Source organism: Embiotoca jacksoni, unplaced genomic scaffold (genome assembly GCF_022577435.1).
Source record: "Embiotoca jacksoni isolate LCO1_2020_lvr unplaced genomic scaffold, fEmbJac1.0.p SCAF_11, whole genome shotgun sequence".
NCBI classification, from domain to species: Eukaryota; Metazoa; Chordata; class Actinopteri; family Embiotocidae; genus Embiotoca; species Embiotoca jacksoni.
The window spans coordinates 1,529,576-1,584,816 of NW_027185241.1; the positions used below are offsets into that span (position 1 = coordinate 1,529,576).

General features: G+C 40.2%; 2 protein-coding genes and 1 long non-coding RNA gene across 6 annotated transcripts; all 3 read left to right on the forward strand.

The window, feature by feature from the left end:
• Positions 1–2,448: 2,448 nt before the first annotated feature.
• dhdds (dehydrodolichyl diphosphate synthase) lies at positions 2,449–11,204 on the forward strand. 4 transcript variants are annotated; one of them, XM_069141639.1, is made up of 9 exons: positions 2,449–2,568; positions 2,850–2,930; positions 4,381–4,497; positions 4,597–4,739; positions 6,320–6,436; positions 6,551–6,652; positions 6,775–6,889; positions 8,190–8,297; positions 9,924–11,204. In XM_069141639.1, the coding sequence occupies exons 2-9, from the start codon at positions 2,868–2,870 to the stop codon at positions 10,164–10,166; spliced, it is 1,008 nt and encodes a 335-aa protein (XP_068997740.1). In that variant the 5' UTR covers positions 2,449–2,568; positions 2,850–2,867; the 3' UTR covers positions 10,167–11,204. The 4 variants fall into 4 exon arrangements, with proteins under 4 accessions (XP_068997740.1, XP_068997748.1, XP_068997766.1 ...); XM_069141647.1 differs by having other exon boundaries at positions 2,449–2,477; XM_069141655.1 differs by having other exon boundaries at positions 2,492–2,510.
• A 132-nt stretch (positions 11,205–11,336) lies between these two features.
• LOC138193536 (uncharacterized) lies at positions 11,337–15,159 on the forward strand. The gene is made up of 6 exons (XR_011177874.1): positions 11,337–11,548; positions 13,007–13,024; positions 13,355–13,384; positions 13,605–13,652; positions 13,869–13,925; positions 14,503–15,159. It is a non-coding gene; the product is annotated as an uncharacterized lncRNA (long non-coding RNA).
• A 30,214-nt stretch (positions 15,160–45,373) lies between these two features.
• On the forward strand, positions 45,374–49,791 carry LOC138191849 (uncharacterized protein C1orf232). The gene is made up of 4 exons (XM_069138899.1): positions 45,374–45,692; positions 47,383–47,460; positions 47,706–47,812; positions 48,972–49,791. The coding sequence occupies exons 1-4, from the start codon at positions 45,621–45,623 to the stop codon at positions 49,324–49,326; spliced, it is 612 nt and encodes a 203-aa protein (XP_068995000.1). The 5' UTR covers positions 45,374–45,620; the 3' UTR covers positions 49,327–49,791.
• Positions 49,792–55,241: the final 5,450 nt, after the last annotated feature.

Here is a 55,241-nt window from a genome sequence, read left to right on the forward strand (position 1 = left end):
ACCGTCCAAGCAGGATTCTCCAGCGGAACAAAACCCCCCCCCAAAAAAATCTGAAACTTCTTCTTTGCCATTAAAAAAAAAAGTGCGAAGGAACTGTTGATGAACTTGCTGTCACACCCCAGAGGCGAAAGGTGGAACTACACTGCAGATATGCAAATTGTGGGCTCGCAGAAGTCTGTTCAACAACAACAACAAAAAAATGATCTTATGGATATGTAATGCTAAAATTATGGAATATTTCAGTTCAGTACATTTTAAATTTAAAAAACAAATTTGATAATTTTTTTTACACTTATTGTAAGCCAGTCATTTTTGTTGCAATCTTCAAATCTTAAATTTGGGTTTAAAGCTTGTTTGATAAAACTTTTTTTTTTTTTTTTTTTCTGTTGGCATCAATTGAAATGTCAGGTTTGTTTTATTTTTATCACCTATAATTATTCTTTCCTTTTCCATCTGTTTGTTGCACTGGAGGGTTATGTCATTTTGTTGTTCTTTCCTGACTAATAAAATAAAATTTTGTTTGTTGTTTTATCTCTTTCATGAGCCATTTTGCCTTTTGTTACATCACCAAAACAATGCTTTTTAAATCTTATAATGTATTTTGCTTTGGCGTGTTTTGTTGCCAGTGCAAATAAACAAGCTTTTGTTTTTTGACCTATAGCCTTGACACCCGCAGGTGATAAGCTCAGCCTTCATTTCCCGTCAAGGTCCCCCTTGTTGTTTCTTTTCTCCATCTATAGTTTCTGTGAGGTCATATTTCATGTCTTTTCATTGTCATGCTGGAGTGTGACAGCATTTTTAATATCCCAAGACTAAAAACTCACACACACTCACTCACAACCATTGTCTTCAGGACATCAAATCCTGGATAACTGAGAACTTTCTTTTTCTTACTTTTTGGAGATATAAATACGACTTTTAACATAATTTCCAGCGCATCATCCGGTCCATTGTTTACTATTGTGAGATCACGTAAAAAAAACTCCCATGTGAAAGTTTTCTAATTGCTTGTCCTTTCTGGAAAACAGCTCAAGATAATCTTTCTATCACATAGAACGAAGAAAAGAAGAAAATTCTCAGCTGAAATGAGGGAATGTTTGGGAAAAATAAGACTTAGCCTGTTTAACCATCAAAATATTAGTGCATTAGGTAAATAGAGTTATTATATATAGATGTAGATATAGATATAGATATATATAGATATATAGATAGATATATATATATTCAATTATTTTCCAATAATTCATTTTTGAAAACTTTGAATACCCTGTTTATAAACCTTTTTTAAAGTAAACCAGAATGTGCATTGATGTAAATACTTTGTAGCTCCGGCAAAATATAGACAAGAAGTTAGATATTTGTTCAGGTTCAAAAATAAGTTAATTTGGTTAAAAAGTATTTTCATGTTGGTTATTTCAACAATAGTTTCCTTTTTAATAAAGAAGCAGGTTTTTATTGGCCTATAAAGCCTCTTACTGTTCAAAAGGTTTTACTTTGGAAATCGATGTGCAACAAAGTAAGACAAAAGCCTAAATGGTATTTTTGTGGATACATTTTTTGGGAGTTGAGACAAACATTCAAGAAATTGGTGAATACTAATTAAGATTTTAATAATTTGTAAACATAAATGGTAAACAAACAAGTTGAATCTTTCAAAAGTAAAATTAACAATACCGTTTTTTTGTTTTTGTTAAAGGCCATCTTCATTGAGTCCATTAGATTAGAATCTCTAAATGGAGGTGCCCTTAACTGGCAGGATGAACTTGAGGGAGTACTTGTTCATTCTGCAGAATTGCTTGCTTGGGAATCGCTCTGCATATAGCTGCTCAACATACTTGGACTTGGTCTGTTGTCTTCAAAAGCTGCAATCAAAGCTGCAATTTAATTTTTTTTTACCCTTTTTTAATGTCGTTTTTGATTGTTTGAGGTTTTTTTTAATTATTATTTATTTTTAGCTGGCTATTTGTTGTAATTTTTCAGTTTGAGTCGTTTTTTTAAAATTTGGTTAATAGTTTTTTGGTTTTTTTTTTTTTTGTTACTGTTATTTTTTTGTTTTAGATTTAGCAGTTTGGTTTTAGTGTCGTTGCCTACAACAGCTGATCCTGAGTCCGTTCTTGTAAAACTCAAGTGTCGAGTCTTAACAAGGCAACAACACTTCTATAGTCTACTTTTACTTACCTTAAGTATCAGCCTACTTAAAAATTCATGTTTTTTTTTTTTTTTTAAATTTCTTGGTAATACATCACATCGTACTTTTACGTTTACTTCTTAAAATTTCAAGAAGATCGCAGCTTTACTGACATTGACAATCGTTTGGGCCATCGCTGTCATGTTTGGACTGAATTGGGCGGACCTCGCGGTCCATCCACATGTTCAGAGAATCTACGAACCCATGACAGGAAGTCGTCACGGCGCGCGTACGTCACTTGCCTCCAAATGCGGAAGAGATCGTCATCGTTAAGGCTGTGAGTTGGAAGGTCTGTGAAATGTGTTAAAACGGGAGCTATTTTGTGAGTAAAACAGCTTGTGCTTCAATAGTGTGAATGAACGAAGCGGTTTCGTTTGACAGTAAGTGTTTCCTGGACGATGTGTGACTAGGTTTGTGCTTTTTCAGTTTAGTTAAAGGCATGTCTCGTGAGCCCGGCTGTCGCTTAACGATGAAATCAATCACTATATGATATGAATTTAAATGTTTCTTAAAATAGCACCTCAATACGACACTCGCGTAGTTTGCTGGGATTCTTTCTTTGTAGGATGCAGCATGGGTTAAAACGCTGTACAGTCACAAACCCTCTGCAAATCTTTTTTTTTTTTTTTTTTTTTTTTTTTTTTTGATCACATATTTTCAGATCGTTTGAAGCCTGAAAATGTCGTGGATAAAAGAAGGTGAATTAAACCTGCTTGAAAAGATTTCTGCAAATGTCCTAAAGGTAAGCGCGTGTGTGTTTTATTCCGCGGTAACTAACACCGTCGAGCAGCAGTTTCTTCATCAGATTTATCTCGTGTCACAGAGCGAAGCATCATTATTTCTTTCACATAAAAGAAAACTCCCACGTTTACTGCAGTTCAGGAGATATTACCAGAATCCCAGAAGACTCTTCCGACCATCTGCTTGATGACATTTAAAAAGTTATTATTTTTTTTTTGAAGGTGTGCCAATTTCACAATCAGAAAAAAGTTATTGATCCCAGAAGGAAAGTGGGTCATGGTGCAGTTGCTCACTTTATGGAATATATATATATATATATAAAATATAGTATTATGTTAATATTATTATATTTAATATTAATATTTATAATTAATTATATATTTAATATTATTATATATATTATAATATAATATATGTCTGTAAGCATCTTTTTTTTTTAGGAAAAAATAAAATAAAGAAATATGTAAAATATGTGCATTATACCACAATATATATGTTTTGAACATAAGGCTGAGAAATGGGTACTATATTTATTTTTTTCAATGCAGGAATAGTATGAATAAGAAAATAATGTAAAATATATATATATATATATATATATATATATAATGTTTTAAATTCTTTTTTTTTTCAGCTATTCTGGTCTGGAACAAAACTATTTATCTGCATTGATTTATTGTGTTATTTTACATATTTTTTTTATAAAATAATGTGTCCATATTTATAATGTGAATGAGATGTAACTACCTGAATAAGTAGTTGCAAATTTTAGTTGTTAAAAAAAAAATCTTTCTTTTCATCCAGATGGTTATAAGAGTCTGGAAATACTCCAGAAGAATATGTTGGATTTTCAAACATCTAATTTAATAACTGACTCGAATTGAATAGAAGTACATTAGAATCACAAACTGGTGCTACTCTGTCAGAAGCAGTCGACACCACTGAAGTGCTGCAACTAAACAATTATTTTCAATGTTGATGTATTTACTGCTGTAAATCTTGATGAATTGATTAATCGGTTTGACTATAATTTGCAAGTAAATAATGCAATATGTTGCCACCATTTCCGAGAGCTCAGATCGACATCTTTTGAATTGCTAAACGGTGCTTGTTTTGTCTGAAAAAAATGGTTCATGAGACAAATATTTAAGATCGCTTTTTCTACAGCTTTCAACTGCACCTCACAGTCTTCATCAGTAGATGGAGGTGTGTTATCAGCCACTGTCATGTGTTCATGAAGACTGTTAATTGCCGTTGAAATCTATGGAAATGACTATATGATACATTTTGAGTTCATTATTTTACCACCATGTCCAAGGTCAAGAATTAAACTATATTCGGTTTATCATCCATTTTTACGTGAGAATCAGGCAATATTAGATAATTCATTGATTCAAATTTTTGTCATTCAACTAAATTTTGACTCCCCTGTTCTGCCCTGCGTCTCCCAGGCAGGACCCATGCCTAAACATGTGGCCTTCATTATGGACGGTAATCGACGATTTGCACGTAAGAAAAACATGGAACGCCAGGAAGGACACATGCAGGGCTTCAACAAGCTGGCAGAAGTGAGTTTGCATGAGGACAGGGGGGAAAAAAAACATATGCCATCAGACCATGAAGAAATTGCTTACGTATGCCTAACCTTTCTGTCTCTTCCACACCAGACGCTACGTTGGTGCAAGCATCTGAACATCTCGGAGGTGACAGTGTACGCCTTCAGCATTGAGAACTTCAAGCGCACTAAAGACGAGGTGGAAGGTCTGATGGAGCTCGCCAGGCAGAAATTTGAGAGGCTGCTGGAGGAACGGTGAGCTCTCTAAAAATGTAAAATACATTTTGACTATGCTGCGGTTTGTCGGGCAAGTCACATGTCATAAATCACACTGCATGATTCACAGCTTCCTCAAAATACAGTTGAGAGGAATCAAAGGCGGTTCTCAAGCACGGCTGTGTCGTTAAAGAAAACAAGTGTCTCTTCTTGACCCTCGTCGAGTGACCAATCGTAACGAGACATTTTTCAGACCAGTGTTTTTGTTTTCTCCTCAACGGTCCTTTGAGTTCACTTGTTGTTGTTTCAATGTCAGTGGGGCTCAAAACAACCACAGAGATCTGCTTCAAATATTGGATCTTTTATTATTTGTTCTTTTTTTCTTGGTGCAGCTGGACACAAAAATACTGACATCCTACTGCATTGGGCATTGAGCGAGATGCACTGTGGACTGGCCGCAGGAAGGCCGAGAGGAAGAAAAGCTTGTTGTTGATATTTTGGTTGATTCTGCCTTTTCATTATGATTGCAAAATTCCAGAATATCTTGTTTAGACCTTTTGGATTTTGCTTCTAATTTTACTGGCAAATGTGGGAGACTTTTAAACCAAGTTCAATTTTGACGCCAACACGAAGGTGTGCAGTAGGTGTGTGTGTGTAGCACAGTTCTACAAATGAAATTGGGCAAGACATTTTTTTTTTTTTAAAGACATTACAAGATATTTTCCCTGGTTTTCCTCAAGTAGGAAGATTATACAGACGATTAATTTCATACTGTTTGAGAATCTTTCATATGTAGCTTTAAGATAGATAGATAGATAGATAGATAGATAGATAGATAGATAGATAGATAGATAGTTACAAGGGGACATTTTTTTTGCTACAGCAGCATTATAGGTACAGGAAAGCAATAAAACAACAGTTAAATATAAAAATACACAGTATATACAATAAATAGAATAATTAAATTAAAACTAACTAACTTAACGGCAAAACAATCCCTCAATGTTCCCCTTTAGTCTGTAAATGCTTCCGACAAGACGTTGTGCTATCAGACACTAAGTCCACCACTTAGGATATTTGCATGTGAAACAATTTTAAAATATTGTCTTGTGAGAACAGATACAAAGACTGAATGGAGCATAGTTGTTTGAGGAACCTGTCACTCTCTGATTTATTGCTTTTCAATTGCACCTATTTCTGCTGGAAATATGCCATACGCATTGATGTGGTATGTTGGGGCGCAATCTCCATAACCTTGATGCCAATAACATTAAATGCTACGATTCAACGTTTTCAAAATGTGGATCAAGATGTCGGACGACTCTTGTTTGTACGCTGTAACTACGAGGCTGCTGCCACCAAGTGGAGGGTTTATGACACGGGATGTCTTCAGGGAAACTGGGCTCACTGACTTTTCAGTGGAAATTCCTGCGTAGGCACCTTTGTGTGTCTCTGGGTGAGAAATGCAGACGGACACGGTTCAGCAGCCACGGATAGATGAAGCAGTCTGTTTGTTCTCCTTGTTCGTCTTCGCGCGTGTCTTGTGTTCTTTTTTTTTTTGGTTGGTTGTTTTTTTTTTCTGTCTTCTCCTCTTAATGGCGTTCTACTCTGTCCCACAGGGACAATCTGGAGAAGCATGGCGTTTGTATCCGGGTGCTGGGCGACTTGAATATGCTGCCGCTTGACCTTCAGCAGCTTATTGCCAAAGCGGTGGTCACAACTAGTTCACACAATAAGTACGTTTATTAATTCTGCCTCGATGATCCTCGCCATTGGTGCCTCAACTACCGTGCTTTATTCTATTATGAACTTTAAGTGACCACGGTGGGGTACGAATTCTTGTTTTGCAGATGTTTTCTCAACGTGTGCTTCGCCTACACGTCGAGATTCGAAATCACCAACGCAGTCAGGGAAATGGCCAGCGGAGTGGAGCAGGGCCTGATCAAAGCAAGGTAAGTAATGGACGAGACAGTCCTGGGTTAATCTTGTTAATATCCGATGTTAAAGAGCTTATCGAAAGACATCTATGGAGAGAAATGCTTTAATAAGCTCTTCTTGATTCTGTGGTGCTCAGCGATGTTTCGGAGGCGTTGCTAGGCGAGTGTCTGTACAGCAATAACTCCCCCAATCCTGATCTGCTCATCCGCACCTCTGGAGAGATTCGCCTCAGTGACTTCCTTCTTTGGCAGGTGAGGAGTGAGAACGATGGCATCAAAAACTGTTTGTTTCATTTGAGGATGAGAATTATCTCCTTTTCATATGCCCCCCCCCGCCCCCCCGCCGAGATTTCACTTAAACCTTGAAAAATCACAGTCAGATTGAAGCAATTCATTTCAAAACCTGGTTGAGTACGTGTTGATTTAATACAAAACAGATTTCTGCAGTCCTGGGAGATAGACATGTACTTCACGTTCGGTTGCTCAAGGTGTTTGGCTCCAAAACAAATTTTTGGCCCCAAACTGTCTTCGATACCAACAAAAATAAATCTGCAGTCTTTACATCAGGGTTTGGGTACAGTCACATTCTTACTTTTATTGGTGATGAAATGATAAGTAAACACTGGGTTTCACAATAAACGGCTGTCTTAAAAACAGATCCACGTCACCTACGACGGACTTGGCTGCCTTTGCTAACGCGACCGGCGGACTTGTGCGTTGTGTTGAAGGACACACCGTGAGCATTTGGAGGGGAATCTCCGTTTAGTCTCGCGACGACACATCAATACAGTTATAAGATCGCTGCGTGTCGCCTGCTCCAGACCCTCCGCAAATAAAACAAGCGCAGAAAGACGACGAGGTTAGCTTCATGTGTTGTTTTTTTTTTTTTTTTTTTTTTTTTTTTTTTTTTAGCTGACAACACTTGTTTCACAATAATCACTCTCTGGGCCAAAATGCCGATACCACCGGGTAGAAACAAATCCAAACAGTTAATAATAGGAAAAATACGCCCATGAACAGAAAATAACAATAGAATGCGTTTTGATTCAGAAACATGACAACACCTACTTCTCCCAAAGGGGATTCGATCAAAAAGGGAGGAGGGTCCCAAAGAATCTATCCAGGGCAGGCCACCACAGAAGAAGAGCGCACACGGGAGGGGCTTTGAACTTAAACTAACATTGCTTTTTTTTTTTTTTTTTTTAAGGGAGGTGGCAGAAAGATTTTGCGTAATTACAATGACCCGGTTACACTAAGCAGAGGGAAATTTTCTTGTATTTCTGTGTAGCATTAACCAATAATGATTAGATTATAGGCTTTCTCTTGGAAACACAGACTGCTTATTAGCGCATAAGATTTTTCCAAATTGCTGTATGCCAGGAACCACTAAGTATTACCTCCAATTTAGGCCTGCGACCTATGATAGGCACTTATTCACCCAATAAACCATATTATGTAATACTTTGAACTGTTAAAGCATCATTTGGTTTAAACACTTTACAGCTTCTCCTCAAGAGACTTACACTGATGTTCATTCGTCCTCCATCTACAGACTTCCCACTCCTGTCTAGTGTTTCAGTCAGTCCTGTGGCCGGAGTACTCGTTCTGGAACCTGTGTGAAGCCATTCTCCAGTATCAATTAAATCACAAGTCCATCCAGGTACGAATTATATCGACACACAATTCCTTTGTTGTCCCCAATGTGGGAATCTTGTGTTGAAAAGGGTGCAGAGAGAGAGAACATCTGAGGAAAAACTGTGGACTTCCAGTGAATTCAGCTGCTCTTCTCTCATTTTTGTGACTTTAGTGTTGCAAGGTAATATCCTGATGGCTGCCTCTGAGGGTCCATGTGGGACCGAAGCGGTGCAACAGAAGTTCAGACAGACGGCACTAAAGCAGCAGTCACAGAGTCCATCTAAAAACAAAGCCATTTAAATGGTCTCCGTTATATCTGTATTAAAACTCAACCATAGTGCTTATTGGTACTGAACCTAATAGGACATATTTTGCGTAGCTATCACACTCACAAAATCGTATGTGACGAGGGGAGGAACATAAAAAAGCATAAGAACATATTCCAAATGCAAGAAAACTCTTTTGGCATATGAGGAATAACTCTCACATGTACACTCATCAACATAACTGAAAGATACTTTATGGGATATTTGCTGTATCAAAGTGTTTCCTCAAAAACTGACAACTTAGACAAACAACAAACATTTCCAGCCTCATCATGATAAATTATATTTACTGCAGGTTAATGTATTATAACATTATTTTGTCCAACTTCTGCATGTCACAGGTATACTGATGCTGAACATACTTTTCAGTTTACAACCCCGTTTCCAAAAAAGGTGGGACGCTGTGTAAAATGTTAATAAAAGCAAAATACCATCATTTGTAAATCATGTTCACCCTATTTCGTTAAAAAAAAATAGACCAAAGACAACATAGGACATGTTGAAAGAAATTGTATTGTTTTATTAAAAACATATGCTCATTTTGAGTTTGATGCCAGCAACACATTTCAAAAAAGTTGGGGACACGTTCAGCAAAAGAAAAAGCAAGGAAAAACCCGGTGGAACATCTCACAGTAGAAAAGTCCAGGTGCTCAACTGGCTTTCAGTCCAGAACCATTCAAAGCATTTGCATCATGAAATGTATGATAAAATGATTAAATGAAAAATACGACAAAGGAGATCTTAACCTTTTGAGAAGCAGAAATCTTATATGAGGCACCAATGGGACCACATTTCACTTTCAAAACTCCAGCCACTGGTCTCCTCGGTTGAAAGAAGAGATGATGCAACGTGCCCCCGGCCCAACGTTTTTGAAAGGCGTTGTTGGCATCAAATTTAAAACGAGCAAATGTGTTTTTATAAAACAATAACATTTCTCGGTTTCAACGATATGATTGATATGTTGTCTTTGGTCTATTTTCAATTAAATAAATATGGGTTTACATGATTTGCAAATCATTGCATTCTGTTTTTAATTTACATTTTACACACCATCCCAACTTTCCTGAAAATGGAGTTGGGAGTTGATGAAAATCGTAGATTTGATTTGATTTTTTTTTTCTACGTAGTATACATCGTTCAAACTCTTCAATGAGTCACGTTGACACCTGTGCTCTTAGCAAATACAGAGTAAATCCCTCGCACAATAGCTGCTGTTGTCTTCCATCACATCAATTCAATTCAACTTTATTTACATCGCGCCAAATCACAACACGGGTTATTTCGTGGCACTTAACCGATTGCCGTGTACCAAAATTGTATTTCAGAAAGCCAGAGACCTGCATCGAGAGCATCAGGCCCTGCAGCAGCTGGAGTCGGATCGCACCTGTGTGGCGGAGCACCTGACGCATCACGGGAACGGAAAGCCCGCCGACGCCCTGAGAAGACAAGAGGCGCTGCTGCACTACGCCGCCTGCCGGGAAGAACGCGTTCAGGAATTCCTAGAAGCACTGAAGCACAAGAGAGACTCTTTCTATAAAGACTTATGCAGTGAAGCCGTCTCGGCCTAAGGAGGCTCAGAAGAAACCGATCCTCTGCCGGAGTTGGGACGAAACCTCTCTCCGTCCTATTCCCCAAAAAGGGCTTCTGGGGAAAATGGGAGGAGCAAACAGCGACCGGGAAGGGTTTCATTTCGTCGCTGGTTCGTACAAGACGAGAGGACGATTTTACCCCTATGGGGCTGTAGAGTACTTGTGATATTTATGATTGTAGATTTAAGAAGTCTAATACGTGGAAATGTCTGGTCAAGATGTAGTTAAATAATTGTGTAAATTGTCTGTCAAATGCATGTGATTGATTGGAGGCTCAAATAGTGTGCGCAAAAGCCACAGATCCTTTGTTTTGGAAATGCTTCCCAAACATAAGTGGAACTGAGTACAGTTTAGTATATTTGTTGAGGTGTGAAGAAAATGTTTTTTTTTGTCAAGTGTGATTTTGATGACATAACTATATTTTGACCAGCTTTCTTTAACAGAATAAAGTGATTACTGTACGTTAGATGGAGTGATGTGCAATTCACTCTTTTGTACTCCGCATGTCTTACATCTTCGTCTTAATGTATTGGAATCTGATGCCTTAACTTGTACAGCAGGTTCAGCTGACGTTTTAGCAAAACCAAATTACTGTATTTGGTTTGGATTCATGGTGCCTTTCTACCACCACACAGCTTTCAGCCGTAACATTTTTATTTCAAGGACTACATACAGAACAAGCAGAGACTTTAACTCCCAAGTTGTTTTTTGTTCATTTGGGAAAAACAGAACACAAAAACGATCCGTCTGTTACTCAGTTTGCGTAATGAAAAAGAAAAAAATACCGAGCTTAGCATTAAATATGAATAAGTCACTCAAAAAGGGTAAAAAAAAAAATGAAATCAATAGAAATGTATATTTTAAAAGCACAATCCAAACAAAGAATACTAAGATGAAAATAGTTTTGATTTTACAAAGCTTTAGAAAACCTTGGCGTAGAAATGCACTAAACTGGACCTGCTAACTGGATTGTAATTAACTGCATTTTTTTTCTTTTTCTATTAAAACCCGAGTCAATTACAAACTGTCGATACAGCGCCCCACCGCGGCACAGTTTGGGATTTTTCCAAGTTCCCGCCTGCCTCTTTAACAAATGGGCGGTGCCTCAAACCACGTGACGCATTTGCATCCAATGACAAACGTCGATACACAAAACCGGTTCGAACCGGTTTCGTTCTTATATTTCAGTGTATAAACTACAAAAACATTCGTTTGCATTATACATTCGCCATTTTACGTTGCGACTGGACGGTTGTCGTGTGTCATCCCTCCGAAAAAAAAAAAAAAAAGCCCCTTCCACGGCTATATTTTTTTTGTGAGCTTTCCGTTCGTTTCCAGCCGACAACATGGGCAAAGCAAAGGTAAGATTACGAGGTTATTTTTTTATTTTTTTTTTGCAAGTCTGTGCATTAGGTTTCATGTCGGTAACACGAGGTTAACGTTAAGGCTGCGTTTGATATTTTCTGCATCAGAGGAACGTCATCATCCCTAATAAACGTTTTGAGCAATGGCGGCCCGACAGTACAGACATGTCTAAGCATCTCCGTCGAAAAAAAAAAATAACAAGCTTATTATTCTCGATAGTCACCACTTAAAATATCCCGCAACGAGTTAGGCACATGTGATAACCGCACATGTTATCTATTTCTTTTTTTTTTCTTTTTTTTTTTTTTTTATACCGTGACGTCTTAATATTTGGCGGGTGCAGCCGTTGACATTGCTGCTGTGCAAATATTTCTGGCACGGTCTCGTCTCTCCCCTCTCTTATGGAGGAGGTCGGGCGATATGTTGACAGGGTAAAAAAAAACAAACAAAAAAAACAACAACGCAGCAGCAAACTTTCCGTACACGCTTGTGTGAATGTTTTATGTAACTTGTCACGGCCGCGTGAATAACGCGATCTTAAAAGGCGCTAACGTCAACGGTGCGTGGTTATAAAGTAATCAAAAAAAAATAAAAAAGATCCGAGCACAACCTGCTAATTTGAGGAAGGAGGTGGGGGGAGGGGTGGTGGAGATTTACCGTTATTTGTTTTCATTGTTTTGTAACGGTAAAAGTCATCTTTTTCCCGGAATGTAAACTCAAAACGTGTTTTAAACGTTTTGTCAGCCGGTTTGAGTAAATCAATAATACTTTAATATGTCAAATTAATGCAACGTTTCCGTCTACAAAAGCATTTAAAATGCACGCAGCGATGAGGTTGTTTTTTTTTTTTTTTTTTTAATGATATGTGTGAATTGAGTATTTTATTTGTTATTAGTAGGATTGTGAGTGTTGTCTGTTGTACGCGCCAATTTTAATCGTGTCAATGTAAAAAAAAAAAAAAAAAAAAATTAAAAAAAAAAAAGGATTTGACGTTTCAAAATGTCCCAATAAGTAATCAGAGGTGCTTATTTTTCTTTCGAGTAAAATCGATACGTAAATTTCGTAGTTGTTTGCCATCAACCTCAGGAGGCTCGCGTTTGGCAGCGTTTATTGTGCAGCTACAGATTAGTAAAGTAGTAATCTTATCAGTTTCCCAACAGCTGTCTGCCTGCGCGCACTGATACAAAACAAAGGAAGCTGTCAGCGCGCCAAGACGGTGTCATGGTGACAGGACAGCCCGAATTTGAATTCAAATATGCGCGGGAAGATCTTTGTCAACTTAAATGAACAGCAGGGCGCCAGTTTAATTTGTCTTTCGATGTTTGTGTCCTCCTTTAGACAAGATCATGTACTGCATTTTGAATGTCATTGTGATATTTTCGTTATTTTGAGTTGTCATTTAATGCTGATGTTCAAACAGTAATTTTGTGTTTTCTCTTTTATTTGTCTTGCAGCCAACTGTCCCCCCTGAGGTATGTCAAAAATAACCCATTTGTTTATATGCTTCATACTGTATTATTACTATCATATTGCAAAAATATTGTGAAAGTGTGCAACATCAGAAAGTAATTTAAAATGTAATTAGTCATGTTTGATATTGATTTATTGATGTTTAATATTGTTTTGTTATACAAGTCTTGTAACTGAAATATTTATTTTAGTTAGTTCTTGGTGTCATGATTGTCATTTTGACTGGGCAAGCTATCTGACGCCCCCTACAGGCCGTTCACTGTTGTGTTTACTTGAGGCAAAGTAATGCAATCTGTATTTTGACTCCCGATTTTTCTTACTCATGTTTATAGGAAAGGAGAACCTCTCCGCGGCTGGCACTGGTAAGCTTTTTAAAAACATAATGAATTAATGGGATTCATATTTTGTGTGATATGAGGAAGTAACAAAACTTCGAGTGATTCCTTTGAGGTTACAGTAAAAAAGCAGGGATGATTAGATCGTAACATGATCAGTGTTACTTGCTTTTATATTTCACGGTTGCATGCTCTCCTGTTTTGTAATCTATTGTCCCATACAATGAATTATCTTCTTGTTTTGCAGAAAACAAGACCTGCACCAGTGGAGACCAAGAAAAAAGCAGCTGCAAAGGTATAAATCCTGACAACCCGTTCAGATCATGACCGAGTAGACCTCTGCGAGCTGTCCGTCACATGTGAAACTAATTCATTTCCTTTATGAAAACTGAGATCCTCGTCACTCTGGGGAAATCCCTTTGGAACACTTCATTTTGTCCAGTAGCATGTGATATTTGTACAACTGGCAGGACACTGCTAACCTGTCATTTATTGTCATGTTGTTTTGTAGAGGGCACCCAAAGCAAAGAAGGCCAAACCAGCTGAGAACGGGAACCCCAAGGCTGAGGTTGGTTTCTGACAGTAGAAATCGTACACAATATACATGCTTGTAGGGAATTTGTGCTGTTTGTCTTGTTATGCTACATCATCCAGTGATGCTACCTGGCCAGTAGATCAGAGTTTGACGAGGCCCTCGTATGATTTCACTGGCCCAGCAGCCGTAAAACAACTTTATTTCCACATTTATTATACGTAATATGAAGAACAGCGACATTCCCCTTAGATGTACTTGTACGTGTTAGAAGAACAACTTGTTATGGTAACATTTCCGCAAGTATGGATGGCTTCGATAATAAACTTGTATCAAGGACTGACACATTGCTGAAAAATCTCAGCTTCCCACAAGTTTATCATTTACTTGTGGTGGTGCGGCAGTGTGTTGCCGTGTATCCACAGACTCGTGTGTGTTTAGGGGCAGACTGTACGATGCTCTTAATATAAGATTTACCTAAAAATGACACTTGGTGATTTAATCTACCCGGGCAAGCCACCCAAGTAGAGCCTATGTAGGATAAATGCTGGATCTGCAGAAATGTATAATCAATGCATATAACATCGCTGCTGTCTTTTGTTTCTGTCCTCAGGAGCCAAAGGCTGAAGCCACTGAAGCCAAATGAATAACGGTTGATGTGCTCACTCTGTGTACTTGGTGATTGTACAGTTTTAAATAAGTATTTTTTACCAAGTTTTATATTACAAATGTCATTTATAGGTTTGTTTTGGGCTTGCACTTGATGTAACAAAACATTGTTTTCACATTCATATCCATTTTATATCCATTTTAAAATGATTACCGTCCATATCTTGTAGACGTGGCATTTTTAGTTGGTCTAATCCAGTTTTTTATTTTTTATTTTAAACTGCTGAGTAATAGATATTTTGCAACAAGTTGGACTTAGAATCTAATTTTAAACATTATAAGGCAGCTAAGCATATTAAAATTTGCAGGAGAATAGGAATTTTGCCTTTTTATCTCCTTGTATTTTAATATTGAAATAATAGAAATTGCTTACCAAATGTTTTGAAACACTGTATGTCTACATGAGATCTAGTCAGTTAAAATGCCACAGAGAAATACCGTTATTAGGTCAAATGTTTAATACATCCCAAACACATGTATGATGTGAACCTGATCATCTGATGAAAAGTTGTGTTAAGTTATGTTTCTGTTAGGAGAAAAGAAAGCTTTTCTGACTTCAATGGTTGATCTAAATGTTCTTGAAATAAACTTTTAAAATGTCCTTTCGGAGTTACTTTATTCTGACTTGAAAACCTTGTTGAAGCAACATGAAATATTGAAATAATCCTGTAAAAAATGAATGACATCTCAATATGCGATGCAGTTACCTTGAATGCCATCATCACGAACCAAAAACAGGCTCCTCCATTTTGGCAGGACATCCATTTTAGATAGTTACCCTCCCCCCGATGTTGTTTTTGTTTTTTGTTTATGACCGCTGAGGCGAGTGGCTCTTGAAATACTCGGGTTTTATTTTCAACATGCTGATTTTTTTTTTTTTTTTGATGATGATTCATTTTTGCATACTTGTTATCTTAAGATTGTTTCTTCACTCTCAGATCTGAGATTTTACTTGGGTTAAAGAATCAAGACCACAGTGTAGAAATATTAGAAGTATGTGTCCTGCATCAAAAGTGTTACTAAAGAAAAAGCACAGAAGTATCATTGGCAAAGTGTACTTAAAAATATAAGTAGTTAATGCACACAGTTTATCTAAATGCTTGCTTTGATATACTGCGTATGATATTTAGCCATTTATAGTAAAGGTTAGCTGGTCTTGATGGAACTTATTGATGGTCATATTGTAAATAGTATGTAATATACCTTTTCATAAGGAACTCCAGCAATGCAATAAAGGTAGTGGACTAGAAGCTTTTGTATTTCTGTCTGACATGCAGTGAAGTATAAACTACAGTTAAGTGATTAAATGTACTTTTTGTACTAAAACTGAACACCATTTAAATTCTTTAACCAGGTGGAAGCAAACCTACAGTGTAAAATCCTATAAAGTTTCTTAATCAAAGCATCACCAAGGTAAAACCATACACTTATATACAATTATATTTTACTGTATATACTATTATAAATGCGTAAAACCCACATATGTCGAAAGTTCAGCAGTAAAAAGTGAAACACGTTTGGAAAAATCGACTTCAGTCTAAACTAACTAACTTATTCTTTTAATTTATTGTTAGTTAAATAGACAATGCATCATATTTTATGGTCTTACCTATTTTTATTATTCCTATTCTAATCTATTGTAAAATATGAAGGTTTTTATTATTAAGGGAGAAAAAAAACAAACACATGGCTTTGTGTGGAAAAGTGTTTGCCCCCTCCTGTTAAAACATAACTGGTTTATCACACCTGAGTTCAATTTCTCGAGCCACACCCAGACCTGATTACTGACACACCTGTTCTCAATCAAGAAATCACTTAAATAGGACCTGCCTGACAAAGTGAAGTCGACCAAAAGATCCTCAAAAGCTAGACATGCTGAGATCCAAAGAAATTCAGGAACAAATGAGAAAGAAAGTAATTGAGATCTATCAGTCTGGAAAAGGTTATAAAGCCATTTCTAAAGCTTTGGGACTCCAGAGAACCACAGTGAGAGCCATTATCCACAAATGGAGAAAACATGGAACAGTGGTGAACCTTCCCAGGAGTGGCCGGCCGACCAAAATTACCCCGAGAGCGCCGCGACGACTCATCCGAGAGGTCACAAAAGACCCCACAACAACATCCAAAGAACCGCAGGCCTCACTTGCCTCAGTTAAGGTCAGTGTTCATGACTCCACCATAAGAAAGAGACTCGGCAGAAATGGCTGCATGGAAGAGTTCCAAGACCAAAACCACCGCTGAGCAAAAAGAACATTTTAAGGCTCGTCTCATTTTTGCCAGAAAACATCTTGATGATCCCCAAGACTTTTGGGAAAATACTCTGTGGACTGACGAGACAAAAGTTGAACTTTTTGGAAGGCGTGTGTCCCATTACATCTGGCGTAAAAGTAACACCGCATTTCAGAAAAAGAACATTATACCAACAGTAAAATATGGTGCTGGTGGTAGTGTGATGGTCTGGAGCTGTTTTGCTGCTTCAGTACCTGGAAGACTCGCTGTGATAAATGGAACCATGAATTCTACCGTCTACCAAAACATCCTGAAGGAGAATGTCCGGCCGTCTGTTCGTGACCTCAAGCTGAAGCCAACTTGGGTTCTGCAGCAGGACAATGATCCAAAACACACCAGCAAGTCCACCTCTGAATGGCTGAAGAAAAACAAAATGAAGACTTTGGAGTGGCCTAGTCAAAGTCCTGACCTGAATCCTATTGAGATGCTGTGGCATGACCTTTTAAAAAGGCGGTCGGTGCTGGAAAACCCTCCAATGTGGCTGAATTACAACAACTCTGTAAAGATGAGTGGGCCAACATTCCTCCACAGCTGTAAAAGACTCATTGCAAGTTATCACAAAAGCTTGATTGCTGTTGTTGCTGCTAAGGGTGGCCCAACCAGTTATTAGGTTTAGGGGGCAAACATTTTCACACAGGGCCATGTGGGTTTGGATTTTTTTCTCTCTCTCTCAATAATGAAAACCTTCATTTTAAAAACTGCATTTTGTGTTTACTTGTTATCTTTGACTAATATTTAAATTTGTTTGATGATCTGAAACATTTGTGACAAACGTGCAAAAAAAGAAATCAGGAAGGGGGCAAACACTTTTTCACGCCACTGTACGTCTTTCTTACATCTGTAATGGAATATTTTCCAAATAAATACTTGGGGTGCTTCTTCCCGCCTCTTTAAATCCTCAGTAATGTCTTTGCTCCGCTGCACCGGTAGGGGGCGGTGCCACATCACCACAGGGTGACGAGACAGGCTTCTTCGCTCCAGTTGGGGTCTCCCTCTCCTGAAACATCTCCAGCTCCTGAAACTAGGTCAAATATGACGCGTCATATCAGTGTTTGCAAACATTTCTGAGGATGTGGCTCAGTTTTATAGTTTATCGATGTGTTTAACGTCTTGAGCTTCGTTGAAAATTAAACTGTGACTAATGTCCAAGTATGCACAAAATGTACCTTTTGACCCAAATTAAACATGCAATTAAGTAGAAGGCAGCTACAGGTCAGTGTAATTTAATTTTCTTGTCCCAAATTACTTGTTTATATGACATTGATTATATGTAGGGTCATTTTCACGTTATTTATTTGATTTGAAAAAAAATATTCCGCTTGATAAAATTTCTACTTTAATAACACTAGCTGTTGCAAAAAAAAAAAATCTCTGTCGCTGTTATGGTACTTCCATCTTCTTCAGCCGACGTACTTTTTTTCCCACGTTGTCATGGAAATGTAGATTTCCACTGATTTCACAAGTCCATAAATGGTCCAGGGAAAGATGGAGAGTTGAACATTTCTATATTTCTCAGACAACTGGGAAAACTCAATCCACTGAGGAAGATTATGTGATACAGTCAATTTGATAGGATTATTTTTCGCTACTCTTATTTTGTGTTTAGAGAAAATAAGAAACCTGCACTTGATGATAATTCCCTTTGTCATCTCTGTAATATTTCCCATCAGGATTGTTACTGTGTCTGAAATATTTAGTATCACAATCAAGCAGCGTGCACATTAAAGCACAAGGACAGGCGATGTAATAGAAATGAAAAAAGATGAGCGATCGATTACTGACCACAGAAACGGCAGTTAATAAAAATAACTCCCATCACCGGGTCCATTAGTAGATGTGCGGTTATGGGGGAATGAATTGTTCATGTTTTCATTTCCTGATCGTAAACATGTTTCTGGTGTTGGGTTTCAAATTGCTGCCTCAAACTCGGTGCCTACACAAAAATGACACATTAAGCCTTCAGAAAGAGATGATAAAATAAAAGTCAGACAACACTAAAGGTGAAAACTGAATTTTTTTTTTGCTGAATAGTGAAATTTGATCCCTCCCCCCCCCAAAAAAAAAGAATGAAAGAAAAATCTGCCAGTGGCATAAACAAACATTTGATTTATCTTAACTTTAATAACCTTAAAATCAGCGAAAAGGTTTAATTTAAAGCATGTGTAGCTTCACATAAGCAGCAAATTGTCATAAATTGAGCTTAAACATCAGAGTGCGCTCGTCAGGTTTGTTTTGTCCTCTCAAGACAAATCAAGATAATATATCTTGAAACAAGCATGATCACGGCATCCATTTGTTGCAGACAAAATAAGATTTAATTATTCTAAAATAAGACTTTCACTGTATTTCCTTATGTCACAGTAGTGGTGGTTTCTAACCTTAAGTCCCAATAAACTTATTTCAACAGACCTAAATGACAAAAAGTTAATTCGGGGAACTTAATTTGTCAAGCGTTAAAGCTGTCTGACATCGGCTGCAGCTTTTTTATTAAAAAAAAGAAAAAAAAAAGAGGAAAAGATCCGAGGCAATCTTCTGGCAAAAGAAAAAAAACTTTATTCAGATGTTTAATTTACTGTCAAATCCTAAAGAACAAATCAAAAAATTCATCTAAATAAAGACTTTTTGCCAGAAGAGTGGCTCAGACTTTTTCTTCTTGAATTTTGTGTGTTCCCTGGCAACCGTCTGAGGAGCTTTTCATGTCTGAAGATGCACTTTTTCACAAGAAGGATGCCAGTGAGTTTTAGGTTTTAATCGACGGTCTCTGGACGATTGATGTGACATTTCCACATAAGATTTTGTCCAATTTGAAGCCGTCGCTTTTAAATAAACATGGCCAAGTAGCCCTTAAGATGCTCAGAAAATATACAAATTTGAAGATCTTCTTTTCCATGACAACCATCCAACTAAATCTGCTGAAGAAGGTCGTGTGATATGAAAGAAAGCTTCTGAGTGGACGCTGTAAATAGAAAGTTGAATATCAAGAATTGGGCTCTTCAGATGTATTTTGGACTCAAGAAAAAAAGATTTTGTTTGGACTTCTTATCCATATTGGCCAAACCGGTTGCAGTTGAATTAAACGGTTTAAGCCAACGTGGACAATAACTCCTCCAGGTGCTCCGAAAATGAACATTTGACAGTGAAAACTGCACGTGATGAGGGCTATTAATGATCTAAACAAGCCTGTGGTGATATTTATTTATTTATTTATTTGTCTCAACGGACTCTTGCACATTTTGGACACTTTTCCTACATGTAACAGTGGACGGAAAACACAAGTACCTGAGAGCAAGCCACCCCAACAAGTTCTCCAACTCCACCTGGACCAGTCATTCCTTTTGGCATGTCCCCCACCGTGGGACAAACGTCACGTGCAGTGCCGTGACCCTATAGAGACTTACGGTACCCGCATGTGAAGCACTAGAGTGGACGATCCCATTCCTCCTGAACGTGTGTGTGTTTGTGTGTGTGTGTGGGGGGGGGGGTCTACGTGTGTTTCACATGCACACCGGGCATGTGTGGTGCCTGCTGAAGGGCGCTTACATGGCCCGCCCCCTCCGCCCGATGGACCGTGCCCCGGTTTCCCTATAAAGACTTTACAAAGTGAACACGGTGTACTAATCATCCGCCGCGCCGGCAGGGAGTCCCCAAACTTCATCACCAAACCCCGCACAGCTGCAGGTTAGGACATTTTTTTTTTTTTTAATGTTTTAAAAAGGTAAGAAGAAGAAGTGAGTAAACCAGGAAAGGAGCTTTTACAGCAGCTTAGCGCCTCGTTGAAAGAAGAAGCGTCGTATCGGCTCTTTGGATAAAGTTGTTGTTGTTGTTGGTTTGCCACCCTTTTATTTAAAACTTAAACTAGTTACTTTTTTTTTTTATTTATTTATTTTTTTTGACCACATGTTCACCAACCCAGGTTGTAAATGAGGCTTTTCCCCCTGTGAGACATCGAAATATATGTGTTCATCTGGCTTTTTTTTTTTTTTTTGTCTCACTAAAATAATAATATAAAACTTTGAAAACTGTTGAATTAAGCTGCTGCGGGTCTAAAACATGTCAATTACCTGCAAATAAAGAAGTTGTCAGTCCATGTAGGTGACGAAATTATGATTTTAAAGGGTAAAGCATCTCTACACAGAGCAGCCCATAAAAGCCTAATAAACGGAATAATTAGACTCATTGGTTTGTCAAACTATAATTAAGTTATGACTGCTCTTATTTTGGCACTTTTAGCAACTGACTTTGATTGATGTGTTTCTTTGTTCAGTTTTTTGTTTTGTTTTTCTTCTTCTTTTTTTTTCACCAAGTTGTTCTCAGCTGATTTTAAAAATAGGATTTTTATTTCCCCACTCTGCAAGTTTGGCAGCATCTCATTTAATAGACATACAGGCCAATGTCCAATGTGATGGTTAAAATGTCTAGCAGGAAATATGTTCTTTGTATTTTAATGATTTTTATCCACTTCAATTCAGATTTATGCAGTGACAAATGTGGGTGTGGCTAAACCTGTGGGAAAAAAAAATCTTTGTGTTTAGAAAATCCTGCAAATACTAAAACTTGAATTCCATTAAAATGCTCTTTATTGTGTGCTTTCAGTAATATGTGTTGCAAGTTGATGCCAATCTGACTTTTTTTTTTGATGCACATTTTGAACTCAGGCAGTCGAGAAGCTGGAAAACACACTGGTCCTCTCCTTTTCAGGAATTGTAGTTTTAAAGTTTAATTAATATTTTCTATATATATATGAACCCTTTGAACTTTGACGGTCACTTAAACGGTCCCAGTTGTCTGTTCTAATTTTACGTCGGGTTCCTGTTTCTAATTGTTGGAGCCACACTGAACCTCGTGAACTAAACAGTCAATACCAAGGTGCCTTTTACCAATCAAAACATTGTGCAAGTTTTTTGGTAGATTAATTGATGAAAATGAAGTTATTGTAGATTAATTAAAGCACAAAACATAAGCAATAGGATGTCACATTGGTTTTAACTCTTAAAATGACTTATTTATTGTCAATAAAAAGCAGATTAAATAACAAAACTAATTATTAGTTGCTCCCCTGGTTACAAATCTAATCATTTCCACGTGAAGTTTGGGCGTCTTGAGATGTTGACAAGTATTTCAAATATTTTTGTGGGTGTGATGGCGACGCCGTGCTTCCGCATTCATGGACATTAATTTGATTCATTTAATGTTAATTGAAAAACCTGACAGGCGTGGTAGGTTTCAGTTTAGTAGTTCGTGGTGGCAGGATCCCGTCACACAAACGTGTGCACACGGCAAAGCCACACCGGTGACCCGGAGAAAGTGTGGCGACGTGGATGAGATGCCCAAGTGATGAATGTGAAGGCTTGCCCGCACAGATGCGCGGAGCTCCCGCGCGACCAGACGGCGTGATTAATGATGATGTCATTAATGATGATGTCATCTTGAGCTGCTGCTGCTGCTGAGATTTTCTTCTTGTAGTTCGTCCATCTTTTCAATCCACGCTCGCTCACAGTGGATCCCCTGCTGCGGGGGGGGGGGGGTGACATGAGGCGGGACCAAGGCGGGAAGAAAAGAGTGATGGTGGGGTTTCATTGGCTGTTTGCAGTAAAGTACATGGTGTACCCTGTGACTGTATACTCGCCCACAGCATGTGTACCAACAGTGCTGATTGTTACCCTTCGGGTTTTTATGAAGCATCTCTGTGGAAGAGATCACGTCATTAATTCAGGGACACATTTCTTTAGTGTTTCTTTTCACCGCCTCTCTTGAAGGGAGGTTGAGGCATTTTTATTGCTTTGTTTTTCTACGCATTACACACGCATCCATCTTAATATTATGGAAAGATCAGATGGCGCATCAGTTTTATGTGTTACGCTGTTAATTGCCTTTTTTTTTTTTTTTTTTTTTTTTTTCTGGACATGTGATACACAATTAGGAGACGCCCTTTACGCTTTCATGTTTAAGCCCCAGATTAACATGAATAGTTTGCAGGTGATTCACCTGGACTCGAGCCAAAGTATGTGGTTCACCACTCCCAAACACAGTCAGCTGCTGCATCAGCTGCCGGTGAGGATTTTCTGCATTCAGAAGTTGACTGTCCTGTCTTTTGCTGGTCCTGTCCAGAGTGAACGCGGTTGGCGCCGGCGCCACGCTGGATTGGATCAAGCGGCGTCACGCGGTGCAGGTGTTCATCTCGTAGGAAGCTCACCGGGCAGTTCATCGCCGGAGGCTGATTTTAAAGAGTCTCGGACAGCCGCTGCAAATGCAGGTTAAACCTTTTAACACCAAGACTTCTTGACTTCTCCCGTAACCAATTAAAGGCCGCTTGTATCGGATTATGGTTAATGGCTAATGTGAACCTGCCGAGAGTTGTACGCTCCGCTTTAACTTAATCCCTTTAATCACAGCACTGTAGAGACTAATAATGAGCTTATCCCGCTAGTCCGCGCTGGCGTGGATCAATCAGTACATTTGGAGGCGCATTTTTGTCGTGCCGGTTACAGGTGCGACTTGTTCCAGCCTGTGTTTGCAAAAGCCGTTCACTGGAAGAAATTCACTCATGTTGGGTTTCAGTTGCATCACTTCACACCGAAATCTCTTTCAAAAACAGGTCGAGGCCCCCGTGGGTCCTCGTATCTGCGAACGACGACGCACGATGACGTAAACCTTCGCGTGTTACACTCTTTGTGTTGAGTGAAGTGGATTATACGACGCAGACCGCCATTAAAACGCAAACGTAACGTCGGTAAACGTTGACGAGAGGAACGTATTGTCCCGTGTCTCTAATCCGCAGGACTGTCCGGTTCTCGATGGATACAGTTTGAGACACTGTGGACGCATCAGGCTGTTCATATGACGTTTTATACTTTGGAAATGGACGCTGTGAGAATGTACCGTCCCGCTGCGGTTTTGTTTCCTCATCCTCTTTACCTTGCGTCGACTAAATAAGCAAATCATATCTGACAGTTTTTTTTGTTTTTTTTGTTTTTTTTTTGTTTTGGGGTGTGCTTTGGAGAGCGACCCACTGGGAGTAATGAATTTTGACAGCCGTGTGTGTGTGTGTGTGTGTGTGTGTGTGTGTCAGAGTGGGCGTGTGTTGTCGGCGAGCCTGAAGATCTGGTTGGGTGAGGGCAGGGCCGTATAAAAAGGCGGAGCACAGCGCTGGAGCTCTCCGTAGTTCAAGTTCAGCACTGTCGGGACTTTCGGCGCGGCCGGTGGAGTCGAAGGTTCCTCTGGGCAGCTGGACGGAGATTTCCTGCCTTTTTTTTTTTTTTTTTTTTTTCTTTTGAAAGGTGAGATATCCCAAGCTGTTTTTGTTTTTTCACGATTTAAGACAGACTTTTGACTAGGAGCAACTTTTAAAACTGGGATTACGTTTCTTTTTTTTTTCATAAGTGGTGTAACGCCAACCAGGTTGCCGCAGTAACGCTTCAACGTACCTTCGCCACGGTCATCCTCCTGCTTTCCTTGAACCTTCATCACAAATGCGTCCCAAACTGGAAGTGACTTCCCAGATTTTTTTTGGTGGGGGGGGGGGGGAGGAAACACTCAAAGTTTGTGTTTAATTGCACAACTTTTTGCGCCGTGATGCTTTTAAAGATGACCTCTTATCTTGCCCTCTCCCATCCTTACAGACGTTCCAGTTTTAAAACGTTAAACCTCAGCTTCTCGCTGTCGGGGACTTTTTGTTCCCAAACCACGATTGGACAAGCGACCGTCCTCCCGTGTACTTTTCTTTGTTCTCTCGTCGCCGTTAGTGTCCGTTAACGTAACGCAACACTTTATCTATCAGTTAAGCCTGTGAATGAATGAAATTGTCTTTTTTTTCTTCGCCGTGTCGGTTAATGACGCAGCATGAATAGAAGCTCTGTTGCTGTGGTTCAAACATGATAATTTAATAAGACAGAAGTGGGTTCGGGACATTCCTGCTAGAAAGCGTGAAATGAAAAATGAAACTCTGCCAAGAAGATGTGAAACATTGGATACGAATACAAACTCTTTGCATGCAGCTCATTCTGGATCCGCACACGGGCAAGTTTTGTGCCGTGGCTCGAGGCGAAGGATGTTCCTTCCTCGTGCACGGATCAGATGGTTTTACTTTATTTTCGAGCCAACTGTAGTTTTCTCTTTTTTTTTTTTTTTTATGTCAGAATTGAAATGTTGATTTTTATCCGACGCTTTTATAAAAGTTGAGTTACGACTTGATTTGTATGGATCGAAATCCCACGTTTAATTTTTCTATTCTTCACCCGTTTAAATTCTCCCTTTTTTAAAATTTACAATTTTTTTTTAATTCTTTTGCAGGTCTTGAGAGCCTCCGCAGCTCTTCAGTTCTGCCCGACATCACACCACCGCCACAAGCAGACATGATCATCAGACTGGGCAGACTGACACCTGGATACTTCCGCCTCCTTCAGGTTTGTACAGCTTCACCGCAATTGACATCGGATTCATCAAACGCGAATGTCCACCTGTGATGGATTTCTGATGAGCCAACCAAATGCTTCATACTGGCGCATTTGTCTCCGATCTCCAACCACTAAACCATCCGTAGGAGTAATCCTTCTTCAGTGTCACTTTTTGCAAATTAATATTTTCCTGTCCTCTTCGTTCTCTGCTTGCATTTACATCTGCTGTAGTTTGAACTGCTAAACTGTACTGTGTGTCGGGGGGGGGGGGGGGGGGGCGCTGAGACCCACAATCCGCTTTCACCACCAACATAATTAGGGGTGACGCTAAATCGTTGTGATATCACTTCCTCTCCGCTTCGTTTGTTCCTCCTGTCATCGTCGTAATCCAATATTCAGCAGCGACCCCCTCCCACCTCCCACCCTCCATACGTCTCATCTATTGTGACGGGTTTTTTTTTTTTTTTTTTGTTCACTTATTTACACTAATTTGGAAACAAAGACTGTCTCCTTGTATGGATTTACAGGAACTCAAGAGCTCAACAGACCAGAGAAAAGTGACTGGCTGTCACATGAGATTTGATGAGATTGGAAATTTGCTTTGTTAATTCTTAGTAATTGTAGTTTGACAGTCTCCCCTACAAAGAGCTACTTAATTACAGATGATTGGCAATTTACCATTTACGGACAGGCAGCAACTCACTGGCAATTATGTATTTTTGTTTGACATTTTGCCTCAAAAACTAGTTGCCTTGGCAACCAAAGAGACCAACACATTAGCGCAACAATAATTCAGATTTGTGTTATTTTGTGTTTTTTTTTTTTTTTTTTTTTTTTTTAAATGAGAGTTTAGATTCCCAAGAGACCAATGGCTAATTTATATCTGGATGTAACATTTTTTTTATTTTTTTTAATGTAAAGACAGCCGGCCATTTAACAAAGATTTCACCAGCCGGTACACACGTTGTCGGAGAAAATGAACACCCTCGAACCGCATGCTCACTACGACGGGCGGCTGAAAAGCGTCCGGCAAAAACAAGCGTCAGAACTTCATCAGAGTATTTGTCGGAAATGTTTCCTTGTTCAATATGTGCAACATCAAACCATAAGCATGAATTGTTCAAACGAATCCCCTTCATGGGCTACAAAGCTACAATTGCCTCTCGAAATGCCGTCGGGTGAAGGTCACCCTACCCCGATCACCGTGCTTTCTTTAAGTGACGGGAGAGTATGGAACAGCGCGGGCAGCTGTCTCCGTCGCCTGAGCTTTGAAAATGCTGACATTCCTGTCTCGCAGCCCGAGGCCCTGTGGGGGCCACAGAGACAAGGGAGGGGCTGTACGTTCAGAGGACAGTAGGCTCGACCTAACAGCCGGTCTGCAGGGACTCGTTTGATTCTGGGTGCGTACTTTGCTCTTTAAACTCTGTGCGCAGGACGTTGCGTTCCCCTTTTCTAAAAATCTCCTTCCTCCCCCCATAATTTTGAATCCTGCCAGAGAGCCGTGGAACTAACGTTGCGGATGGGCGTTTCAAGGAAGAAGCCCTTTTAGGACAAAATACGTCAACGAATGTTTGCTCGTTTTCAGGTTCGGCCACTCGGGTTCGAGCATCTCTGACGAGAAAAACAACAAAAAAACAACAAAAAAACCGTTTTTTGAACGGGTCGTTGTTTCCTCTCGTTGACTCGCCTCTTGACCTTTTTGGTCCCGTTTTGCTTTTCCCTCTGCAGAGGCAGGTCGCCGGCGAGGTGCAGACGCAGCCTCAAGACCGCGCCGTCAACCAGATAGCCATGATGCTGGCCATCATGGGACTGGGTTTGTCCTACTACAGTGCCAGACAGATGACGGAGAAGGTCCACGTCCAGCCCGCGCCCTGAGGACGACTCGACGACTCCGATCGCGGAGATCGCGGACGAACCGGTGAGGGGTTAAAGGAGTTGGAGCGTGGAAAGCAGACGTGGCGACGACAACGGCGTCTTTCAAGACCACACTTTTCTCACCTCACAGTCACAGTCACACCCGGACACTGAATTTCTGGGATCACCTTCCTCACCAGAGCTTTCGGGGCTGCTGCTCAGAGTTTTCTGCACCTTTCTGTTGCCGGGACCTTCAGGGATTTGTGGGGATGGCTCCCTCCGGGTTGTGCGTGGGACCGGTTTTTAATCAGCTGGTTTGGGTGGGTGGTCAAAACCGGCCGGCTGCCAACTGGGTCCGAACATTAGTCGTCGCAACGGTACGTGCATGCAAGATGCCGTCAATGCTGTTCTGAACTGTAAAAAGGAGAAAAATTTAAACTGTGAAAAAAAAGCTCATCCAAATAAGGTTGACTAAAGTGAACAGTAATGCCTCTTAAAGGGAAGGCTGTCTGCAGTCGAGATGTACCTTGTAACGAAGTGATGGCAGGCCCAGACAGTGGTTAAAGGGGATAAGATGTTGGCTAAACCCTTTAAGTTTTCTGTAATTTTCTTCTTTTTTTTTTTTTTTTTTTTTTCCTTAAGCGAGAGAACCTTCTGATCAGATCAGAGGCTGCATTCAAACAACCGTCAATATACACGTGAACTGTCAGGTCTGTGAACATTTGGCACACAATTGCAGGAACATTGTTATATACTGCAGTGCATCTGCAAAGGGACTTGAAACTACTCACTACCTTTTTCTCTTCTCATTATTTCACCGTTTTTTTTAACACTTCAATCTGTGAAGTCCTGTACGTGCGAGTGCGAGTCCTTCCTGCAGGATCTGCTCGCGTTAACACGAACGCAACTTTAAAATGCATGGGCGGTGCAGACCTTTAATCAAAGCGAAAAAAAAATAAATCTGTGAGTCTTGTCGCGTTTTTATTGATCAATGAATGTATCACCTTATTTTGTAATGATTTAATAAAAGCTGTGACTATTTTGAAGGAGATGTCCGGTGGATGTTTGACAGCATTTAGGTGCATCGTTAATTCCGTTTTTGAAGTTTAAAACTCCCGAGGTTGGTTTTTACAGTCCTGAGGTTGGCTGGCGCCAGAAGCTGCAGAGCTACGGTGTTTCCTGCATCAGAATCTGTGGTGCCGTCCGCACGCAACGAGGAGGATGTGGTCGGCCTGCTGCACACGTTACGTCTCCTTTTAAGTGAGGCAGCATCCCTCCCTCCCTCCCTCCTTCCCCCCCCTCCCCCTCCCACCTCCCCGTCTGCTCGCGTGCTCTCTGCACATGCAAGCCCAAATATATATATCTATATATACTGTATATAGTGAATTTAAAAAAAAAAATGTGATAGCGTAGAGATGGCTGTGCTACAAGCTCGTGCAGTAAGTGCATTCGAGCACAATCGCCTTTTAATGGCGGCAGAAGACGTGGCCAGGAAGGAAAGTCGAGGCGCGGGGAACGTGCTCATCTTCGTCTTTCGGTTTCAAGTGGACAGTTTTCCGTTGCCTGCTTTACTGAATGTTGCGTTGCGGAGTCGCTGCGCTGTGAGGAAAACTAAAGACGGAAGGTCGATGGCTGGTTTTAGGTTCGTTGAAAATGCCCCGCAGAAGATGTCTGTCTGTCTTGGCTATAAAAATCTGGATCGTTACAGAGGCAGAAAGGTTCATCACCTCAGAATGTATTAAACGCACGCTCCCTGTACTGTTGTGCGGGTTTTATATTTCATCGCCGCGCGCAAGTCGAAGCGCGGCAGGACTGGGATGTTTTGGCGCTTGACGCCCGTCTTTCCCTGCTACGCAGATAGTTTCGAGGCATGTCGGCGGCGGCTTTTCCGCACGTCCTCTCGCGGGGCGCGGGAGTCAGAAAGTGCGCATGCCTGCTCACGGGCTGATGCGATGCCCTGTGACAAGCCCGAGACCTCGTTGGGCGCCACGTGCCCCCCCCCCTCCGCCCGCGGGACGAGCTCCTCCCCCATCCCCTCCCTCCTCGTATGTCACTGGGAACAAAAACAAAAAAATCTCACTTTGCCGTCTCAGTGATGCTAGCGTCAAGGACACGACCCCCGACGAAGAGCGCCCATTGGTTAACCGGTGATGCGTCACCAAAATCGGCCCGGTTGGGAGCCGCAGGGACAAAGGGATGGGGATCGGGTCATTGGTAGGGAATGTGGACGGGAGGATCATTATTTGGGACGAAGGCGGGGGCCTCCCTTCCCCTTTTTTTATTTTTTTATTTTTTTTTTGTTCTTTTTTTTTGAACATTAACAAGGTTTAAATGAAGCAGTTTTCGGATTACCTTCCGAGAAGTGGATTTAACAGTCAAAACCACGTGAAGATATGTGCATAAGTTGGCTTTGTAGATGTTTGTGTGGGAAACGAAAGCTTTTGGCAGAAATGAATTGGGTGCAATTCAAAGCTGCAGGTGCAACGGGAGACTCGAACAGGACTGTGAGGCTCAGTCAGATAAACGTTGTGTGATCAAATCAATGAGCTCGCAGAAGAATTATTATAATATATCAACTTAACCTGTGCGTGTGTGTTTATGAAAAATCTTTTTGACGGTATGTCGTGCATCACAGTGTGTTAATTGTAACATCTTTTAAGACGGATTGTGCAATAATAAGGAAATAATGAGGATGTATGGCCCCTTTTCATGCAATGGGGGAATCGTTTGAGCCTTATCTGTAAGAGTATTTTATGTTTAGTTACTGCTTTATACTCAAAATCGAAGTTGAAAACAAAGTCTTTCTTCTTTTTTTTTTTTTTTTATGAACTACTACAGTCAACCTTCACGTTTCTGCTCGACTGCTGCTGACTCTACCTTAAAACGACTTCCTGCAATTTATCCCTTCGCTTTGCTTTTCATTAAACGGAGATAAACTCATAACTGGTACCACATGAAAAGCGGGCTGGCCTTCCACCATCAACAATAGAGCTACTTTCAATCATTTTTTAATTTTTTTTTTTATATTTTAAAGCTCTCCTTATTAGGCACCCATAGCATATTACTCCTTTTTTTTTTTTTTTCTAAACCAGATCTCAAGCCTGTTGAGCACTTATCCCTCGGGCAACTTCTCAACTTGAAAAGACTGCTTACAGCTAAGTTGCACCTTATAAGTATAATAATATACAGAGGTTTTTTATAAGTTGAATGTGTCCTCCCCGCTGACTAACGCTGTACTTTTTTTTATTTCTGGTCATATTTGACAATTCCTCACGTCTGGCTTTGTATTTCTTTCTCTCTGTTTTCCTCAAGTCTCTCTTCTTCACCTAATTAAATGTCATTAGTTTTCAGCTTTAACAATCTATTTACATTCGGGGCGGGTCAAGAAAAGCTTGTTGCCTTCGGTTACGAACCGCGTACGCCTCTATTTGGCTATTTTAAAGTAAATATATAACCACGCAAGTCCACCTGAGAGGATGGTGAGAGTGCTGCTACTGATTAAAGGTGTTTTTTTTTTTATTGCCACTGGGATTAATACGATGTCTCTTAAATCACAATCACTATATGTAAAGTTAAAATACCTTAAAAAAGCAGAAGCTCACAGCAGGAGCTCGCACCTCTGGCTGCTAATGCAACGGAGCGAAGTTCTCGAGCTGCACTTTCCAATCCTGCTCTTCTTCAAAAAGATGTCAAATGTAATGTCTTCTTGAATATTTGCCCACCTTTGGCCGTTTTCAGCCAAGATAATTAATAAAAATCCGCATTTCTCTGCCCCCACTTTTGTGTTAAGCGGCGTTCATATGAGACCAAAAACAAAACTGCAGGAAAGAAACGCTAATGAGGAATGTCGCGTGTTTAACCAATTCAAACTGTGCATCGTTATAGAGACTTGGTTGCAACATTGGAAAAGGGCCTTCTGAAGCAGTATGCACTGAATAAATAGGACGATATCTTGTTGGAGCTGTTGCAGACACACACCGACCTCCAGTGAATGCACGTGACACATAAAAACAGTCCGTTGCAATCCTAAAGAGGCGCCCGTGTTGCCCAGTAAAAAAAAAAAAACCCTGTTCGGTTGCTCGAACGTCCGACGCAGATTTAAACGAAATGTAAAAACACCAGCAGATCACGGCGCCATTTGTGTGCACGGGGCCACATCAGACCACGCTTCAGCGTCCCTGGCGGAGTCAGGCTGAGGACACGGCGGCGTGCACGTGCCTCGCCGGAGCATGTGCCGGATGGGGGGGGTTCACTCCGGGGTGGCCTCTGCGCCGGGGTGGCCTCTGTTGTGACTGGCGTCCAACGTGCAGGCTGCAGAGAACACGATGTCTTTCAGATCCCAGACAATCCGGCCCCGCAGCGCAATCAGCAGTGTCCGGGTTTTTTTTTTTTTTAATATCTGCGGCCACATCGACGCCTCCTACCGTCAAATAATTGACATTCTGTTATTAAAAGTCTTTTTTCAGATATCATCCATTTAGACTCACTCCATGACCCCCCAAAAAAAGCAAATAAGTGAAATGCAATGTGCGGATTAACAATTTTAAATATAGATTTTTATGGGTTTTCAGCAGCAGTTACAGTGTCTATATTTCAGCCCTTTAACCTGTCGGGTCAGTGATGTAGGGCGCCATGTTCTGTCTCCTAATAGCGCTCTGATTTTTGTTTCCCCCTCCCTATCTCCCGGTGGCTCCCGTTTCGTTGGGATTTACTGTAAAGCTGCTTATCTCTGGATTCGAAGGCTGTTTGTTTGTTTCTCTATTTATGGGCTCAAAGGTTTTTTTTTGTGTGTCCCATTGGGTTTATGATAATTTTGCTGGATGGCTAATGCCAGCTGATGCCGTCCCTTAAGAACAAACAAAATAATTAAAGTGTGTCCAGTTTTAGATGTCGGATTAATCAACCAAGTTCTATTTGATAATGGGAATCTCACACTGTGACTACATGTTCATTTAACCTTTATTTATAGAGAAATCATAGATAGATAGATTGATAGACAGATGTGTGATTGATAAATGTGTAAATGCTACAAGTGTATTGATTTTAAGGTGGTGCTGTATTTTTTGCACTAAATTTAAAAGCAGTCTTTTCCATTTGAGACCTAACATCTCTGATTAATGATGTACGAGCATGTCAAAGAGGTATCGGGGCAGTTTTCTATTGAGGGCTTTTTTGATGACAGGATGCCAGTGAGTATCATGTCTCTTTTAAAGAGAGGACCATCCAACCCTATCATATAAGTGGCCGTGATTACCGGTAATAAATCTAAAGGTGGTCCACAGAGGTCAGAGATTTAAGTGTTGAGGCAGATGCATGCCTGTAAATCGCATCGCCGTAGTCCAAGACTGACATGAAAACTGCCTCAACGCCGCCGCTCCTACAAGACATGGGAAACATGGTTTTACTTCCGTGGAAGTAGCCAAACTTTGGCCTGAGCCGGCACACAAGATTACCAAGGTGAAATTGGAATTTTGAGTTTTTCATCAATCCAGATACCCTTTCAATTTTAAGTCCACTCAAAGTAGAAATGTTGAGATTATTGTAATTTAAAGATCTGCCTCTGGTGAACAACATAAACTGTGATGTGTTGCAGAAGTCTTAAGTCTTTAAGAGCACGTTGTACAGCGAAGAGACTCTGCCAGTTGTACAGAATCGCCAGTGTGGAAGAGCATGGTGTCATCTGCGTACAGAGTGACAATTGACAAGAGATGAAACAATATTGTTGATGTAAATAGTAAAAATAACTGGCCATAATTATGTAGCCTCTGCAACAGCGGGCAATGGTCGCACGGTGCTTTTTTTTTTTATCCAACGCTGATACAATGTAATTTAAATCCATAGTAACAGCAGTTACTGTACAACAGCCCGCTCTGAAACCAAAATGAAACGGGCTCAAGATGGAGGCTCTGGACAGAAAAACCTTCAATTGATTTTTCTCTTATCTTAAAAAAAAATCTCCAGATTTTTCACACAACCTAAAACTACTGACCATTTGTTTTCCTTAGCTTATGCTGGAACGACTGTTGATCTTTTATATATAAGGCCACAGCTTTTTCAAACATTTCGCAATAAAACACACGAAGGCACGGAGTCACTTACAAAACCTGCTGCAAAGTTTCAATGGAAATCACTGAATGAGGAACCAGTGATTTAGTAAACCGCAACTTTCAGACACTATCACGCACGTTTATGTCATGAAATGATATGATTTGACAATCTTGGTTATATTTATATTCATATTTCACTGCAGGATGACAAAGGTAATGACTTTTATATCATATTTTGGACGACATGCTATAATATGACTTTTGGGTCACTTTTTGGCCGCCACGCTACGGGCACACCGATCCAAGAAAACGAATTCTTATGATAACTTTTAATTCCAAACATGTGAAGAGGGCACAGACTCAATTTCAAGTCAGTCTGACAAAATCTGAAGGAGGAGTTTGTTAAAGTACAACATGTGCGAATCGCCAAAAATGGCGACTAAAGTCTAAATGGCAGACTTCCTGTTGAGCTGACGTGATGGTGCAAGGTAACTTTTTTGTACATCTGGGTGTGATACACATGTCCACCGGATTTCATGCATGTAGGTAAATGGAGCCGCTGGGGCATCTGTTTAGTGGGCGAGCCATTTGGTCACGCCCACTCGCAACTCCACTAAAATACCACATTTTTCGCCGGGAGAGACGGGTGTACCAACTTTCATGAGTTTTTGAATATGATAAAGCCTCCAAAAATGCAGTTGTTTACGGAGAATCATAATAATCATTTCGATAACAATAGGGCTTTCGCACCATCGGTGCTCAGGCCCTAACTATATCTTAAATGGACATTAAAATCCTTTTTGCCAAAATGTACAGACGTTGTCTACATTATACCAAATTTGACTTAATACATACAAATATTGTGGATTTGTCATATAAGTTTATTTCCCGTATGTAAATGGGAGCATTTTAACAGCTCTCCCAGTCTGGAAATAAAAATGTTCTAACAATAAGTCAACAAACTTGTTTATTTCTTTATGACAATTTCAGTATTCTCCAGCGTAATTCAACTTATTTGAAGAATACATGTAAATCAAATCACACCAGTGACACTTACAAGCTGTATAATGGTGGAAAAGCTTTGACAAAAACTGTGAGCGTTTTCTTCATTAATTTATCTCTTTTCTAAAAGCAGTCAGTCTGAGTTCAGACTGTTCCTTTTGTTGGTGGAATCCGCAGCCTGAGAATTTTAATCTCCTCATGGTTTTGATAAGCGCAGTTATTTTTTTTTGCTGCGCCGCCGTATGAGGAGACCGGGGACACTGAGCTGCTGATTTCCCGTCTAAATCGGCGGGGAATGCTGGTGAGAATACCGGCTGCTGTGAGAGCCAGAGCTGGAAATAGGCAGTGGTTTGGGAATTATAGACTATCTCTCCCTCTCTTTTAAAACACTGCAAACTCTCATCGTTGTCACCATCTGAGAGTTATTTCTGTGGTGAGAGGGTTCAGAGATCGGTACTACGGTCCATAAAACGTGTCATTTTCCGTCATACAGATCGATGCCCTCAGTCTGTTTAAGAGCTTTAAGTGTTGCTATTTAATGCATTCACATGGACGAACATTTGCAGATGTTTGTGGAAGTCTCCGGCATCAGGCGGGTTTGTCCACATTAATTTCCTGTCGAGTACTCTGCAGCTCTCGAACATTTTTTTCTCAGTTTTTGTTTCTCCTCTGAGTTTCTGAGTTTGTCATTTTATGAAGAGTGAGGTCACTTTTCCCAGCTATATGTCGTTGTTAGGCTTTGACTTACACCACCTGAAGGACACGGCTTTGGGCCATGTGACCTACTTTTCAGCTGTGAACATAATCTTATATAAGTTGTTTCAGGTCACAGAACTGACTTGCACCTCTCCTGTTTTTTAATGAGGAACCTGTTGACAGCTCCCTATTCTTACCCACACAGAACAGTTGACACTAATGCTGTTTGACACTAATGATGTTAATTCAATTTAAATTGCACATAAAGTCTTCACTGTCAGTCTTTATAAAGTGGGACAAACAAATTGCCTTATCTTGAAGAAAACATGTCTTTTATGTTCTTCAAGAGTTTGAAGTGAAACATGATAAAACCAGAACAAACTGTAATGTCTTTAGTCTTATCACCAGTACTTGTACTTTAATGAAGTAGCACCTTTTCTTGGAAATGCGCACAAGATACCTCAGGGCTTCTACAAGTCGTCCTCAGTCACTGATTATTGAATGACTTGGTGATCCTGGTATTCATGTAGCACTGGATGTCTATATTTGAAATGCATTAATACCCGTAATTTATGGAGCCATGAAAGGTTAAATGTGTGAGATTTCACGATAGTCTGAAGCATTTGAACCAGCAACTTAAAGAGCTAGGCTTTACATATTGTATGTCTGGAGGTTTTAGTTTAACCTTTGACATGTTTTAGTATTCTGGATTTAATCCTAAAGTTTCCAGGAGTCATATAATGTGGGGCTTCTTCATTAAAATGTTAGCCCTGCATTGGCTCCACTACATAACCAATTATGTATTTTCCCCGTGTCAGCTGTTTATACCTGCATCTTTAAAGACTGTAATGTATGAGTTTGCATGGTGGAGTGTGTATTTACTGTCCACAGCAAATTCAGAAGCAACTTGCAACTTGGCTTACATTAAACAGATGCCGTGTTTGCTGCCACACACGTTTGTTGGTGCCCAAAAAGACAGACACGGTACTCTGTTTACTATCTCTATCTTCGCCACTTTCCTCATTTCCTTTTCTGTCACTGCTGCATCAAGCGGCACCTGATATAGTTGCAGTCTCTGTTCCAGAGCTCCACACCCAACACTTGCTATAAAGAGAATTCAGAGTTGAATGTTAGCTGTTGCTTTCTAATCCTCTCATTTGATCCGCCCGCCCCTCTGAATCCCTCCATCTGATCTTCCCTTTGGCCGCAGCCAATTTCTCCTCTCCGCTGATACAAATCAAGTTACTGCAGGTTAATTTTGGAGGGAACATTTGAGGACAGGTGTGGCTGGTTATCTGAGAGACTTGTTGTCGCAAAAGGTGCTTAAAAAGCCACGTGGTGCTTCTTATGGATGCTGATAATATGTGTAACTGCGTCCAGTTCAAACCACCAGTCCACTCAGCACCAAAAAAAATGTACTGCCTCTGCAAACGTGTGAACTTTGACTCGGACCAAAGTGTCTCCTCAACGATGCTGTCAGCTAATTCCTATATTAAGGTCAAAACTCCAGGATTTGGTGAGGATGAGAGGAACCAGTTGTATGTGGTCAATCATGGCAGTATCAGCGGCTGATCTCTGATTTGCTGAGGTCACTTGGCTCTGTTGCATAACAGGCTTTGTCATGAATACTGGTCATATTTGAAATTACACACATGTTCAAGTCAGGGTTTTGCATGACGCAGTGTTCCCACATGTGACCTCAACGAGTCTCCAGCTGTTGACGACCCCGAAAGCAGTTCAACGCTGGAACCAGGGAAAGTCTTTCGAATGAGAGGCAAAATGTCTCCAAGAAACTAAAAGAAGTCCAGTTGCCTTTGGATAACATTTAGGATATGTTCAGACTACAAGCAAATCAGATTTTTTTTTTTTTTTTTCTCAAATCTGATCTTTAGGACAGACTGCCCGCACTGTTATTTGCACGTGAACGGATCGGATTTGGTGTGTCCAGACATCACCAGTATATCTACATGGGTTGTTGTGGTAATGACCTACACTGATGACGCAGCTTTCTAACACGGAAGCATCTGGCATGTGCTTTCCATAGCACTAAAAATCTACACTTTTTGATAGAAGTATGTTAGCAGTAGCATGGATTCCACTCACTGTGTCACGCTGAAAATAACGTTGTCACAGTGTCGCGTTGCGAACGATGCCGATGTGGAAATCTGATTGGAATCACATTTCAAACCACCTCCATGTGGTTTGGGTCCAGATTGCAAAAATCACATTGTGTTTTTTTTTTTGCTGTGAGACTTTCATAAATCAATCCAGATACAATCTGGATATGACAGAAAATCGGATTTGGGCTTGCAGTGTGAACGTAGCCGTAGATTTGCCACGTTAACATCTCTGTTTCTGTGTTGTGCTGCTAAGCATGCTCAATGTGGATTTGTTCTGGCACATTGCTAAAGGGGACAGTAAACTGTCTGAAAGTCAACATGTGTTGTTTCTGCAATAAGAATGGAGACCTATGAGTCCATACATGTTTCTTTTTTCTGATCTGTAAAACAGCCGATCTGCGGTACTGCTTTGTTTCATTTTGATCAAAACCCAAATCTCTACCAGCTTACTTTCCAATGCGGTCACCATTAAATGTACCTTTGTTTTGACTGTTTGTACTTTACTCATATAATATGTGTGTATGTGTTTCCATTTGAGCTTCATATCAACTTGAAATCTTTAAATGTCTGAGTCGATCACATCTGTACAACAGCAGTCCTGCTGCTGGGGAACTGCCTCCAGCCGTGCAGTTAAAAACCTGGTTGAAACCGCACCGCAGCCGGTTTGAACAGGTTACATCCAGAGAGAAAGTCCTTACATGAGTGTATAGGCAAGCATGCAACCACGTTTTCAGTTTGAGAAAAGGGTTGGGACCTAAAGGGGGTGACTTGACTTGTCCTCAGGGTATCATATGACTATAAATATCCAAATTACTGGTTGTGAAACCACATAAACACACAAACATTCCTGTTTTTTTAAATTTTAAAGTAAATAGCTTCAAGCTGGTTTCATAGGGATCCCATCTTACCTGTAGACTCATGTGACCCATTCTGACCAAAATAACCCAACTGTTGCCAAAATGTTCCAGATGTCAGCACTGACACTGACCTGGCATGAAGGTGCTCTGTGGTTTTAAGGATTCAAAGGTCCTAAATCACGATAACAAAAAAAGAGGGTGGATAAAATAATGTTTTTTTTTTTATTTTTAACTGTTCTACATTTAAAAAACAGTCATGTTGGGGTTTATGTAGCATGACTTTGCAAATATGTGCTCCACAGTGTGCTCTATAAAGTTTCCACTGCTTCCTTTTTTTTGTTATTATAAATGAATACGGTGATATTGTGTTGTGTTTTCTCCAATAAGAGTGCATATACAGGCTTTTTGCACGACTGATGGGAAGCCTGTTGCTTTCAATAAACACAGTTAATTGTGAAATCTACCTGCAAACCCGAATCATTGCTTGCATACACAATAAGAAACAAGGAGTGGATTTAACTAGAAAGTTCATTGAAAAAATGTCTTGAGAAGTGGCCTTTTGTTTCTATTTCTGGATGCATATTCGCAGACCTTCACCCCAATTCTCCAGATGAGACCTATTGTGTGTGTCTTGTGTGTACCAGTAGTTTTGTTTTTTTTGCCCCAAAAAAGGTGTGACTAATAACCTTGAGAGTTCTTATGTAAAACCAGAGTTTGAAGCCAAGATAATGATGATGGAAAAAATAACACAGTAAAAGCCCGTTTTTGGAAGGCACAAGCTATGATTAAGCATTTTATTACACAATGGCTGGCACGACAGGAAGTTCCGCGCTGAAACTCCCCCGTCTGCAGGGCCTTGTAAAACCGGAGAGGAACACAGAGGCTCGTGTGCAAGCAGAAGTGTTTTTGCAACATGCACGCCATTCGATTATGTCACTGCTAATGAAAACATGCACGAGTGTGCACAGAGAGACAAATAAACACGTGCATGTTGTTTGTTATGCTATTTTGCAAAGTCCGACTGGTGCGACACTTTTCAGAAGTCATATGTCCAAGCATTCCTAACTTAATCAAGATCTAATTTCCATTCCAGCAACGTTGAAACATGTCTGATGTTTGATTTGTTTATAGCGTCTCATTGTTTTCTTGTCGTGATGACTTTTTTTGCGCGGGACGACTTTTAATTAAACCATGTAACATTTACATCTGGGCTCGATTCATTTGCATAAACAAAACTGCTTGTCGTCTGACTTCCTTCCACCTGACTCATTTGAGTGCTGACAACGCCTTAACAAACACAGTTAGTAGGTGTTAATGTCCTCAGATACCCTGAATATTTTAAGTAAAAGAAAACTGTTACTTTTCTCGGCCTGACACAGATTGTGACTCTCGTCATCCTCCCACAAATGGAAATACTTCTCTGTGGCGCTGCACCAATACATCACTTATTAATGAACAGCCAGGAGATGAAGTAAATGCTTGTTAAAGACTGATACTCTGACTTTCTTCCAGTCTTTGCTTATTTCTCTTTTACATTTTCACATGTCTGTGAGTTAATCAGATCAAAGATGACAAGTCACTTTGGGGAAGTCATTTTGTGGTTGACATATTCAATCTGTGAGGCAAGCTACAAATGGTACAAGTTTCTGTGAGCCCCACATTCGTGAGTTGTGACGTGTTTTTTTTTTTACGTTTACGGAAAAGGCAGAGGCCATGGGAGTTATTTTTGTTTTTATTGGATTATAGGCTAATATATTGCAATTTTAGCATGCGTGGTCCTGGTCTGTTTGTCTCTATCAACTTTGCTGTTTTCCTTTTATATTGCCTGTGTCAACCCACCGCAGATCCCCAGTCTGGTTGTCTCCATGTTGGGTCTCCATGTTGGGTCTCTTTCCTACCACATCCACCTCACCTGACCTCAGTTTCTTAATCAGCCCTAGCTGCAATCACTTGATAATCACCCAACACAGTATGAATACTCCCTGTTTTCTCATTGCTGGATTATATAGTCAACACTATGGCAGACCTCGACTTCTACTTTTCTACTTCTACTTCTACTTCTATTTGTGACTGTGCCTGTGTACTTGTGTACTTGTGTTTTGGACTTCGCTTTCTCTCACGTTTTGTCCCAATTTTCTGGACCTTGTTTGTACCAATTGTTAGCAAAGTTCTTTTGCTACCTAAATCCTTGCATCTTAGTCATGCGTTTGGGTCCGTTCCTGGTAAATTGTAAGTATTAGCACCTATATCATTAGTTCAATCCATACAGAAAAGCACAAGTTGTGTTTTTTTAGGGGGGGGGGGGGGGTTCAAGTGTTGGACAGGTGCCTTATGTTTGGACAGGACCGAACTAACGGTTCTGAATATGAAGCTTAGTTTAGCACCTAGGAGAGAGGGCCGCCGGTCTCGGTCCAAAAGCAACGAAACTCTTGACCGAGAAATCATGCGGCACATAACCAACCATAAAAGTACAACCACTCTTATTTCTGTACTGTAAATATGTAGCCGGATCCCGGAGAGGATTAGCTTGACCCAGCATAAAGACTAGAAACAAGTGGAAACTGCTAATTTTGTCACCCTTTCTCCCCACAAAAATGCCAATTTGCCCTTTTTTTCTGATTCCTGCTGTAGCTTCGCATTTGCCCGTCATACTTTACAAGAAAACCAATTAGTATTTCTGAAAATATCAAACTATTCATATGATGTGCTGTAAGCAAAAAGCCACACAGCTGTCCTAAATCTGACCCACTGACCTACACGCTGAACTTCCACTGCATGAAGCAACTACACACTTGTGGCTTAAAGGTGAGAGTCGGACGTTTTTAACCAGAAATTCTGGATCGTATGTGCCTTAACCTTCAACACTAACTTGGGTTTTCCTGACGCTACATACAGCAGAGTGAACGGGGCAAAAGGCAGCAGTGTGTACGTCACTCCTCTTTACATATTCAACACGTGGCTCATACTGTGTTGTACTGGCTTCATCTTCCAATAGCTCCTTCTGTACATCAGATCTATTTTAGTTTGGAAACAGCCTGGGGAGCATTTACACATGCATCAGCTTTATAAAGTCCAGACTCTCTCTCTCACACACACACACACGCACGCACACACACACACACACACACACACACACACACACACACACACACACACAATTTTAAGTTTCAATCCAAGTTGTCGCGGGAGGCTGAACAACAGGCTGTAAAATTGACGAGCGCTATGTGGACCCCCGTGGATCGGAGTATTTGGGGGGGGGGGGGGGGCAAGACACTGGAGATGGGGATCCGAGAAGAAGGACGAGCACAGATGGTCGTCGATGCTTGGCTCGACTTCAAATTAGCAACGAGTGTGATGTGCTTCGAAGGAGGACGGCCGGGTTCACCTGCGCTGACCTCTGACATCAGCGCTGTCAGAGTAACAACAGGAAGTGCTGCAATGTGAAAAAGTGCATTTATTAAAGTATTAATTATTCAACAAGTAATTGAGCGCTTCCATTTTATGCGACTTGAACAATGAAGAACACGAATAACATATGATGCATTGTTATAGATTAAAGTACTGTAAGTACAATTTTCAGGTTTTAGAAACATTTTGTTTTACTGTTTTAATTAGCCTACAAGTTACTTTGTATGCTCAGATTTTGAACTGAAAGTTATCTTACTTGTCAAAAACACAAGATAAAGCTCATTGTTAGAGATTAAACTATATAAAAACATTAGAATGAACTCCATCTCAACCAGTTACGACTTTAAAGTGTTACTTTAACATTACTATTAATGATCAGAGGGGTAATTTTTCTGCATGATTACTACTTTTGATATTTTAAGTACATTTGATAATAACCCTTCTTTAGTTTACTAAAATGAAGTTTATAACGCAAAACATTTCCTCATAAGGAAGTATTTTACATACAGAAGCAAAAGAAAAACCCGGTTATGTCGATTAAGCTATTCTTTATAAGATTAAATCATATTTTATCATTTTTCTGTGAGTATATTTTACGAACGATGCTTGAACACTTTTACTTTAGTAAATCCATAGTACAGGACATGAATTTCATTGTACTGAGTACATTTTTCGCCAATGCGTTGCTGCTTTTACTTCAGTAAATGCCCTGATTTTGTCTTCCATCGATGACAGGAGGTTTTCTTTGAGAAAGTACAAAAATCAAAAGTTTCCATGCGCGTTTGAACATTTATGAACTACCGCTGATGTCAGCCTTGCGAAAGCACCAAGCTGCTCGACGGGAGACACAGTGTGCAGCAATAGATGAGAACTTAAAGAAGTTTCAACACTCGTGGTAATGTTCTGATGTATCTGATGACATTCGTCTGGTTATGTTTCTGACCGCTGGTATATAGATATATCAACAGGGAGAATGTGTTCAAGTGACAGGTCATTAAAGACCACCCCCCACCCCTCCACCACCACCACCACATCGCGCTTCAGTGCTGATGTGAGATCTGTTTGGACAAAAGAGGTTCAGTTCAGGTGGTTCGCTTCAGCCTTCTTGTGTGGAAGTGGAAAACTCGTGTTCGTTATTTCTGTTACCGCTGATCTCTGGCACAACGGAGAGACGTGAAGCACTTTGCACAGAAACTGACTCAAATGATAACGACACAGCTTCTGCGTTTTTACAGTCATATCATCTGAGGCAGTTTCACGCTATCTATTCCAGAAAATGCCCCGCAGCTGTTGATCTTTCAGATGACTTTGAACAGGCCTGCATGTTGACACTGTGGCGCGTGTGCGTGTGCGTGCAAGATAAAGTGAATTAATGTACACTGTGTACAGTACATTCTGTTCTTTATCTCTCCAGCAGCACCGCTGCAGCACGGGATTGCTTCAGTGTCTCCCCCCAGTGGTCAGAAGAGGGAGGCAACGGTGACCAACCACCAAACTACACGACCAAAAAAGGATCCATCGCATGCATATGACACATATATGGATGGACTCCTGGGCACCAGCAGATATGGACTTTGTCCCGTGAAGGACAAAAACAAGGAAGTGGTTGTAATATTTATATCATAATAATATTTAAAAGAAAGTGTTTTTCTCCCAAAGAAATATTGTAAATATCAATCAGGGAGCCTGATTATGTATATATATATTTTTTTATAACTCACATTCTGTTTATAAGATTTATGCAGAAAAAAATGTAAGCAATCAGTGTAGTTTTGCAGTCAAAAACAGTCCTCAGATAATATTTATGGAGCAGGGGGCTTTAATGTGTGAGGACACCCATTCAGGGGACCCACCTTATTTTGAGGAGGACAGGCTAAATGTTCTCAAACATTTAAATTCATATTGGATTTCTAATGTGCACGAAATATTAAGACATAAAAAACTGCTTTGAGACAAAAGTATTTAACCCACATTCACAGAAACCTTTGGCCTAAATTCAGCGACACAACTTTCCTGGAAATTTATTTAGAAAGAGTCGACTGAAAGAAAACAGCATGATTACAGCAATTAAAATGATAATGAACTTTGTTGAATGTTGTCAAATCAAATCAAACATAATAATCACAAGTCAGACAACTTCAGCAGCAACTTTCATAAAGTATATTTTCACACTGCCATGCAAAGAAAACAATCAATAAACCAGTCAAGGTCTATTGTCTCTTTTTTTTTTTTTCCTGAAAGGAAATCCGTTTGCTAAAATGACACTTTTACATCTGTCTGGGGAGCACAATTTGATACGGTTTAATATGGTTTCTGGAGCCACCTGGTGGCAACTTAAGACTTTGTTTCAATCTGGATAACTGATGAGAGAAGAAACGGCAATAAACATCCATTATCTATACCCGCTTTATCCTGAACAGGGTCAAAGGAGTAGCAAGTCAATAAATACAAAATGATTTTAACAAAACAATAGTGGAACGGGTCCAAAAAACATTTGTAATGTCTTGACAAAAACTTGGTGTATTTCAAAATATGACATTTTCTGCAAGATGTAATGTTTAAAATCAGTGATTTTAATCTTATACATGCACATCATTACTTAAGTTATGAAGTACAGGACAAGTGTAAAATGATTCCGGGTCGAATTTGTCTCCTAAAAGTTCATTTCAGGAACATATGTCGCACGATTGTTCAGTCCAGCAGGTAAACTGTGACAAGCAGTGAGCGGTGAGCTAAATATTCATTAAGACACATATTTACTTTAACTCCGGATAAAGTGAGACCATGCTTTATCAGCCTCATCCCACCTCGAGTTTAATAAAACATTCTCACGTCTTTTTGATGAATTTTCTCTAAAACTTTACTGGGTACATCATTTAACAGTTTCATTATAAAACCCTTAAAACTATATGTAGGGCATCACACAAGCCTCAGTAACAATCAAGCGCCACTCTGTGGTGTGTTGACGCTGATAAATACATGGGTGTGACCTTTCCATCCTGAAACCCGAGCTGCGTCCACAACCAAATTGGCTGCTCTTCCAACAACCAACATGCATCAGTCTGTATGTGCAGACATGTCGCCCACAGACCTGCATTCATAATTCATGCTGATTTTATGGATCTGACCGACCTTACACCTTCATCACTGCTGAGCTCTGTATAGTAATCAAAACCAGGAACAGGAGAGCTATAGGGCACGTTGGATCCGATTTCTCTGCCATGTAATCAAGATTATGATCAATCCTTCACTGTGGCAAGCAGCAAGTGTAGTAGTTGGAGTCTATTGCTGCAAAATAAGAGATCATTGATGTCAATTTAACATTAAATGTTGTTATTTCCCAGATATTAGCTGAAGTGTTTGATCCAAATAAGCAAATAAGCAAAAAAAAAAAACCTGTGTATCTCTATGGTTGTGGGAGGAGTGACATCCAATCAGTCATCAGAGCTTTTTACATCTCTCTTTATCTACATGACACTCGCCAGCCCTCTCAAGTTGCCAAGCAACGAGTAAAAAAAAAAAAAGAACTAAGAAAAAAAGAAAAACTAACAGTGCACCTGAATCTGGCTGGTGTTTTGACTGACATGCTGCAGCAACCAATGAGAGCAGAGGGGAGGAGCGGCATGCAGGTGGCCAGACAACTGCGGGAGATGGGTGGATTGTAGGGTGAGACGGTATAAAGGGGGAGCTTCTGCACATAAACTGCAGGTATGAACGTGTGTTTAGAGTGAATTCAAACAATTAAGATAACAAGTGATTCATGCATTCGTGCAAGAAAGTCAGTTTGAGTTATCACAGAACATGAATCCTCCTGCAGTTTTAAAATCATCAAAATGAACTTTCTTTCTGAACATAAACATGTCAATGGTGTGCATGTGTACCTGAGTGTGCATTGTGCATCAGGGTTACAGGAACCAGGCTACCAACGCTGGCGGACAATGGACCTCTGGCTCTGGAAAAGAGACCCTCTGAAATATGAATGAGGAAATCCACACCTGTTTCCAGGTAACCGAGGCAGGGATTCTGAACCGTGACGCTGAACGTTAATGTGTGTGTGTGTGTGTGTGTGTGTGTGTGCGTGTGTGTACACCTGCGTAAGTGCATGCACGAGCAGCACAACTTCCCAGCTTCACCTGTTCAGACACTCTGTGTGGACGAAAGCAGCTGTCAGGCCGATCGACATAATCTGACCAGGAGAAGAAGTATGAAAATCCTCGGGCCTCTGCACTGAACGAGTTCCCTGCACTTCTAACCTGCTGAGAGTTTTACGCATGGACACAGAACAAGGTCGGCCCAACTGAGACGAGCTGAAGCTGGGAGTGGAGACTTGGTGGAGGGTGGACCAGAGAGCCAGAAGAGGTCTCTGACTGAGTGTTGAGCATTTATCAGTGCAACAATGTGGAAGGTTTACAGAAGCAAAGTGATGAAGACTCTCAATCCTGAGTACGAAGAGGACACGGCTGAAGAGGTACAGGAGTTCACGCCTTTCTCCGATATTTGTTCGTCTCACTGATTCATATGTTTAAGAGCGAGACAGAAAGATGAAGTTTGAGAAAGTTGATGTGGTTGTTGGCACCGAAGTCAGAAAGTCAGCAGGTTTTGTTTTGCTGACCATCTCTTATTCATCGCAGGGTTAGATGAGCCTGCAGCGCTGTTTGGTTTTCTGGCCAACGGGAACTTTAAGGGCAGAAGTTTGGCCTGCAGCTTCCTCTTGTGCATTTTGGCAAACTCGACTCTGCTAAATCTACACACATCACACATTATATTTCAATGTTTACCTGCTTCTTTTAGGTTGTTTGAAATCGGTAGGCGGGAGCACTTTAGTTACAGCTTGCAACTAAAGCGAAGGCAATTAACATTAAGACATATCATGTTTTTATCAGAGGTACGAAGTAACCAAGTACATTTACTCCAGTACAAGCATAAGTTTCAGATACGTCACATTTCAGAGGAGAATATTGTACGACACATTTTTAAAGGATAAACCAGTGATTTCCAACCTTTTTGGCTCGTAGCCCCTTCCAGAAAGGCCGAGCCTTGTTGGGAACCATTGTCATATTTCAGATGTTTGATGTTGTTTCCATTTAAATTGTTTGAGGCCAACATTTACCCACAAAATAAAAAAAGGGTTATTATCAAATGTACTTATAATATCAAAAGTCATGCAGAAGAATTACCCCTGTGATCATTATCATTAACAGTAATGCTAAATTAATACTTTAAAGTTGCAGCTGGTTGAGATGAGTTCAGGAAAGATCTGAGAAGATTGTTTAATAAATGAACACACTCTTGTACAGCAGAACTTTGCTCTTCTTTCGTTAATCATCTCAGGACCTCTCAGATTTATCTTCTGACCCATTGCAGGAGTCGGATGCCCAAGACTAGGAACCACTGTACTAAACTTCCTAACTGCATAAACAGCGAAATGCTACTTATTTACTGTAACACCTGGACTCTATCCAGGATTTGGTACCAGTGCAGCAGACAGTGTTGCGTTGACCCAAATCTCTGGTGAGCTGAGAAACTCGATCCTGCACAGGAGCTGAACAAACGGATTAGTTGGCATTCCTCTGACTGACAGGAGGACAAGACAGATAGCCAGGTCCTCGGGGAAAACTCAGATCTGTTATCTCTCGCAGCGCCATATCATCTGCAAGGACGCGGGGAACACTGCCTGTGGTTGTAGAGATGGTTTTCTTTTAAACAGATATGCAGAGTTATCATCACTGCTGTTTGAGTCGTCATGGCTTCACACGCGCTTGTGAAATATGAGATAATTTAAGTGTACTGTGCGACTATGACCTTTCTTCATGTCAAAATAAACACTGATGTGCAAATACCATCCAAGTGTTCATCAGATAAAAAGTAAAATAATTTTTTTTTTTTTTTTTTTAAAAACTGTGTGTAAAATTTAAAAGTAAGTTTCAGCGAAGAAATTTGTAATTTTTGCCATTTTAACAGTTTTTAATCATCTTTTATGTTTTGTCCTGAGGTTTTCAACCCGTTGTAGTATCAAGAATAGGCACTAGATGGCGACTTACGCGCACAAAGCCTGTCCATCTGCAGAAGTACCGGACAGTATGTTGTAAATAAACTCAGGATGTTGCTGTGTGGACAGTTAATGAACATTCATTTTGTAAATTGTTTTTTCGTTGCAGGTCACAGAGGTGGAGAATGACATGAGTCCGGTGCAGGAGGATGAAGGGCCCAACGCTGTCTCCCAACTGGCCAGGAAAGTATGTGAACAATGAGACCCGAATCCTAAATTCACAGACTTTACAAAGATTGTTTATACATTTGTCATAAATTGCTCCGTAAATTCACTCTAAGACTTAATTCATGGAAAGTTTTCCGCCTCCGTGACCGTCTTCTTCTACAGGTATCAGAGAGGACCATTGTTCAGGAGATCCTATTGAAAGCACTAACTGCATCCCTACTTTGACCTTTGACCCTGTGTGTGTGCGCCTGGTTGTGTGTCCAGATGCAGGGGGCCGGGGCTAAGAGCTGGAACAGACTATCAACTCTCTTCAACAAAGACGATGAGCACCAGCTTCTCGAGGAGACTGAGAGCCCGCCAGTCGCTGACCAGTGAGTGGAAATCTCTCTCTTTTGTTGACATCTGTCCTCTTTTCTTCCTGGTCGGATGTCATCGCTGCACTTTAAACCAACTGTGTGGTTTGTGTAGGTGAAACAGAACAGAGTCTGTATTTTACAATCTGCTGTTCAGATCGCAGTTTTGGGAAATTTCAGTCATGATCAGATTCAAATTTCTATCACACTACTCTTCTCAGACACACACACATAATACTTGGTGGCACAATTATGCTCGCTGACTGAATTGAACAGAAGAAAGAAAGTGTATGTAGTAATATAATGAAAAAAATATATCAGCAAATTTAAGCTTTAAATTGCTGCTAGTCTGGGAAAAATGTGGCTGAAAAGTCCAAGTTTAATATACTTCTAGATAAGAAGGGGCAATTGTCTTTACAGCATTATTATATCAAGTTAAATGAAAAGACTTGATACCACTCTATCTGCAAGATAAGAAGCTACAATAAGCAGAAGGATGAATTAGCATAAGGAATGAAAACAGGGGACTAATGCAACCCGGTATCACGCCAAAACGTGAAATAGACGCACTTTATGTGCGTGTAAGTTTCACGCTTTCTAAATGTGTAACTGTCACGTTTAGACAGGCCAAAGCGTGGCTATTTCACGTTTTGCTGCAGTGGACCGACGTGTCTATTTCACGCTTTGCCGTGATACTGGGTTGAATAATGTTAACATGACTCTGCACAGCGCTAACACAATCCAAATAAAGCTGGGCTAACTGGAGTTTAGTTTCATACGTGTGAAGACGTGACAGTTGTATCAATCTTAACATCTAATTCTTGACAAGAAAGTGCAGAAGTTTATTTTGCAAACTGTCAAACAAGGAAAATGTGAAGCAATTTCATACTAACCATTAGTTAGGAACGCTGAAGTATAGTGACTGAAATGCTATTAAAATGAGAATTCTATGCTAATCAGACATCTAAAAGCAATAATTAGTCAAATAGTTTTTTAGGTTGAATATTTTGGAAACAATTTAGGTAGTCTGCCATCTCATCTTTGTTGTTTCTGTTTACGGAGCAATTCTTCCTCCGAGACATGTTTCAACTAATGATAAGAGCGCGAGAGTAAAAATCTAAAATCGGAAAACACAGAATGCTAAATTCAAAGCCAAAAGCATCCACTACTCTCTCAGTCCACTTGCAGTAATGCCAGAGGAGCCTCCTCGACCCACCAGGCGCTCAGGATTCTGGGACAGCTTCGCGACCAACTGGGCCGCCAAGAAGCAGGCCGAAGCCGCGGCTGCTGCTGCTGCTGCTTCAAACGAGGCGGCGGCGGCGGGAGAGCAGGGCGAGGAAGGGGTGACGGAGGCCGGAGGGGAGGAGAGCCAGGACGGGCGGGGCGCTGAGGGAGAGGTGAGTGAAGGAGAAGGGAGGAGCAACAACAGTTTCTCCAAATACGTCTCGCTGGGAGGAGGCAGCGAGGACGCTTCCTTCAAGTGGAACTTTGTCACCAGCAAGCTGGCAGAGCTGAAGACCAAGACCAACTAGCAGCCCGTGAGGGAGAAATCCAGAGAGTACGAACAACATGACGGAGGGGTTAGATGTAGGAAGGATGGAGGAAGTTTAAAAGTGGTTAGTTTTATTATATTCTGATTTATAAAATTATGCTCATTGTTTTATAGTTGGTTAAAACACAAAAGCCAGTTTAAGATACGTTCATGAATGAATGTTCAGTTTCAAGATTAAAAGAGCATTTATAATGTGGAGGATCGCATATTTCAAACCTATTTGACAACTAACTCTGCGGTGACCCTGTCTGCACACCCAGAGACACAATGTTGGGCCCCGGACCAAAGATTGCGAAACTCCAGACTACCATACTATACCCATACGGGAAAAAACACGTCATCAAGTGTTGAACCTGGTGCAGGCAACACGTGACAGTCTTGTGTGGTGATATTTATTTACCCAAAGTGCTTCTTAAACCATGAAAAGAGGCCTTCATACCTGTCAGCAAACCTGATCTAATCTGCAGTTCAGCAAAAACTGGATTAAGAGATTAAAGGCAGTGATAGCTGGATTAGATAAGGATTAGCTCACTTAACCTGTTCAGAGGGCAGAGGATTACTGTTCGGAGATTTAGCAGTGTGTTGTTACTATTACGTAATATTCTGCACAAAAAAACAAAACATCAACTGACATCAGGAATGCAAAATGTGCTGCGCAGTTACATTAAAATGTAGAAAATATGAATGTGTGTTTGATGAGAAAATGTCGGCCACACTGATATGATGAGTTTTCTGATTGAGACTGAGACTGAAATGTGCAAAGTGTGACTTTTTCACGTCTAATGTTGTGACTCGACAAAAATGTGGCTCAGTAATTATTTTCTCTCCTTTTTGGTTTTGTCTTGTATGTTTTATTCTGTTGTTTTGTTTCTGTGTTGCTATAATAAAGACTTGGTGCACTAACAACTCAACAAAGCATAAACATGTGAATACAAATTTCCTTTTTTTTTTTTTTTTTTTCAGCCAAACAGGATGATAATCAAATGTAGAAACACTTCAAAGTCATTTATTGAGGGATTATATGAAAGAACTATAATACAAATACAGCAGTAAATGCTTCACAGGAACGAGTCTGGTCGTGCTTTAGAGGTCAGATGAGAATTACTTCGTGAGAGAGTAACTATTCTCTGAGACACTTTCACATATTTACTTTTTATTACAAATGGAAAAAGACCACGAGGAATCATCAAAGCACAGAAAACAGGCTGGTGTTTCACATTTAAAAAGTCATTTTAGTAGCAGTGATTAAAAAACAACAACAACAACATCTAAATAAATGGGATAAAATTGTTCAGTCAATAGGATGAAAGGAAAAAGTTTTAAACAATTTGTTTTCAACAAACAAAAAAATGGTGATGCTGTCTTCATATTATTTCTTTTATTCGTGCTATCTATGGGATTTTTCACGCTGCATAATAATCTCTGTGTTTCAAATGACTAAAATTTGTGACACAGTTACGTCATGTTAGAAATTTTGCACCAAATTTGAAGTTTAGGGCAATATTTCAATGTTCTTTTAATGCTTTTCATGACCTGCACAAACAAAAAGTTGGACATTTAAAGGTTAAAACCATCAAATATTTGGTTTTATTTTTTCAGATAAGAAACAACTTTGTTTAGGATGCATGATTCATGATTTATAATGTCAGAAAAGCACAGTTCTGCTGGCAGCTTCTTCTACTTTTAATTGCCAGTCTCTTCCTCTGATTGACAAACAGAGTGCATCTGAGCTGGTTGACACTGCAGAATATAAAGGAGTGATGGTGAAGTGTAGCAGTTGACCAGCTTCTGGCAAACACAAAGGTCTTTTTTTTTTAATCATTTTTTCAGACACTTTATTTTGATTTGTGTTGGAGGTCACTGGTAGTCCTACTGTTTTTCTGATTTCTCCCTTTATGTTCTCTTTCTTGTGTTTAGTTGAACCTTCAGATCTATTTTCCTGAAATTGTATTGAAAGGACCAGACAAGATTTGAGTTCTGTAATCCAAAGTTCCTCCTCTGACCAGCAGGGGGCTCCCTTTACCTCTGTACTGTAAAAACATTTGTCTCCTCTGTTCACCTCTCTTTACTGTCTTCATCTGTATTACATCAGACCCATCCTTTATAATAGAGGCAACAATCTGATCATGTCCTCTGTCAATTTTTTTTAAATTTTCCTCTCTCATCTCCAGTTTTCTTCTTCTCCTTTATTTCCTGTTTTTTCTCCTGATCTACACCCATTTCCTCTCCTACTGTGCCATTTCCTCAGATACAATACAGCTTCCTTTTAGATCTGGGGCTCTTTGTTGACATTTCCATTTGAACTTGACAGTACACCCTAATAAAAGGTGAAAAAAGTACGTCAGCAAATGCACCCAAAGCTCGGCTTGGTGCTTTTTTTAGCTGACCCGTCTCCATTATTTCCATGTGTCTCCAGTGTCAGTCAGATTTCAGGCTGTCATCATGGATCCCGTGAAACTCGGTGAGTCTCGGTAGCTCTGTCCAGACTTCCATGGTTGTCAGTCTCAGTTTGAGTCAAAACAGATCTTTCCCTACACTCACATCTCAGCGACATGTTCGGCCTTTTTGGCATATTTATGTAACTCGCCCATAAAAGAAGCTCAGGAGGAAAATTCATTCCACAAGATCCAGATTTTTTTTTTTTCTAATGTTGGGTGATGAATGTTGCTGACGAGTAGATGTTTTGAGGTTTTATGACACCGAGTCGGCGATGCTCAGTGGAAATGAGGTTTGTAGAGCATGAAAGCATCAGAAACTGAACGGTGATGGTTGGCAGTTTGCGCAGGGGGGAACGCAGTGGGGGGGAGGAAGTGCAGACAGATAAAACTGGATCAACGAGGGGTCTGTCATGTCTGGCATAGTTTCTTTTAATATGCATCTCCGGAGAGCTTCAAAATAATGACCTGCTTTTTACAAAAGGAGAAATATTTGTGTTCGATTGACAAGGAAATATTAAATAAAACTAAATACGAGATGTTTTGGTTTTTCGCGTATTCCTCTATTACTGCAGTTTATCCAGTATGTTGTGAAGTCAATGATTCTGCTTTAATCTAGGTAAATGTGCTTTTGGGAGCGAACCTCCAGTGGTCATTTGAGAAACTGCAGCTTTTAGCACTTTGACATTTCGGCTTTATTTTTCAGCCCCTGAGGTTGCTGTGATGGTGTAAACAAAAGCCTCACATATTAAGTTTAACAGCTGACTGTCTATAGTTGCGCGTCTGGCTTGACAAAAGCTCAAAACGTACCCTCACTTTGGCATTATGTTCAGGTCATATCTGGATCTTTAACTGCTAAACACGTCTCTGTGTTCACCTGCTGGATGCCAACTGTGGGTAATGTAGGCATTGCGTTTTGACAAGAAAAAACAACGTGTGGAATGAATTTTCTGCTGCATTAACATTGATCGCTTCTGGATGGAGATTAATATTCATATTTCGTGGTTATGATCAAAATTCCAAATAATTGGCCTTCGAATGATGCAGGCCGGAAACAATATTCAAACACATCATGATATAGAAATATGTAGAAGTGTAGCCTATAGAGGTCATTAAAATGCATGTTATTATTGCATTCTTCCGGCCTGTTGATATGATGATGGTGAACATGTCACAGAACGTACGACTGAACTCTGCAAGGGCTCAGTCCACAAGTCCAGAGGGGGGACATTTGGATTTAATCAAAAGGTCTGCACATAAAAGGTCTGTTTCTGTCCCTCACTCATTTCTTCTGTTACTTCACATTCAGCTGGCCAATTATAAAGCAGCTTGCATGCTCTCCCTTCAAACAAACACATCAGGAGCAATTTAAGATGTGTCGAGGGTGCTTTGATATGTCAGGTGAAGCCAGGGATCGAACAAGCAACCCATAAATCTGAGTCACTCCCGCACATGTGCTCACACTGCTCCCAAAGTGTTAAACTCTTTTATCAAAAGTCAGGCCGGTGTGTGGCTGCCCCACTCCCTCTGCTCCTGTGGCCTTTACCATTGGGTTCACTTTTGGCTCAAACCAACCTTCATTTATCCGCCTCTTCTAACACAGAGATATAATTCAGACACCGTCTTTCTTTTCTGCAGATGAACAACAGCCGAACTGTCTAAACTGTTTCGCACCTTGCCCCGGGCTCCGTTACACACACTGTAATTACTTAAGACAAAAGCAGACCACAAAGTTGTGTGACTTTGAGTTGATTGCTGCTTAAAGCCCACAACGCTCTCTGTACTGGCTCATCTGGTTAGAGAAGATAACAAGTCAATCCTATTTATATCCAAGATAGTCTTTTGTGGTGGGATTACCTTTGTAATTATGATGATGTACGGCCATTGTGAATGATAGTTAGGACACGGGTTAATGCCTAAAAAGGTGGAGATGCTCTTAATAGAGCTTTTATATCCCACTTTTTCAAGTTAAGTGCAGGTTTAGAATAAGTTTAGAAAAGATGGAACACAAAAAGAAAATTAAAATTAGATTTGTATTATGTGTAGATGCTTTCTCAATGCTCTGAGGGAAATTTGGTTTTCCACAAACTCATTTCTGTATGGATTTAGTAAGCTAAAAGAAACTTAAAAAAGGCATCACATGAGGTCAGTGGAACTATTTTATGTGATGACTTTGGGACAAACTACCATGTGATTATGTTGTACGTTTTTGCATTTCTATTGTGCCTTTTTTGACTGCTCTTGGCCAACACGAGTCATAAATAATGCAGCCAAAACAACCGGACTGTGCCAGGTTCAGGGAGGTTTATCTTCAAGATTGCAGCTGGAGGTCTCAAGGTTGTTCGGATTTTGAAATGTGGTTAGAAAAGTGCATAAATATGTGTCCCTCAGGTCTTCTGCTTGTTTTGTCTGAGAACAGAAAGATGAAGTCGGAGAGAAGATTCGCAGGTGAAATTATAGAACCGGGCGTGAAGGAAAACTAGACATTTCTCTTTTTATGAAAGTCCTCACAGACAGACAAGCATGTCTGGGAGCACTCAGGTATGACGAAGTTGCGGCGGCAGTCTCAACAGGCGTGGTGAGTCACACACACTCCAGCAGCTGTCCCATCTGGAAACCAACCTGCGGGAGGAAAGGCACAAAAACACTGTCTGAGCTCTTTTCAGTGACTTACTGTACCTCGAGCTGCCACCCCTGCTTCAGGCAAGACTAAGGAAACCTGTCTGTGGAAAACACACACACACACACACACACACACACACACACACACACACACACACACACATATATACAGTTTATAGAGCGTAATGTGAAAATGGGAGGAATACACACAATACATTTTGTTTAGAGCGAATACAAACCTTTTTTTTCCTCCACTGTTTATAAAACCTCCTCCACCATCACAAATCGTGCAGTGAAGTTTTCTCTTATTGGATTTTCATTCGGCTGTAACTGTTTAGTGGTGGGAAGTAAGTACATTTACTCAAGCCCTATACTTAAGAGCAATTTGGAGGTACTTGCTGTTTACCTGAGCATCTATATTTCATGGTACTTTATACTTCTGCTCCACTACATTTCAGAGGGAAATAATGGGATGTAACGTTGATTTGCCAAAATTGATAATATGAGAAGCTTGTTAAAGTTTAAAGATAAGTTATTAAAGATAAAAAAAACAACAACAATGGTTTCCAACATTTTTGTCTTTTGACGTCGTTGAGGTCAGATTTTAGATGACTAAGACTCATTAAAAATTCCAACAAACTTTGATTTTCCCCTCTAAACGTCCAAATGATACTATCTCACCAAAGTAAAAATTTGAGAAAAAGTCCAAAGATTTAAAACTAATTTTTGTATCAGAACTTTCAAAGGTTTGTTTTTTTTTTTCCTTCTTTTTCCTCCCAGTAAACATCTAACAGATTTATCTGCTGTTCAAACTAACTCCACCTGCAGCAACTTTAAT

What these genes read in the sequence shown, in the direction of transcription:
- dhdds (XM_069141639.1), top strand. Translation starts at nt 2,868, where the DNA reads ATGTCGTGGATAAAAGAAGGTGAATTAAACCTGCTTGAAAAGATTTCT. An exon ending in ACAACTAGTTCACACAATAA is followed by an intron (nt 6,437 to 6,550) that starts GTACGTTTATTA and finishes CTTGTTTTGCAG; the next exon opens with ATGTTTTCTCAACGTGTGCT. An exon ending in TAAATCACAAGTCCATCCAG is followed by an intron (nt 8,298 to 9,923) that starts GTACGAATTATA and finishes ATTGTATTTCAG; the next exon opens with AAAGCCAGAGACCTGCATCG.
- LOC138191849 (XM_069138899.1), top strand. Translation starts at nt 45,621, where the DNA reads ATGTGGAAGGTTTACAGAAGCAAAGTGATGAAGACTCTCAATCCTGAG. An exon ending in AAGAGGACACGGCTGAAGAG is followed by an intron (nt 45,693 to 47,382) that starts GTACAGGAGTTC and finishes TTTTCGTTGCAG; the next exon opens with GTCACAGAGGTGGAGAATGA. An exon ending in AGCCCGCCAGTCGCTGACCA is followed by an intron (nt 47,813 to 48,971) that starts GTGAGTGGAAAT and finishes CTACTCTCTCAG; the next exon opens with TCCACTTGCAGTAATGCCAG.